The sequence below is a fragment of the Euphorbia lathyris genome, chromosome 10 (assembly GCF_963576675.1).
Source record: "Euphorbia lathyris chromosome 10, ddEupLath1.1, whole genome shotgun sequence".
NCBI classification, from domain to species: domain Eukaryota; kingdom Viridiplantae; phylum Streptophyta; class Magnoliopsida; order Malpighiales; family Euphorbiaceae; genus Euphorbia; species Euphorbia lathyris.
In genome coordinates this window covers 61,013,297-61,085,385 of record NC_088919.1, presented here as the reverse complement: position 1 = coordinate 61,085,385, position 72,089 = coordinate 61,013,297, and the positions used below count along the sequence as shown (strand labels likewise).

The window sequence follows — 72,089 nt, the reverse complement described above, 5'->3', positions numbered from 1 at the left end:
TGGAAGACCGGATGTTTAATATAAGAACTCGTACGACTGACTAATCGTTTAGTTTCACTTGTATATATTTATTTCGTAGTATTAATCATGTATCGTGAAGTGATATACATTCCGCTTTTAATTAGTCGGATGTTATTCCAATAGTATGGTTTAAATTCTAAACCCGATGGGGATCATGTATAAATTTAGACATATGGTTATTATAGGAGAATAGATTTAGCCTATATATACAAAACTGTGTGATTTTAAACTTAATATTTATCGGACAAAGCAATTTTAAGGGGGTGTTTGTTTTAACTTTTCGGAGCAGCATTTACTGTTTTACTCCAAATCTTAGGAAATGGAGTGTTTCGTTAGGTTTGTAGAATAACAAAACTTTAGTTATTTATGGAAATTGTAGCGTTTTGGCGTTTTTCATTAATAGTTGTTTATCTTTTTTTATTTTCGTTCTTTAACGTTATTCATATTTCTATAATATTATAGTCAAAAGAACAAGATTTTACTCTATCCAAGAAATCATTATTTTTTATTTAGTTATTTAGATTATTTTTATTAATTAATGTATTATAATTTTTATTTTTATAATTTATTTGTTAATTAATTTAAAACATTGCGCTATTTGACATTTTATATACTACCAGTAATAATTCATCACAATTTTACCAAATACTAATAAGTAATAAGCTAATAACAAACAACTAACAGCAACACAAACAACTAACTGCAACAACAAACAACTATAATATTTAAACCAAATAGATCCTAAGTCTTATTAACAGAAGAATACGAGTTTTTGCATTAACAGAAAATGTGCAATTTTAACTTTTATTGAGTGATTAAAACGCTAGAGGTTAGAGCATATAGCTACAACATGAAATTGCACGTAAAAAAATACATTTTCCATTAATAATGTCTAAAATTGCACAATTCAAATAATTATAATACTAAATTTCTACCTTATATATTCGTTCCATGTAATTAAATTTTCATGTTTAATTTCTTCCCGTAAATATGCAACGACTTTACCGATTAGCTCATCTAGCAATTTCTCTTTAAAATGGAAAATTTCTACAATAATCTAACATCAAACTGGTTCTAGATCATTTAGACAGTAACAAGCTGTCTTCAACGTGTTATTTCTTGAATTGTATATTTCGGTCCACAGTAGAATTTCTTCTGAAAGCGAGATATTATAATGAATGGCAGACAAGTGTTGATGTACTATAGATAGAAATAGAATGTTTGGTTATGTGTTGTCAGAATATAATTGGGCAAATATTATTTCCTACAGTTTACACAAATTAAGGTTATATCTTTTGTTAATATTCACACCCATTAAAAATTGAATGGTGTACATTTGTTTCAATTGTACACAAATTTATAGAACATGTGAAACTCATTGAATTGTATATTTCGGTCCACAGTAGAATTTCTTCTGAAAGTGAGATATTATAATAAATGGCAGACAAGTGTTGATGTACTATAGATAGAAATAGAATGTTTGGTTATGTGTTGTCAGAATATAATTGGGCAAATATTATTTCCTACAGTTTACACAAATTAAGGTTATATCTTTTGTTAATATTCACACCCATTAGAAATAATTGAATGGTGTACATTTGTTCAATTGTACATAAATAGAACATGTGAAACTCATTGTGTCTACTTCTCTTTATATTATGGTTGTTGCCATTATTTTTTTTTATCTTTATGTAATTCATGATTATGCTTCTTTCAAGCCATGACTTAAGGTTTCTTTCTCTTTTTGTAACTTTCTTTTTGTTATCTAATTGGAATATCTAGCTTTCTTTTTTAAAACAATGTTTTAACTGTTATTTAACTGTCACATCGAGTCTTCCAAACAAGTTTGTTGATAAATTGAATCAATTTTATACATTTTTTATTGGTTTTTCGTAACTATATTAGTAACACATTAAATATTATAGACAATTTGATAAAAAAAATTGTGATTAACTTATATGTAGCAGATTTAGTTTATAGCATTTTAACTGATTTTTTATAATTTTGTTAGTAATACAATAAATATCTAAGATATAATTGATATTTGGAAGGCCTGAGGCGACAGTTAAATACCTTTCAACTCAGTTTTTCTAATTTTCGATAACATATGGGTAAAATTGATATTGCTTAGAAACATTGGGATTAAACTTGCACATTTCATACGTTAACACTAAATTTGTACTTTCCTTAAAACGTTAGGGCCAAATTTTATCCCTAACAATAATAAGATGATACAGATCGGTTTCGGGACGTGTTAGTTTTAATCGTAAACTAACAAAGATGTTCTTCTCTAGCTAAACTAGAAGGAGTGAATCCCAATTTCATGGACTAAATCCATAGAAATAATAAAATCCTCATTGTTGAAGATAGAACTTTAACAAAGCTTCACAAAGAAGTTGATAATTTGGTTGATAAAAAGTTAACTATTACAGTGACAAAGAGATGAATGTATATCATCTAAAACCCTAAAACCAAATTACATAAAAGGCTAACATACATAATTAAGTAAAGAGTAAGGTTAGGGGTAAAATGTGGTGATAATAAGATGGTGGCATGGGTGTAAATAAAGGAGTGGTAGAATTGTAATAAGAGAGTGGCAAAGGTGTAAATAAGGAGTGGTAGGATTGTAAATAAGGAGGAAGTTGGAGTAAGGAGCAAGTTCCTTAAAATGAAGGTACGCGGGGCGTGCCTAATTCTACACGGGGGCGTAGTTTGGCTGATGAGCTCTTCTCAGGATCAGTATTCATTCTACGCGGGGCGTGCCTTGGCTGTTGAGCTCCTCTCTAGATCAGTACTCACTCTACGCGGGGCGTGCCCAATTGTACGCAGGGCGTGCCTTGGCTGTTGAACTCTTCTCCGGTTCAGACACTCAAGTACGCGGAGCGTGCTATAAGGTACGCGGGGCGTGCCTGAGTTATTGAGCTGTTATGTGGCCCTGTTTTGACCTCTTTCCTCACTTGTTGCTCGTGCTTGGTTCTTCCTCCGACTTCCCTCGTACGGACCCGATCCTATGGAAAGATGTCCCGCATCATACACTCTCTCTTAAAAAGAACTTGACCCCAAGTTGCTTGCCACATATTGATGAGACATGTTTGTTGGGAATGAACCCAAGCCTTCAAATCGAACCAAAGTGTTGTTCGAGATGAATTCAAGAAGTCCACTCCATATATTATCAGACTCACCTTCTCCTCATGAGATTTTCCCCATATCTCCACAAGTGCCTCACCCCGGACTTCATCTTCCGTGGTACTCATCTCCCCATCTCCACCAATATCGGATGCTCTTCCAACATCGAATTGTATGTCTTGGCGAAGCTTGTCAAACCACTTCCCAATAAATGCTTGGGTGATCTTCCAACGCCCCTCATTTGGTTGCACGGACCACCCATGGATCCTCTTGATCTCCCCATCACGAACTTGAGGAATCAACACACTCTTCTTCCGCTCTTGGCCTACCTTGAATTGAATGTCCCGACAATACGTATCAACCCAATTAGAATCAATCTCACAAATATTCTTCAAAACCCCAACATGATCTTGAGTCGAATATGCCCATACCTCAATGTACCTCACGCCATCAACCCGGATGCTAGGCTCAATCTCCACTCGCTCATAGCCAAACTCAAATGACATGTCCCGGTGCCATATATCAATCCAAATTGGAGCGATCCCTTGAGTACTCTTCACAACCCAAACATGACTTTGAATTGAATATGCCCGGACTTGGCTATCACTCATTCCACTAACTCGGCTATCATGCTCATTCTCTCCTTGCCCATGGCCCACATCAAACGGAATATCCCGGCGACATTTGTCAACCCACATCATAGTGAACCCAAGCGCACATATAGTAGCTCCATCCCCACCTTAGGTTAACAATCCCGGAACTTCAAGACTTGCCACCTTACTAACTTGGCCCTCAATCCCCAAGTCTTGAATTTCTTCTACCTTCTCAACATCTCTCGGGCGGCTATCCCCATTCATCAAAGACTTCATGAACCCCACTCTCTTCATCACAAGATCGCTTCTCATTGACTCCTCATAGGGTTGATGCTTCTTCAACAATCACCACATATACCCCCACACATACGTAGCAATAAAGCGCAAAATAATGAGTTCCGAGTTTACCAAGTCTTGACCTCCTTCCATCTTTTCTATGTTCCCCGGGAAGCCATCCCCCTTCAATGAACAATCACCAAAGCCCACAACAAGATCACCCCCATGGCTCCATCATAGGGACGGTTCTCCCTCAACATAAAGCTCACATTCCTCACAACAAGCTTGCCTCGCATAGGCTTATCATAGGGAAGGTTCTCACTCAACATAGAGTCCACATTCCTCACAACAAGATCATCTCTCATGGGCTCATCATAGGGAATCTTCTCCCTCAACATGAAGCTCACACTCCTCACAACAAGATCACCTCTCATGGGCTCATCATAGGAAAGATCCTCCCTCAACATAAAACTCCCATTCCTCATGACAAGATCACCCCTCATGGGCTCCTCATAGGAAAGGTTCTCCCTCAACATACACAACCAAGCTTCCAACACATATATTTCAACAAAGCACAAAAGAATAAGTTCAGATTTTACCCAAGGAGTGACTCGATTCTTTTGCATGTGGCATATGCTAGGCATCTCGGTGCTATCAATAGGCTTCATAGAGCAACCTTCATCCTCCTCTCTAGAGCTCAATTCACCACAGGTAGATCTAGGTGCACTATCTCCCGGATCCCATGCTATGTCTCGTGGTAGCTTCCTTAAAGGTGGAAGCCCTTTAGGAAGCCCTTGAGGTGGCTCATTGAAAGACACGTGCTTGTCACCCTTGAACATCGGCTCTACTTCCTTACTTCCAACTTTGCTACCCTCATTCTCAACCTCATTCCCCTCTTTGGATTTGACTTCACTAGGAGAGTGGCTAGCTAACTCATCCATGGAACTCAAGTTAAGATGATTCAATGTCTCACCCGTTCCACCATTGCACCCATTCACGTTCAACTCTCGAGTTGGACAATCTTCCAAAACGGTCTCCATTCTCTTACTAGGAGAACTCTTCAAAGGTGTAAGGACATATCGGATTCCGTCTTTGCGTATGGTGTAGGTGTTGCTTCTTCCCGCATGTGAGGCATCACAATCAAATTGCCATGGCCTACCAAGTAGCACATCACAAGCACCCATCTCCACAACATCACACATAGCTTCATCCCCATAAGCTCCAATAGTGAAAGGAACTTTACACCAATGAGTAAATTGAAGTTTTTCCACCTCGTTGACCCAACCAAGGTGGTAAGGTCTAGGATGTGGCTCGGGAACCAACCCAAACTTGATCATGGCGGACCGACTAATGATATTCACTTGGCTTCCTCCGTCGATCACCATCTCACACTTCTTCCCAATAACTAAGCATCGAGTTCTAAATAATCGATGACGTTGGCTAGGCTCCTCTTCACTAGACATTGGCACCCTAGTCACCAAATACACATTGTGCTCATTGCCTTCTGTTTGGCGCTTTTGTGAGTCCTACTGGGCGTGCAAATTTTTTTTTGGCTCTTTCGTGGGAAATTGCGGGCGTGCCAGATAATTATAGTATTATCAAACTATGGAATGAAATTGAGTGCGCTTTCTAACTTCTAATTATCAAAACGATTGTATGGAATAAAAGAGACCGTAAAATTCTAAAGATTCGATTATCAAAACGATACCGACCTTACAGAAACGATTGAACAACAAATAAAATAAAAATGTACTTGGAAATGAATGAACTTTAGATCTGAAAATTGAAACTAAGGGAACAACTGAGAAATCTAAAGATGCTGAAGTCTAAGGATAATTTGCTAGAGTTTTGGGTAGTTGTGTTGAGTTGTTGAGTTGGCGTTGGTTCATCGTGATTCCTTCCTTTTATAGATATTGGAGGTAACTTCCTGCTTCTTTCCACTAATCCACGTTCTCCACCATATTGAGTAACCTCCACTTTGACTTCCACGATGGATTGATACGTACACTTTCTGATTTTTCCTGCTTTTTAATTGGCTCACAAAAACACGTTAAAATATTAATTGGCACTTGGTTCCCCTATGTTTACCTCAAGTATCCCATGATGTTCACTCTAGGAAGTTGGTTTCCCACGAGGTACACTATATAGGAAGTTGGTTTCCCACGAGGTACACTTGGTTTTCCACGAGGTACACTATATAGGAAGTTGGTTTCCCACGAGGTACACTATATAGGAAGTTGGTTTCTCCTAAGGTACACTAGATCGTTTCCGCTAAGGTACACTTTTTGAGATGTTTCCCCTGAGGGAAACTAAGGTTCACTCTAGGAAATCCTAAGTGAACGATGTACTAGGAAAATATGAAAAGTTTCCTAAAATGTTCTTTTAAGAAAAAGTTTCCTAAAAAGAAAAGTTTATCCCATGAAAAGAGTAAACCAGGGTATGCATCAGGAAAATTTTATTTTTGGTGCAAACAATTGCCCCCCTCAAGCGTGAATTTGAGGAATGTAAATTTCATGCTTGATTCTTCATAAGTCGTGGTGTCAGCTTTTAAAAGTGTCACACCATATTTCTTTAGGTGACACAGAAAGCATAGGCCGTGGAGTCGGCCCTTGTGTCACTTTCATGCTAATATTTCATTTCCTCAATTGGAGGAATTCTCCTGAGCCTCAACTTCAACTTCTATTTCTCCCTCGACTTAACATCTCATCGCTGCTTCATTTTTTTTTCTTGGCTTGTGAAACTCAAAGTGGCCAACTTGACGGAGGCCATACTCATATAGTTTTTGGACAGCTTCTCGAGTGATCTCCGCAGTAACTAGGGGAATCTGTTGAGGGCTGCCAATCTGTTGGTGAATATAAGGCACATTAGGAATTCTAGAGTTTCTCCCATTTCCTCTATGGTTGCCCCCCATCTCTCCAATGATATGGTGGCCTCCTGTCTCCTCGTGATATGAAGCTGTATGGGAGGTAGGATTAGTGTTTTCAAAACATTGAGGAGCAGGTGACTTACTAGCATTTTCTTGGCCTGCAGAACTAGCGGCCTTATTTGAGACAACTTCCTCCCTCAAAGGTGGAATCTGATACTTCTCAGTGATGGACACACCACATCCTTCATTGGACTCCAATGAGCCTTGAGGAACATGGTTTCCTCCACTCTTGATGCCCCCTGGCTGTGATAGCTTCTCGAGTATCTTGTCCATCTTCTGATTCATATCGCTCCTTAGAGCTTTCAGATTCTTTTCAATGGAATTGAAATGTCTATGCAAGAATTGTGAATTTTGGATCTCTCCAGAGATCCAAGTGTGTCATCTGGTGTTAACATTATTTTCCCCTTCAATTCCTCCCACCATATGTGGAACATTGCATGTTGCCATGATCTCTTCTTCTTTAGAGTTGGCTGCTACAAGATCTTTGCTTTTCTTATCATTTTCCTTTGGCGGTATTGTGATTGTGTCCCACCGAGCGTGCCAATTTTTGTTTGGCTCTTTCATGAGTTCTACTGGGCGTGCCAATTTTTGTTTGGCTCTTTCGTGAGTCCCACTGGGCGTGCCAATTTTTGTTTGGCTCTTTCGTGGAAAATTGCGGGCGTGCCAGATAATTATAGTATTATCAAACTATGGAATGAAATTGAGTGCGCTTTCTAACTTTTAATTATCAAAACGATTGTATGGAATAAAAGAGACCGTAAAATTCCAAAGATTCGATTATCAAAACGATACCGACCTTACAGAAACGATTGAACAACAAATAAAATAAAAATGTATTGGGAAATGAATGAACTTTAGATCTGAAAATTGAAACTAAGGGAACAACTGAGAAATCTAAAGATGCTGAAGTCTAAGGATAATTTGCTAGAGTTTTGGGTAGTTGTGTTGAGTTGTTGAGTTGTGGTTGTTTCATCGTGATTCCTTCCTTTTATAGATGTTGGAGGTAACTTCCTGCTTCTTTCCACTAATCCACATTCTCCACCATATTGAGTAACCTCCACTTTGACTTCCACGATGGATTGATACGTACACTTTTTGATTTTTCCTGCTTTTTAATTGGCTCACAAAAACACGTTAAAATATTAATTGGCACTTGGGTCCCCTATGTTTACCTCAAGTATCCCATGATGTTCACTCTAGGAAGTTGGTTTCCCACGAGGTACACTATATAGGAAGTTGGTTTCCCACGAGGTACATTATATAGGAAGTTGGTTTCTCCTAAGGTACACTAGATCGTTTCCGCTAAGGTACACTTTTTGAGATGTTTCCCTTGAGGGAAACTGAGGTTCACTCTAGGAAATCCTAAGTGAACGATGTACTAGGAAAATATGAAAAGTTTCCTGAAATGAAAAGTTTCCTAAACAGGCCTTTTAAGGAAAAGTTTCCTAAAAAGAAAAGTTTATCCCATGAAAAGAGTAAACCAGGGTATGCATTAGGAAAATTTTATTTTTGGTGCAAACACTTTCATCATCAACTTCATAGGTGTCTTCATACTCAACACTTCCTGACTCATCCTCATCTTGGAACCGATTTTCTTCCTCATCATAAACATCTTCATTTCGGTTCCACCCAACATTTCCCGACTTATAGTCATCTCGGAACCAACCTTCATCATACTCATAAGTATCTTCGTTTCGGCCCCACTCTACATTTTCCAACTCATCATCATGATGGAACCTACCTCCATCATACTCATAGATATCTTCGTTGTAGTTCTGTTCAATATCCTCCAACTCATCATCATAATAGAATCTACCTTCATTATCTTCATATGGAGCCCCGTGTCGATTCCGCTCAACACACCGATGCTCACTCTCATCATAGTAGACTCTATCTTCGTCTTCCTAATAAGCGGCCCCATATTGGTTCCACTCAATGCGTCGACATTCATCCTCCCCATGGTAAACTCTTCCATCTTCATTATAATCAAGCTCATATGCACTATGGCAAAGTTCACCATCCTCACATATTTCATCTTCGGAAGCGTGCTCTCTCTCTTCAACCTCATCCTCGAATTCGCCTTCATAATAATCACATTCCTCATTTCTTACTAGCTCATTCTCGGATTGGTCCTCCTCTTCATCAATCTCCTCTTCCAACTCCTCTTCTTCATGGTCATACTCAAATTCATTTCCATCTTCATCAACGATCCGTCTTTTCCCATGACCTTTCATTTCCTTCCACTTCTCCCTATAGTTTAAGTCGGCTAACCCATTTGAATAGCTACCCGACCCAAACGACATGTTACAACCAACTATAGTTGAACCACCAACATCTCTCCCATCTCCATAGTCATCAACCTCCACACAACAAGTGGTTCCTTCATCCTCCACAAAGAGATTGACAAGTCCAAACTCACTCTCCCCTTCCTTAAGGATAACACCTCCACTCTCCTCACACATACAAGTAAAGTTATACTTAAGGGGCATTTCAACAAACATTTGGGGAGCATCACTTGCTACATGGGCTTTCCCAACATTCTCACCCACCAACTCTCCTTCCTCCTCATCCATACATGAACTCACATTCTCATTCATAACATTATTATCAACAAATCCACAATGAGAATCTAAATCCACTTCAACATCATAAACAACATCACAAACATCCAATCTCTTCCTAGCAATAGGACTATCCACAACTTCAATATGAGAATTTGAAAGTTTAGGATTTACCTCTTCAATGTGTAAAGGAGAAAAGATTGGTGATGAATCTTTAGGAGGGACTTCCATAGTTGGTTGGGGACTATTTTGGCATTCTTGCTTGAGACTCTTTACGGATGTCTTAAGCTCCCTCGTTAGCCCGTCTATCACCCGAAAATCCTCCTTACAACTCTCATGATACCTTATCACTATGGCTTTGAGATTTTCCAACCCATTGTTGAAGGTTTCCTCATATTTTGGAGATAAATTTGGTTGGACCATAGTCGAAAGAAGTCTCCGTTCAAGAAAAAAGATCGGCTCTGATACCAACTAATACAGATCGGTTTCGGGACGTGTTAGTTTTAATCATAAACTAACAAAGATGTTCTTCTCTAGCTAAACTAGAAGGAATGAATCCCAATTGCATGGACTAAATCCATAGGAATAATAAAATCCCCATTGTTGAAGGGAGAACCTTAACAAAGCTTCACAAAGAAGTTGATAATTTGGTTGATAAAAAGTTAACTATCACAATGACAAAGAGATGAATTTATATCATCTAAAACCCTAAAACCAAATTACATAAAAGGCTAACATACATAATTAAGTAAAGAGTAAGGTTAGGGGTAAAATGGGGTAATAATAAGATGGTGGCATGGGTGTAAATAAAGGGGTGGTAGGGTTGTAATAAGGGAGTGGCAAAGGTGTAAATAAAGAGTGGCAGGATTGTAAATAAGGAGGAAGCTGGAGTAAGGAGCAAGTTCCTTAAAATGAAGGTACGCGGGGCGTGCCTAATTCTACGCGGGGCATAGTTTGGCTGATGAGCTATTCTCAGGATCAGTATTCATTCTACGCGGGGCGTGCCTTGGCTGCTGAGCTCCTCTCTGGATCAGTACTCACTCTACGCGGGGCGTGCCTTGGCTGTTGAACTCTTCTCCGGTTCAGACACTCGAGTACGCGGGGCGTGCCTGAGCTGTTGAGCTGTTATGTGGCCCTGTTTTGGCCTCTTTCCTCGCTTATTGCTCGTGCTTGGTTCTTCCTCCGACTTCCTTCGTACGGACCCGATACTAGGGAAAGATGCCCGCATCATAAGAAGTGAACAACAACGTTGAACTAAACAAGTACTAATTTGTTTTGATTTTTCAATATGGAAATGGTTGCATAATTAGTAGTATCTTCAATAGAATTACAAACGGGACAGAGATTCGACATAATGAGGATGGGGATTGATATCGTTGTCTTATGTATCCTTCTTGCCTAGCCAAAGACAAAAATAACAACATGTTAGAGAGGGATCGGCGGCCGATGAATCCACTCTGATGCTAAAATTAGGAATGGTTGAAGGAAGGTTGAAGATAATCATAATATTGGTAAAACAGTTGTGTTCCCGTACCTGATGCAGCTCGTATACCTTTCCTATTTATAATGGTCATCCAATGGTAACCCTCGTCATTTTGAAAAGGTGTCCTAATAAGTCACATGACACATGTCTGCTTTCGGTTGGCTCTATCTGATCTAGACTGTGACGCCGCCAAGTGGTGCACCCTGCCATATTGTAAACGTGTTGCCATGTGTCCTGGTTTCATTGGGCATGTGGTCTTCGACTCTTTAAAATGCCAGACGGCGCGCCGAGTCCTTTATCTCATATCCTTTGTGCAACTGTTTCTCTTAACCCATTGGTTGCCCCACCCTAGCCATGCGATTGCATGGATGGACAGTAAAGATTCTTCCACGTGGTTGAACGGTTCCATTTGCATCATCAAGGAATTTCCTTCCCAGATCAGACGGTCCATGTGTATCTTCCAGATCCGAGGGGTGTCATTGATCTACATGTAAAGAATGTTTCCATGGAATATTTCTTAGGATATCACAGATAATGGAAAAAAATCCCCTGGAGTGGGGCTGAGGCAGGGACACAGACCTCTCTCCGTAGCCACGGGGATCCTCATCCCATCCTCACACCATGTCCAAACGAGAATTTAGTACTATATTTAGTGAGTTAATAGATTAATCTACTTTTTACAATAGAAAATTTGTAGATAAATTTTAATTAGATGTTTATTTTTATATTTTGTAGATTAATGAATTACGATTGATGTATTTTTTTTATCAAATATACTAATATTTTTATAAATTATAATTAACCAATTGTATTATAGTATATTTTTATAAATTATAATTAACCAATTGTATTAATTAGATAACTTTTAAATTTACTAAAGAAAATATTATTTAGAATATAAAAAATGAAAATAATTATGATGACCTAATCCCTATGAAGACGGAGACAGAGACTATAAGTTCATCGTTTCTATAATAGAAAGACCGATAGGCATGAGAAAACAGTTCTCATCTGGCTCCGTTGCATTTGCAACCCTAATTTTTACCCGCTATTGTTTTAGTATCTCTTTTTCTTTATAACATTTTGAGAAATTTGATTTTGGGTTCATCCTATTATTTGTACGAAAAGATTCCAAAAATTGAATTGAAATGTCAAAGAAAGGCTCATGCATGAAGATTACTTGGTAGAAGAGTTATTAGAAAAATCAAAACATCATATTATTTGATGGCTACAAATGCTATAGTGCACATGCTCTAAAGTTGCGAGTACATACCTACCTACCTAGGCTACCACACATTAGCATGATTGGTGTCTCTTAAAAATCATCAAGAGTTAGATGTACGGATCTAAATGGGGTGGCTCTGTCCCCAGGGCCGATCCTTGGATTTTAGAAGTCCATGGGCGAATTACCAAATGGGATCCAAATAAATAAGTGCAAATAAAAAATAGAGTAGAAAAGTTAATTTATAAAAAAAAAGATTACTTAAAAATGACATTTTTCTTTTTGTTTCATTTTAACAAACGATCTAGTAAAAACATTTTATATTGTTTTAAGTACAAAATTTCTTATACAAAATGATGTGTACGGGCATTTTTAAATGCAAATTTCTCAAATTTAATAAATTATGAAATAGTTCTAATAGATTTTATGCTATTTATGACACAAATCATTATAACAGAAAAATGAAAAACCAAATCTGAAAATCACATCTCTTAACAGGCTTTAGTGGTTAAGTTCTTAAAATTATAAAATTTTGATACGTTTCTCCCAAATTGCCTCTGAAGACCAAATAAATCAGAATCTAATAGTTTCTCAAGTAACAAAAAAAAACTATTAGCAATTGGAAGTTTCATAGTGAGGTGATTAGAGAACAAAATTGATTATATAGCTGACGAATTAAAGATGAAATAATAATATCGTTTAATATTCTTTGGGATTGGAGTGTGATAAAAGAAATAAGAGATAAATTATAAATTTTTGTTAGGATTGATGGGTGAGAGAGATAATTATAAAATGACTCTTAGATAAATTAGGGATTTGATGTCTGACATTTTTATTAGGAAATTTGGAAAGAATCTAAGATAAATTAGGAGATTTGGAAAGATTATTTAGTAACTGATGCCCCGTTTTTAATCAAGTATAATTTTCTTTTAATTTAATTTGATGCCAACGTTTTTAATTTGGAAAGAATCTAATGCCAATCAAGTATATTTTTTTTTTTAAATTTAATCAAGTATAATTTAAAAGCATATGATAATGCTAATATATTATTATAATTGGGCCCCCTCTCATCCTTGGGCCCTGGGTAGATGCCCCTCCTGCTCATGCTCAGGGACAGACATGTCCGTCCCGACAGGAACAGAGAATCCCCGATAAGAATTCGTATGGGATGAAAATGGAGATGAAGATAAGGATAATTTTGTTTCTTGTGGTGGAGATGGGGGCGAGGATGGAAAAGGTATTCATATATGTCATGTGGGATCTTTATCCCTGCCCCATTAATCCTCGATGGATCCCCGATTATTCCATGTTATAATTGAATTTATAATGTGTTTTAGTAGTTTGTTAATTGATTTTTTTTATTATGAGTACATTTTAATTAGGTGAATAGGTGTATTTAATTTTTAGTTTTGTGTGGTTTGGAAAGTTTGAGAATGGTTGTTGATGATTGGTATTATTAGCTACTGCTTCTTAAAAGTTTTGAACTTTATTGATTTTTTGGATAAGTTTTTGGAGCATCTGTACCCCACGGGAACGGAAATTCCCTGCGAGACGACGATGGGGACAAATTCGTCTAATTCATGAACGATGAACGGAGAATGGAAATAATTTTAGCGGAGGAATATCATGTAAATAAATATCCAATTCACTTCAAAATTATGTTTGAGGGAAAGAAAAGAATTGATTCAAACGAGTCGTATAACTTCTTAATTAAATAATATAATATGATATATTTAAGAGATTATTCACCGATTTATAGTTTTAAGTATATAAAATATATTTATTTCTTATAATAAAAAAATAATTGCATTTCATAGTTTATGAATGACAATTCACATTAAATATAGAGGAACATGGAGAAACTAAAAAAACTAAACTAATAGTCCATTTGTTTCATTTTGATTTTTCTATAAAAAAAAGCAACTGTTTCGAATTTTATCAAACACATCAAACACTTTTTATTTCCTGTTTAAATTTAGATTTAAAAAAAAATTCATAAAAGTTGAAAACAAACAATCACGAAGAGAGTGTTTGTTTCAACTTTTCGGAGGAGTGTTTAGCGTTTCACTCCAAACCGCAAGAAATATAGCGTTTGGTTAGGTTTATATAACCGCAGCATTTAGCATTTTCTCTGAAAACTGCGGCGTTTCACGAAAAACTCATATTTGGAGCTTTTCATAAACAGCTGTTTGTAGTTAGTTGTTATTGACAAAATTATCTTTTTTATTTCCATAAAATATGTTTATTCTTTAACATTATTTATATTTCTACAACATAAAATATTACCGGAAAAACAAGGTTTTGTTGTGTTCAATAAATTTTTTATTTTTTATATATATTATTTTTATTAATTTGTGTAACACATTTTTTATTTATAATAGAATAAGATGCAAAAATACCCTCAATATTTATAGCTAGGAGTAATTTTACCCTTAACATCTAAAATGGTGCAATTATACCCTTAATTTTGGCAGCCAAAAGCAATTTTACCCATAACATTGACAAGTTGAGTCAATTTGAGAAATAATTTATTAAACTGTATTTTTGGTCATGAATATTGTCATCTACACTTCGTACACGTGCATGATTTTATCATCGTTAGTAACAGATCACAAACATATGATTTGATATGAATTTTTTTTAAGAAAATAAAAATATATATTGTCTTTTGTACTAGTTGGACAAAAAAAATTCCAATATTTCATCGAATTTATAAATATTAATTTTCAATTTTATTATTAAATTACAAAAAAAATATGAAATCTCTTTTTTTAGAACTACTGGTACGTGCAATTGGTGTATAATAAGAAATAAAATATCTATGTTTTCTAATAATATCTGAAATCGACCCAACTTGCCAACGTTAGGTGTAAAATTGCTCTTAGCTGCCAGCGTTATGAGTAAAATTGCACCATTTTAGACATTAAGGGTATAATTATTCCTAGTTGTAAACGTTATAGGCATTTTTCACATTTTAACTTTTTTAATTTCATCGTTGATTAATTTAAAACATGTCTATTTTAGACATTTTAAATCCGAACAGCAACAGTTCAATATAATTTTACCAAAGACTAGTAATCAAACAGCTAATAACAAACAGTTACAGCAACAGCTTACAGTTTACTGCAACTGTAAACAGCTAATAGCTAACAATAACCGCAACTGCAACAGCTATTAGCTAACAGCTGAACCAAACAGTTCCGAGTCTAAACAAATAAGTATATTATAATTTACAACGTATTAATAAATAAATAAATATAAAGTAATGTTTTAGAGAAAAGGAGTATAATATAATATATTCTGTCACATTAATTCCATAACGTCCACATGTTTAAAATCAAAAAGATATCATTTGTGTCTAAATATTAAATTATACCATAAGAATCCTATTCAAATAATAATTTTAATTATTGTAAATATCACAAAAGTTTGTCTCTATCTACATTTTATATATTGGATAGTCTGAAAAAAGTTATATAAATCAGTAAATGTATTCCAAACGGAAAGATTAGCTATGAATTTACAATTCTATAATTCTCCACCAAGATTAATAAATTGGATTATATATGTCAAGATTAATTAGAATTTTAAATTAATTGGGGATGTTTTTAAAAAAATATAATAAAGAATGTTGACAATGAATTAAATAAAATAAAATAGGAAATGAAAATCACATTCTTTATTGTGACATAGTTCTACCATCTCCCACTAATCTTATAAATGAAATTTATTTATCTTTTCTTTATAGAAGTTAGGGTTACTAGCGGACGAGGATTCTCCGTATCCATCGAGGATCTGCTCGCTCAGGAGCGGAAAATCTTCGATTAGAATCTCTACATGGCGTGAAAGGTGGTTCGATCTTTTATCTCCTGCCAAGGGAGGGGGGACGGGGCAGTGACGGGGATAGGTATTCCCGCCTCGTGGAGATCCCTGTCCTCGAATGGCGTCACGGGGATCTCTGCAAATTTGCAGATTAATTCTTTGTTTAACATTTATTTTATTTTTATTTATATATTATTTGTGATTCTTTTTAAAGTTATTAGGTTATATCAATTTTATTCTTTTTTTTCCACCACTCAACTCAAACTCAATCTTATTATTTGTCGTTATATTATGCCAAATGTCAAGAAAATGGAAAAAATACAGCACTATATATAAGCAAAATAACGGGAAATAAGGATCACTGCAGGGCCAGAGATTCCCCTCAGGGTGTGGACGAGAACAAAATTTTCCTCGTTTAGGATTCGGGCATAGGGATGGGGAATTTAATCCTTGCCTCGCTTACAACATAACTTTTCTCGGATAAGGTGACAGTCAAAATCAATATGTTTCGTCTGCTCATGAAAGACGGAGTTGTAAGCTATGTGAAGAGAGGTTTGGTTGTCGCACTAAAGAATGGTTGGGCTTGGATGGTTGATACAAAGGCCACAAAGCAAATAGTGGATCCATTGAATTTCGCACGTGCAGAGGTAGCTAAAGCCATGTATTCATGGCTAAAGAGCTTCAAGACACTGTGGATTATTATTTTTAGATCGCCAAGATATGAGGGAATTATCTAACAAAATGTGGTAGCTACTGAGTGACTTCCTTGTTTCAAGGAAAGAAGCCCAATCTGCATCTGTGAAACCTTTGAGGGCTGGTGTGATATTTGTGGGAAAGAAAATACCTTGACCGGTGACCTTTTTAGATATAAGTATTCTATGAGCTCTTTGTAAGTCATGTGTTGTCGGGTTATTGAGGTGTCGTGATAATTGATGAACGATGTAACAAATTTCTAGGCGTGTGTGGGTTAGGTATAGTAACTTTCCAATCAATTGCATGTAAGTTGGGAAATTTGTAAGGGTTTTATTGTCATTTGAAGTTTTAAAATTTGGTGTGGCAGGTGTATTCACTAGTTTGGATGCAAGGAATCCTTGCTCCTAACTTAGCAAGGCAATATTTGCATTGACATAAGTGGATTCCTTAGCTGTTTCTAGCAATTTCAATGTCTAGAAAATACTGAAGAGGGCCATGATTTTTTATTTGCAAGAGTGGATGAAGGTATTCTTTCATCAACAATTACATTTTTTTACTTTTTATGAGAGTTTTTCTAGTTTTGTTTTTTGGAACCATAATCTCGGAGTGACTGGAGGAGGTTTGATTAACGATGACGAACGTCTTTAGGTTGCGAGAATTCTTCATTCTCAAAACTTCCTATGATAATGGGGGAATCAAGGAATAAATGAACTTACATATTTCTTGAAGCCTGGAAAAAATAGAGAATTGAGAAGGAATGCGAAAAATCTAGAAAGAAGAGAATGTACCGCCTTAAGTCTCTTTTTTTATAGAGTTCGTTGGTCAGATAGGGAAACATTTCCTTCAATGGAGATCCTAGAAATGATGCTTCTTGAAAATTATAGAGTTTTTCTGTCTGTTTACTTCTAAGTAGAGCGCCATAGACACGTGTTGTGTGATTCTATAGAAATAGGAAAGGGTGGAAAGGACAACTACAAAAGGAATAGCATGCTTCATAGAGGTGACATCATTTTTAGGGAGCACGATGGGACGTCTCACCTATTAGGAATAAAAGATCAGGTATTGGTGGGAATGCCTAACGTTTGGAATGCATCGGGGAATAGTCAAGTGTCGATCCTAGTGAAATTATCAACATGCTCTATTAATCTAAAAAGGGTTGAGGTGCAAAAATACCTCTATCTAACGTTTTGGGTCAGGAGCAATTTTATCCCTAATGTCTAAAATGCTGCAATTTTACCCCTAAAGTTGAAAGCCAAGAGCAATTTTACCCCTAACGTTGATAAATTGGTTAATTTGAGAAATAATTCATCAAACTGACTTCTCGATCATGAATCTTATCATCTACACTTCACACGTGCGTCATTTTATCAGTAACAAATCACAAACATATGTTGGGAAGTGAAAAAAAACAAAAAAAAATATTGTCTTTTGTATGAATTGGACAAAAAAATTCAAAAATTTCACCGAATTTGTAAATATTAATCTCTAATTCTATTATTAAATTATAAAAATCATGAAATCATTTTTTTAGAACGAATTGATATGCAATTGATGTAGAATAAAGAACAAAAATATATGTGTTTTATAATAGTGTCTGAAATTGACCAAAATTATCAACGTTAAGGGTAAAATTGCTCTTGGTTACCAACGTTAGGGGTAAAATTGCACTATTTTAGACGTTAAGGGTAAAATTACTTCTGACCCAAAACGTTAAGGGTATTTTTGTACCTTAACCCAATCTAAAATAATTGCATACCTACGAATTCGAAGTTATGTCTAGAAAAACTCTATTTCATCCAACAATAACTTGCCCACCTATAGAGCTTGAGATGGAATGATGCAGTGGAAGCAAGGATTAATATATGAACCATGTTAGCAAGAGATCATCTCAATACCTTCCACCTTCTAAAGGCACCAGGCTCGAATGGAATGCCTTCTCTCTTCTACAAAAAAAAGTACTGGCACGTGGTTGGACCAGATGTATCCAAGGCAGTTACTGATTTTCTTAATGGAGGAATCCTCCCAGCATGTATTAATCATACTTTTGTTACTCCCATACCTATAATAAAAGCTCTAGAAAGTATAAAAGATATATGCTCGATTAGTGATAGCTCTCATTTGTATAGGGTTTTTAGGATCCTTTTAGTTCGTTTTTGCTTTATTTCCTTTTAATTTTAGTATTGTTTTGTTGGTTTTTAGTTAAAATTAGCAATTTCCTTTATTTTTGGCATTTTCGGTGTTTTCAGAGACTTTTCGTGCATTTCCGAACCAGACCAAAGCCCATTATGGAATTACCGGACTTCTCAGGGACCATTAGAGCACTTTTCGGAAGCTCAGGGACCGATAAAGAACTTTTGGGATTCATCAGGGACCATTAGAGCACTTTTTGGAAGCCCATGGACCATCAGAGAACTTTTCAGAAGTTCATGGACCAAAACGGATAAAAACCGAAAGTTTTGTCCCATTCTAGCACCTGTCTCGTCGAGACAGTGTCTCGACGAGACAGGGCATGTCTCGACGAGACATCCCCTGTCTTGACGAGACGAGGCACTGAAATGCGCGAATCTGCCCCAGAATCCACTAAAACGTATTAGAATTGCCTATTTTGCCCCCGGAGACATTAGAGTTTCTCCCTAACTCTATAAATAGGGAGCTAATCTTCATTATTCGGGGGGATTAGCCATTCAATAAATTAGAGAGTCGCTAGGGTTTTCTCTCCTCCATTATGTAGGTTTATATTTTCGTTTAGATTAGATTTCCTGCTTTCTAGATTAGGTTTATTTCTGTTTTGTCTTTTCTTATTGAAGAACAATTGATGGGAGAAGCTCATCATCTTCTATTTTTGTAATCAGAATCGACAATCGGGTTTTGTATTTCTATCTCTCCCTCTTATCTTTTCCTTTTATATTTAATTGAAGCTTTTTCCATTATTCATATATGCCTATTGCTCTGATTGGTTTTTCTATGAACTGATCCCCATCCAATTTGGGATGGGGATGAAATTGATTGTATGAATATGTATGATTAGGGATCTAGGACCTTTGATTGATCAGTTTATGCATGCTTAATGCCTAGAAATTGTTAGGAACAAGATTTATGCTAGAATGAGCATTGATAATGGTCAACTAGCCTGTTTATGTATATAATGTGCTTAATGCATGTGACCCTGACTTAGATAGGATTATAGATAGATGAGAACCTGACCATGGAATCGTCTATACCGAATTTGTATTAACCTGACTTCGCTAGAGACCACTAGGAATGAGGCTTTGTGGCTGGGCTACGGCTTTAGCCTTAGTTGTCAATAAACCTAATGCTTTGCATGACCTAGGGTATATGCCTAATCAAGCCGTCACCCGAATGCATGTGAATAGAAAGGACAATACTGATCACATTAGTCTTTCACTTGGGACAATTACCTTCAATCACTGGTAAAACATAAATCCAAACTCCCTAAACCCATACATAGGATTTAATCAAAGGATTCCTCAGCCTAGATTGTGTCATCCATTAATTTACCTTCTACCCTGTCAATTGTTCGCTTTATTTTGTTATTTTTATTGCTTTCAATTCAATTAGTTAGTTATTCAAAACCCCAAATTTTATCCAACCCTCTAAACAATTAGATCACTCTAGGTAGATTTGCTAATTATAACAAATAGTCTTTATGGTTCGATCTCGTGCTTAGCACAATATTACTTGTTGCGATAGGATACACTTGTCCTATTAAATGCTATATACTTTACGAGCATCAATTAGCCTTTGCAATGTTGTTATCATCGTAATTTATAGCATTTTTAGTACTTAATTACTAGTTATTTTGTACCAGTTTAATAATGGTTTTTGTATATTTTCTTCATTTTATGTATCTAAGCCACTTTGTGTGTTTTTAGGCACTTTCGCAAGGTTTTCGACACAAATAACCAAGTCGGGGCTTAAGGCGACAACTCAGAAGTAAAAGGGACCAGAAAAAAGGAGTTTTAGTGACATCGATCATGCACCTCGTTGCGGATGGGTGCTGTAAGATAAAAGTCCAATTGTTCACACTAGGACAGATTTGGCACATTTTCTTATTTTCAACTTATCTCCCTCATACGAACTCAGATTGAGGAGATTCAAAATGCGTTGGAAAGCTAAGAGAAAGATGAACAAATGAATAATAATAATCATCTCCAAATTCAAAGTGTATCAGGCCCAGAAAATCATTCCAAGTTGATGAACATGTTGAAGCATATGATTCCTTTCCCACCTTTACACATTTCAACTCCTAAATTATCAAAGTCTTCCACCACCCTCTTTAAAGTCTGAATTAAGAAGATTAGGGAGTGGGAGGCTATAAGGAGACTTGGTCTTTGGAATTATGTGTACCATTTTACTATAAAAGGAGACCTTGGGAGCCATTTGAAGACACACCAAGCTTAGACTTAATTCTTCCCTCTATAATGTTATTTTATTGATTCTTCTCCTTAAGAATCGGTTTTTTTTGTTGTTGTAATTATTGTTATTATTCTCAAAGTGTTGTTTGTGCAAAAGTTCATCCAATAAAAGTAAGTTTCAAGTTACCGAAGAAGTTCGTTCGACAATCGTCATTACGGTTTCTTCTAAACTTTAATCTCTTTTATTACTATGAACTCCATTGTCTATCTTTCTAAGGTGTATTTTAATCTAATCATGGGCTAAAACCCCCTTAACTAAGGCTAAAAGCGGATCTTAACCTTAATTATATGGTAATTACGTATAACCTATTTAAGCTATGTTTATCCTTTTTTAGAACTAACTTATGTTTCTTAATGCTTGTAGGAGATGGGCCAACTTCCTACTTGAATATAATTAATCGTTTATATTGACCATGATTAAATTGATTAATCGAAATTCATAAGTTGGACCTAATGACCATTTAGTGTGGCTTATTGGTTTTCCAAGGGTTTTCATGAATCTTATTACAAATCTTAGATTTATTACTTGAGTCGGAGCAAGGGAAAGTAATAAATCGAATGTTTGGAACTAAGAAAACTTAATGCTTCTTTGGATTAATTACTTGAGTCGGACCAATGGAAAGTAATTAACCGAAAGTTTAGAACTAATTACTCGAGCGGTTTTTTTTTAATCTTAAGTAATCACTTTAGCCGGGCCTAGGTAAAGTAGGTTAAAAAGGTTTAGATTAATAAAACTTAATGCTTCTCTAGATTAATTACTTGAGCCGGACCAAGGGAAAGTAATTAATTGAGATTTTAGAGCCAATCTCGAGAATCTATTAGTTAATAAGAAAAATCGACATCTTAAAAAGGATAAAACAACTTAAAAGGGGTTAAGTGTTATTACCAAACAAAGAAGTTAGTGAAGCTAGAAGCCTTAGTTTCTTTCAATATAAGTAATCTAATTTGTATAATTTTCATTTGATTTCTTGCTTAAGTCTTAACTTTGTTGTCAAACAAACTCTACATTCGATTGTTTAAATAATAGATAGTAAGCAAAAAGATTAGTACTTATAATCACCATCCTCGTGGGAACGATACTCTACTTTCACTTTATTACTTGATACAGGACTAAGGTACACTTGCCTTCACATGCACGTATACGTAAACACATGCATCAAATGTGCTTTATAAGATTATATCCAAAGTCACTAATAACATGTTGAAAAGTGTTCCGCCATCAGTGACTCTCAATCTGCTTTTATATTGGGCCGATTAATTATGGATAATTCAATCATAGCCTTCAAGCTCTTCCATTCCATGAAACATTGTTTGAAACTAAAGAAGGCTATTATGCTCATAAACTTGACATGATCAAAGCATGTGACAGAGTTGAGTGGTCTTTCATCCAGCATATGATGATCAACATGGGATTCCCAAAACACTTTATTAAACTGATCATGTGTTGCATTTCTTCTACTACCTACTCTTTCCTTATAAATGGACTCATTTATGTTGTTTTGATGCTAATTTATGATGCAATTATCGGAAATCAGATGGCCAACTGCCAAATTATGCTATTTTTCCAATACGAATGTGCTTATAATGTGTTTGTACTATAAGAAAATATGAATGTGATGTGATAGAAATATTGTTTGTTATTTATACCATAATGCATACCAACTGTTTATTGTGTTGCTTGAAAGAGACATGTGGAGTATACTGATAGTACTTGGCTCTTAAACTGTTAAATAAATCTTATTATAAAATTGGATTATATATTAATAATTTTGTGCTTCGGTTTACAATGAACATATTCGGGAGGAGGGTTATTGCTCATCTTTCTTATTTATTATAATAGCAATAGTTCATTTTTTATGTAATAAATTCATTAAAAAATATATGAAAATATGTGTTATTGTTTAAGCAATTAATTTGTTATATTAACTCCTAACACTTAGTAATTTTGTATTCTTCCTCTTTATGCATTGCATATAAATTCCTATGCATAATAAAATACATTAGTTTTTGTTGTTATATACTGAATTTAAGCTGAAATAGCAAGCTCCTTATAGAACATAGATAACAATATAACTTTGTTAGTTGATAACTACTCTGCTATGTATGTAGTTTTATCATGTTTGATGCAATTTTCTACAACTTGATGATCGATTTTACTGTGGTCCTTTGTTTTTCTTATTGTCTGTCTCAAGAGTCTCCACTGCAAAAGATGTTTTAATCCCAGGTGAATCCATGAAAGATGGTGAGGCACTTATTTTAGTAGATGGGAGCTTTGAACTTGGGTATTTGGTACAAGAAGCTACTTGTTAAAATAGTTGTGCGGATAACCAACAAGGATGATCCATTTGTTAACATATTAGGAGTTGTACAAGTCAATCATCAAAGGGTTTATTATCTTTCAAAACAACAAAAGAGTACCGATTGGTCATCTAATAAATCAAGAACTATACAAAATCCAGTTGCATAGCTCTTGGATTCAAGAAACTTTGTTGTCAAAGATGAGAACAATATCAACTCTGAGAATATAGTATGGCAGAGTTTTGATTTTCCATATGATACCTTATTACCAGGCATGAAACTTGGATGGGACCTTGATACAAGTCTCAATAGAATTATATCATCATGGAAGACTGAAGATGATCCAAGTAAGGATGATTATTCATGCTTTATTAATCTTTGAGGATTTCCACAGATTTTTACTATGAAATGAGATACAATAGAATGTCGAATTAGGTCGTGGAATGGCATCCATTTTGAAGGGAGCCCTCAGCTGAAACCAAATCCAATATTTGAATATAAAGTTGTGTCTAATTAGAATGAAATATACTATTCCTATAAGCTCAAAAATAGTTCAATTGTTTCAAGGTTCATAATCAGCGAAAAAGGTCTGCTAGAATGACATATTTTAATCAAGAAAATACAAAGTTGGTTGCTATTATTTGTTGCGCCAATAGATCAATGTGACACTTGTGCATTATGTGGTCCATATGATATTTTTAATATCAATAGTTATCTTGTGTTTGAATTCTTGGAAAGGTCCATTCCAAAATTACCAACTGAGTGGAATGCATCAGATTGGTCAGATGGATGTGTCTGAAGGGCTCAATTAAGGTGCCACAGTCTTCTTTTTGGGTTGATAAGAGCACAAGTCTAAAGGAATGTGAGAAGTTATGCCTAAGAAATTGTTCTTGTGTGGCATATTCATATTTAGATGTTAGAGGATCAGGCGATTTGCTTTGGTTTGATGATCTGATTGACATGAGGGGATTTGCGAAAGCATGTCAAGACCTATATATAAGGATGGCTGATTCAAAAATAGGTACTTTGCCTTTCTGTTTCCTTAGGATGCTATTTTTAGCACATAAAATAATCCATGACATATTTTCTAACATTAGTTTTGTTCTTCTAGAAAAGGGAAAAATAAACAAGAAGGAAAAAGTTGCAATTATCATCATCTATCTTATTTTAGCAATGGAAATTTTAGCTTTTGGACTGTTCTTACATTTACGACATCGGAAATTTTTTTCGCAATGTACATTTCTTGGATTAGGCAGTGTAGGTTCTCTGCTTTTATATTCAATCTCTTACCAAAATATGTTTTATATCATTCCAGGACTGCATCAACGGATGGAAGGTTATTGTGATGATGGTGTAGAGGAAGAGATTGAGTTACGTTCCTTTAGTTTAGCAACTATAAAAAAAAGTATCATTGATAACTTTTCATTCCATAATAAACTGGGAAAAAGTGGTTTTGGACCAGTATAAAAGGTAACAAATAAGCATTTTGCAGAAATTAAGGTATATTATTTTCTTAAATAGCTAGTTGTGGTGAAATTCTAGTGAATGATTTCTAAGGTACAATATTAGATGGACAAGAATTTGCAGTGAAAAGGGTTTGAGAAACATCTAGACAATGACAAAATGAATTCAAAAATGAAGTTGTAATGATTGCAAAGCTTCAACACAAAAATTTGGTTAAGCTTCTCGGCTACTACATATAAAGAGATGAAAAATTGTTAATTTATGATTACTTGCCTACCAAAAGCATGGACTTCTTTATTTTTTGTCAGTATTTGATTTAATATGCTAATTCCTGGTATGTTTAATTTTATAGATTCTAATTACTAAAGGGATTAACTTTGTTTAACTATTGACAAACACAACAAAGAGCAAATTCGTAGATTGGGATATGCAATTCCATATCATTAGTGGAATCGCAAAAGGCCTTCTTTATCTTTATCAAGACTCTATGTTACGAATTATACATAGAAACTTGAAGGCCAACAATGTTTTGTTAGGCAGTGATGTGAAGCCAAAAATATCAGATTTCGGCTTATCTAGATAAGCGTAAAAGATCAAACTGCAAGAAATAAAAAAAAGAGTGGTTAGGACATAGTAAGTGTGCTAGTTATTGGTAACTTCAATCTCCTTTTTTTATCAATCTTGCACATTTTTTTGGTAAATCATATATAGGAGTTGAAATATACTTTGATGTCTCTGACCTATTATATTCAGGACAATGAAAACTTCTCAACTCGAGTAACTAGATTTTTTTTGTATCCACATACACATTAGTACACAAATCACACACAGTGCGACGTCAGAAAGTTATATTGCAGAAAATCAAAGTGTTTCAAATTCCTTGGTTGAACTAGAAGATTTTATCTACTTGGTGAAATTTGTTCTCTTTGGTTGATGTTCAAACTATGTGAGGCATTCTAGTCTACAGATAAACATTGTGTATGATTATAATCTCTCTTTTAAATTAGGGCAATTTACATGAAATTCACAAATGGTAAAATATATACAAATCAATCATATTTAAAAAATTTATCCATTATCTATCAAATATAATGAATTTATTATGTAAAATGTCAAGTGATTAGAAAACGTATGGAAGGAATTGCTATAAGTAACTGCCAAATTGAAAAGGCATATCTTTCCATTAACATACCATTTTAAACTTGATATAATTAATATAAGTAATTGATAAAATTGTAGATAATTTTTAAAAATTGAATTTCCCTGTAATTTTCCCTTTAAATTATTGTCAATGGAATTAAAGACTAAATTAGATGAGATTTAAATTTTAAATAATTTCTAATATTTTGCAATTCGTTTTAATTATTTATTGTAGTGGTTACATGGCACCTAAGTATGCAGTGGATGACCACTTCTTAGTTAAATCGGATGTTTTCAATTTTGGTGTTTTAGTACTAGAAATAGTTAGCACAGAGAAACCGATAGTTTTTTCATTCAGATCATAGTCACAACCTTCTTGGACATGTAAGTGTTCATATTTTTCATATACAGGAGAGAATTTTCTTATATGTTTATGATAAGACAATGCAAACAAATAGCATCCAAACATGTTTGTTAGTTTTCATTTATGCGAATTCTAAGTTGAGGAATGGTGTTGAAATGGTGTAGGTATGAAGATTATGGATGGAAGAGATGGAATTAGAAGTAATTCATAATTGTGTAAAAAGATCATGTTCAAATGAAGTTGATTGTTGCATACAAGTGGGACTATTATGTGTGCAAAGATTACCGGAAGATCGGTTGGACATGTCAGCAGTGGTATTAATGTTGAGGAGTGAAGCTTTGCTGCCTCAACTAAAGCCGCCAACTTTTTATACAGAAAGAAATCCATTTGAATTCAAGTCCTTCATAAGTAAGGGGGGAATATGGTCAGGGACTGAGATCAGATCTGATGTTATGTGCCATTAAATTTAAGAAGTGAGGCACCTAACTTCAACCATTACCCTCAACGATGCCATACGTCACCCTCTAAGAATGGCCAATCTTTCCTTTACATTTTTTTGTTTAGTTCATGCTAAAACATATTCACAATAATCTATATATATTTGATGGAAGATCAAGAATGGACATTCTATCAGTGTGTGGCGTGATCCATGGCTTCGGGATGAAGATAATCATCTTTATCCAAACACCAATGTTTGAAGGCTTGGAGGCTCTCAAGGTGTGTGATCTATGTGTCCCTAATTCTTTGGATTGGGATGTGGAATTAATGAAGGAACTGTTTGTAGCATGAGATATCAAAGAAATGCTAAGTATTCCAAGTCGGGTGGGTAAGAAGGAAGATTCGATACTATGGCACGGCAACCCCACTAGGTTGTATTCACTCTATCGCGCTTATCGTCTCGCCATTTTCATGGAGGCGTCAAATCAGTGGCAAATTCCAGGGGCTTGGAAAAATATATGGAGAGATGAAGTTCCTAATAAGGTTCGGTATTTTGTATGGAATTTATTACATAACGTGTTATCGAATAGGAAAAATCTTCTTAATATAGGGTTGGACATAGACAATCGATGCGTTAATTATAATGGTGACTTGGAGGATCGGTGGCACTTATTTGTTGAATGTCTGTTGGCTATGCAAATCTGGAGAGAAGCTAAACTATTGGACCCGGTACATAGGAAGGCGGCGAATGCAGCAAACCTTCCAGTCGTGGTTTTTAGGATTCTATCGACAGAGCCTAAAGAAGTTTCTGGTATTTTTCTGATGGGTTTATGCATTTTATGGAGAGCTCGGAATGAGAGTACTGGAACCGTCTTATTACACCACCTAAGCAGATCTGCTACATTGCCAGAGACGTCCTCTACGACTAGTTACAAGCAAAACAACTGAAAATCCAAACATCAGTGGCTGCGCACCAATTCTTCAGCAATGTCGTTCCTGGAATCTTCCCCCACACCCTTTCATCGTGGGCAACACAGACGATGCACTCTTCGTATACTATTCTCAGGCAGGATTGGGCGATGTAATTCCTGATTCAATAGGAAGGTTCATGGGGGGAAGAACTAAGACTATTTTGGAACTGCCACTTGTCAGTGAATACGAAGCCTTAGCTCTCATTCTAAACAGATGCAGGTAGCTAGCGCAATTAATTCTAATTCTGAGAATCGGTTCGAGTTTGGGGATATTATTGCTCGTTGTAAAGAACTTCTTTACCAATACGACTCTTACTCACTCAAGTTTATTTTAAAACAAGTTAATAGGTTCACCCATACTTTTGCTCGATCTTCTCAATTTGGGTCTAGTCTCCATTTTTATCAATCTATTTCCAATTTTACTCAGTCAAGTTTATTCCAAAAACCAAATTCAACACCTAATATAAGTAATTAAAAAACCCTTTCACCTCTCTTGAAAAAATATCACTTTCTGATTAAAAATATATATATATATCACTTTCAACTTAAACCAAAATTAATTAATTTTTTATAACAATACAACAAATTAAAGTGCACAATAAATAATAGACAATCAAAATAAAATAATAATTATTCACAATAGCATTGAAATTAATACAAAAATTCAAATAAATATTAAAACTATATGTCTTGAAAACTTATTCTCATGTACTCATACAATATGTGCTCCCATTCAATTAAAAATGTATACGTAAATACCTCATATATCTATATATATCTCTCATTATATTAGAGCACATACTCCTTCCAATACATTAAAAAAAAAAAACAGAGTCGGGAACGGAGGCCGGAGAACACTCCTCGTCGCGTTCTATCCCGTCTTCCCTTCCAAATAAAAAGATTATATGCTCTTCGGCTACATTAAAAAAAACCGGAGAATACTCTGTATATCGCATTTTTCCCCATCTTCCCATCCGAGTAAAAAAAGTTTTCGTTCTTTCAACAACGGAAATTTCCAAAGGAATTTTCATTCCCATTCCCATACAAAAATTATTTCTACCGTTTTTTAACGAATTTTATACTATCTCATCTATTTTTTTGTTATATTTCAAATTAATTTTTTATACTTCCATATTAATGAAGTCAAATTATAAAAATTTAATAAGCTTTAATTAAAGATTAGTAAAATATAACTCTTGAATATAAATTTAAATTAATTAAGATGAAAAATTTAATTAATTTGTAGAAACTCCATGATAGTAATTATTTAAGTGACAGTTAGTTAGATGAAAATAGGTGAATAAGTCTACTCTTCTAAGATCCAAATACAAAGCCACCAAATTCTCAGTCTTTTTTCTTAATTTTTTATTTATTCTTTTTCTATTTTATTGGCATATTTTTCGATAATTCATTTAGATTTTATTTTATTTTCTCTATTTATTTATTTGAAAATTTTATTTTATTTTCACTTGTACTAGTAAAGAGTAGAAGAAGAAGAAAAAGAAAAAAAAATAATGGAAATATCACATATTATTTTAGTCTTGTTCTTCAGTCTCCATTTGATTGTTCATGTTCATACTCAAAATGAAAGAAAGGTAAATCACTCACTCACTCTACTTAATGCGTTGATTTTTTCGATTTCTAGTTGGGCGGATTTACAGATGGATGTATGTAGTTTGTTTTGTTGTAAAAAGGGGACGGAGATTTTCGATTGTTAATAAAACCAATGACTTTTAAGTTTATATTGTCAATTTGAGGTCATTTAGGTGTTATTTGGTTAGAATATAACATTAATTTGTAGAGAGGGAAAGTACAAAAAAAAAGGCGATTTTGGAAAATCGAAAACGTGGTTCCATAGTAAATGTGGTATTAAATAAATTTAATTCTTTGAGTTTTCTATTTTGAGTTCATCAAACGTCAAATTGATAGTAAATTGAGTTTGCTAACGGCGATGGACTTTAATCTCTTTTTGGAAACCAAATAAGCTACAGGTATCCATCTGTAAATCAGTGAAACCACATGAGTTATTTTTGGAATGATAGATATACATATTAAGGTCATATGCTTACTATAAATATTAACTGGAAACATTGAATTCAGTTGAAAAGGTGTCACTCATTTCATACATGTTTGAAATTACATTTCTTTTACTGTTCAAAAAGAGTGTCACTCTGCACAGTTTTTCAAGAGCTTCATCGTGAACGTAAAAAATGCAATTTCAATTGCAGATACGACCTTTTAACTGAGCTTCACATTCACAGATAACTTTTATTGTAATGAGTGGCTTAATATATCTCATCACAATTGATGAGAACTCATTGTGTCAAAATTAAATATCATGAGTTTAATCAATAAAAATTAGAAAAACAACGTTTTTAGGAAAAAAAAAATTTCAAATGTTTAATTATATACAAATATAGTTAAAAAAAATATTGTCATAAAGGGCAAAGTAAATTAGACTTGTTCTTGGGACGGGTTGGACAGGGTTTTTATTTAAAAATGCTCATTCCAGGTCCAGTTCAACCGCTGTTAATTTAAGTGGACTCAGACGGACTGAGTTCAGACTTAAAAATCAAATCCCAAGCTCATCTCATATAAGCCCATCTATATATATATATATAAAAAATTTACTAATAAAAAATAAAATTTGTACTCAAAATCAAATATTAATTATTAATTAATATTAATAGACGGACTGAGCTGGACCGACCCATGCTACTTTTATAAATCCCAAGCACGTCCAAAATATAGGCGGGCTTTAGCGGACCTGGACTGGGCCTAAGAACAAATTTTCTTGTCCAAGCCCGGTCCAAGGAACACGGGCCTGGACGGACCGAGCGGGTACCCAGAGGTCTAAAGTAAATTAAAAAAAAATTGTGATAATTTTTTTCTTAATTTGCTAAATCAAAGAAAATGAGTGAACTACTTGTGATTTTTTTTTCTTTTTCTTTATTATATATACTAATTGTTTTTTATTATTTATTTATTTCAGACATATATTGTTTACATGGGAGATATTCCAAAATCAAATGGATTGCTAAAGGATTCACATCACAGTTTGCTTTCAACTGTAATTGGAGAGTAATAATCTTAATTAATCCTTAATTTAATTTAATTTAATTTATTATCAAAATAATAGTGGAAAAATCTAATTAATTAATTAAGTAATTAATTTTTGTAATTAATATAATTTCTCAGTGAGTCTCTAGCCAGACGATCCAAAGTATATAGTTATGGAAAAAGCTTCAATGGGTTTGTAGCTAATCTTTTACCTCATGAAGCGGATAAATTATCAGGTATATATATATATTATATTATATAAAAAAATTACATTAAAAAATATATATTTATTATAAATTTTCAAATAAATTAGAGATTTTGATTTATTAAATTATATATTTTTTTATGATGCAGATAATGAAAATGTGGTTTCTGTGTTTGAAAACACAATGAATCAACTTCATACAACAAGGTCATGGGATTTTATAGGATTGACTGAAAAATCACAGAGAACTCCCAAAATGGAAAGTGACGTCATAATTGGGATGTTCGATACCGGTAAGACGAGAAATTATCGTATCCGTTTACTTCTTCTTTTTGTTATTTTACTCGAAACAGTAGGTGTAAACGTATTCAATAGTATTGAGAAGTATATGATGTTTTGGAAGAAAAATTGACAATAGTAAAAAATTAGCAGCAACATTAAACAGTAACAACTGGGTTAAACAAAAATTAAAATTTTATAATTATATAAAAATCAATACAACAAAATTTCACGATACAAACCAAACACGTGACTAGTGGGTTAATGTTTTTGAGTGAAATGTTGACTACCCTAAAAATAACAGAAAAACTTTTTAAGTCGGGTTAGAGTTGATTTATCATTTAAAAACTAACCCGATAGTCGAAACAACATGAACACGGCACATTTACATGAATTAGTTGTTATTCCTATATATAAATTAATATTTTTGTATTCATTTTATTGATTACCAGGAGTCTATTTGGATGCTCCTAGCTTTAAAGATCATGGTTTAGGGCCTCCTCCTGCAAGATGGAAGGGAAAATGTGTTACAGGAGCTAACTTCACAAAATGTAACAAGTATGTATATATAAAATTTATTTATTTTTGTATATTTTATTTTGTTGTTTTTACTGTGATTAATTAAGGAGAAATTAATTAAATTTAAATTTGGGATAAATTTGGGTGATTAGAAATAAATTATCTTTGTTTTAAGAAGATTTAGAATTATTTAATTCACAAAACTTGAATTTGATTGTTCTAAATAATGAATTAAATATGTTTCTTAAATTCCAAAACACGATTTCATGAAAATAAGTAAATGAAGAGATAAGGGTAGAATTAGAAAACAATGGAAACAAATTATTAAAGTAATCGTCGCGGTCCAAATGGACCGGACCATTATATTATTGTGTTATTGGGACCGTTCTGACATCATGTAAATATTACTGCAAATATAACATAATATAAGTGGTTTCAGATAGATTTGTTCACGGATCTGAATACCAGCCAAGACATGATTTCTGGACGGAAATTAAATAAAGAAAATTATTCTTAGACCTAGTCTGGTCTAGGCTTCCTAAATCTCACCTATTAATTTGGGCAAATTTGGAGTTTATGAAAATAGCACGACCAGCTCCAGCGCATCCCGTCTTATTAATAGTAGTTATTAAATTTATATATTTATATACTAAATATTATTTTATAGGTATAAATTTTATCTTTTATTATTAACAATTATTGCTTACGGGCTATATCTGAAACTTAATTTTTAAACCCGAGTCAAGTCTGGTCTGAACCCATTTAAATTACCAGCAGAGTGAATTAGACTTGGACTAACGAAAGCCCCATATTCAGGCTTTTGTCTAAAAATGCTCAATCCAAGTCCAGCCCAGCCCAGCCCGCTGTTTATTTATGCGGATTCGGACTCAAAAATCAAAACTCAAGCTCAGCTCATAAGCTCACCTAAATACATATGTATAATTTTTTTTTTGAAACCATATATGTATAATTTTTAATAATAAAAAATTAAGTTTATACTTAAAAATTAATATTAATATATTACTATATAGATTTGATTTATTAATATTAATAGGCGGGCCAGACTAGACCGGTCCGTGCTATTTTTATAAATCCCCAAACCGGTCCGTCAATAAATTTTCATGTCCAAACTCGAATGTGTATCCGGACCCATGAACAAATCTACTTGAACCCATCTCGAACTCTACCCAATTCGACCCATGAACATCTCTAGTTTCGGGCAAGTGTAATCCCGCCCAGTATACAGTAGAATCACTTCTCATTTTTTCCATTGTCTAGCAATGGGATCATTTTAGAATTTCTCAGAAACATCAGATTTTATTTTATTTAATGTTGAATACATTCCTAATTCAACAGCAAGGTAATCGGCGCAAGATATTACAAACTCGGATACGATCCAACCAACAAAGAAGACCTAAGTCCAGCCGACGACGACGGCCACGGCTCCCACACTGCCTCCACGGTGGCCGGATCCGCAGTCAAGGGCGCAAGTTTGTACGGAATCGCCAACGGAACTGCACGAGGAGGAGTGCCGTCGGCCCGCATTGCTGTCTACAAAGTATGTTGGATCGAAGGTTGTACGGACATGGATCTATTAGCCGGTTTCGACGATGCAATCGCAGACGGTGTCGATATAATCTCGGCTTCACTCGGCGGCGATGCCAAGGAATTTTTCGTAGATCCGACGGCGATCGGAGCATTTCATGCTGCGAGGAAAGGAATTTTGACTTCTTGTTCGGGGGGAAATTCAGGTCCTTCTGTGTTTACGGTTCAGAATGTAGCTCCATGGATATTGACGGTTGCTGCTAGTAGAACTGATAGGCAATTCAGAACAGCACTCAAGTTGGGCAATGGGATGCATGCTCAAGTAAGTTATATTTAAATTCAATTGCCTCCTTATTGCGGTAATTTTGTTCGGGTCTCGGGTGTTATTTGATAAAACTGAAAATTAAGTGCTGAAAAAATAAATATCGGATTTTTGAGTGAGTGCTGAAAATATTGAATGATTTAATTTATACAAAAATATTAATCGATAATGTTTAATTTAAAATGTTAAGTTAAATATTCAAAATAAGTGGTTTTTAACTTAATTAACTAATTTAAGTGATGGAAAAATAACCGTTATTAAACACACTTAAATTAAATAAGTACTTAACATTTTAGTTTAAACAATTAAGTGGTTTATCAAACAAAGTCTTAGTTATACTTAAACTTATCCATGGATCGGGTTAGACCGGCCAAACGGACTCTCTTTTTTGTCAAAAGAAAATGCTTAGCAATGCCTAATTTGGTCTGTTTTTAAGCGGAATTGGATTTAAAAATTAAATTTCAAACTAATGCACCTAAAAAATATATATAATAAAAGCTAAAATTTATAATTCAAAATAATATCAATATACAAATAATAAATAATATTAATTTGGTTTCAAAAAAAATAAATAATATTAATAGTATGGACCGGGCTATATTTTTATAAAATTTAAGTCCACGGGCTTTAACAAGTCGAGTGGACCTAACCTAAAATTACTTTTTGCTTTTACAAACTCAATTTCTTGTACACATGTGGGACGGATACCTAGACCCGTCAGCAGGACTAGTCATAGTGAAGGCAAATGTTGAAAAAGTATCGGGTCAACCACTATATATTTACAATACGTGTCACAAAATATACGAGGTCCTCAAAGGACGTGTACTCGCTAAAAAGAACTCTTTCGTTAAGGTTTCTGAAATATATTTATTGTAAATCAAACCTGAGATCTCTTTTGATAAATCTGTGTTATCAACTGAACTGTAATTACAAATTGTATAATAAAATACATTCATGTCTTGAATTAATATTACTAATAGTATAATCTCTAAGTTTTATAATATAAATGTTCTTGAGCTTTGGGCATAGTAATACTAAAATCCAAATCAAAGAAATCCAATTAAAAATTTGACGAGAAAATAGATATTAGACCACAATTTATGATTGCGGAAATAAAAGAGAGTTAATTATATAATAAAACATATTCAAATCATCATTTCGTTAATTTTTTAAATATTTTCTTTGATTTTAACTTCAATATTACAATAATACAATTCTATCACTAAATAAAATTTATAGACTATATAAAAAATAATTATAGAAGTTATTCTCGGACCTTATTTATCATTTCAAAGTTATGGTTCAATAGTTCCTACACATGGTATCTTGTTAGATCAAGATGTCGGAATTCAAACCCCGAAAATTCCATTTATTATTGCTAAATACCGTCTCATTTTTACTAGTTACCGTCCTCATTTGGACTTTTTTGCCTTCTCATAATTTTGATTAAAACTAAAAAATCTCTCTCCAAAATCACAAACCCGAACAATAATAATTGAAATTATAAAAATAATTAATGTGCGACAACCTGAACCCCGGGAATGGATGATTACGAGTTGGAAACATTAAAATTTACGTTTTTTAGTCAACAAAATCATGAAAATAATGCATATTTTTTACGATTTTGCATTTTTCGCTACAAAAAATTAAAAAGTTTTGCATTTTTCGTCACAAAAAATTGAACAACTTAACATTTTTTGTCGCTAAAATTTTTACGATATTGCATAGGCCAAAGTATGGCCTAGAAGGATGCCGGAGCTGGGCCAAATTTCACATTTTCTCTCAAAAATTCAAAATTTTCAGTTTTGAATTTTTTTTTTATGAAAATGGTAAAATTATCCAATGGAGACGATGATAAATAATTTGAAAGCAGTAAATAGCAATACGTCCATATATAAACATATGGATACACTTCATTGTCAGGTTCTTTTATATGTGTGTGTATAGCTTTTCTCAACAAAATGACAATTTGTTTTTGATTCTGTGCACAACAGGGAATATCAATCAACACATTTTCACCAAGTAAGAAGATGTTCCCTTTAACTAATGGAGCTCATGCTTATAATAAATCCTCTTTTGACTACGGAAACGTAAGGTAAAAAGATGCACCCTGACACTACTTTTAACTTTTGAATTCCTTCTAATTTCTGTTAAAAACAGTAAATTTTATTCAAAAAATGGTTTTTTACAGTGCTTGTGATCATGGGACACTAAGCATGGACAAAGTGAAAGGAAAGATTGTGTATTGTATGGGAAGTGGTAACCAAGATTACGTCATTAAACTGCTTAAAGGAGCTGGAGCAATCATGTCTTACACTGAAGAACCAGACACTGCTTTCACCACTTTGATTCCAGCAACTCATGTCAGTTTCAAAGATGGACACAAAATTGATAAATACATTAACTCCACCAAGTAAGTTATATTTCTACTCAGAAGCTAATTTCATCCCCAAATGCTAGATCAATCTAACTCAAAATTAAGTTAACTTAGGGGTGTTTGGTTGCCTGTTTCATGTTTTTATTTGCCTTTATAGAGAATTTTAGACGTTTAATTAGCATCTCATGTTTGCTTTTTACACCTGAAATATCCTTTTACAAAAACAGAGAATCTCTGCTTTTTGAAAAAACAGTTTTAAACGAGCCTTAGTATTTATAGTTCAATTGATCTTAAATGCCAAGTGAATTAGTAAACACATCAGTTTATGATACTAACACGTGTCATTTGAGATTAATTTTAACTAAACGTCCATAAGAGACGAGTTGGTAGCTAAAACTCGTGGAATAAAGGCACATTTAGCACGAGAACTAGACTAAATTTGTGCACATATGTTTCGATTCACCCTTTGCTCATGTAATAGTTTTCGGATAATTTAGACAATGGCTAATAAATCTCTCAAACATATCTTTCAATCATCATTACTGATGCTAGAAGTGCAAAAAGAGACGAGTTGGTGCCTAAAACTCGTGGGAAAAAGGCGCATTTAGTACAAGAATTAGTCTAAATATGTTAAATACGTCATATGTTTCGATTCACCCTTAGCTCATGTAATAGTTTTTGGATAATTTAGACAATGGCTAATAAATCTCTCAAACATATCTTTCAATCATCGTTAACTGATGCGTCAACATCCCGGTCAAATATAATCCTTAGTTTTTGTCGAGCTAATTATCGAGATTGGAAGATATATATAACAGATTCATTAGTCAATGACTAGATTTTAGATCAGTACATGATTGAAAAATATGCTTGGTCATAGGTTGAGAACGGGAATTGAACTCTATGAGATCTAATCTCCCATCGTTCCTCCGTAGCTCAGTGATAGAACGCTCTCTGAACTTCACGGATCAAATTGATATAAATCATATCTTTTATGAAAGAGCCTAATTTCCATGAATCAATGTCTCAGAAAACCTCAAGCTATTGTGTACAAGACAAAAGCAGTACCTGTTCTGGCTCCTGTTGTAGCATCTTTCTCATCCAGAGGACCTCAATCAATAGCACAAAATATTCTCAAGGTATGAGAAATTGATTGATCTTTACTTGAATTACACTAATTTCATTGTGTATGTATGTACTAAAAACGTTTCGATTGCACAGCCTGATCTAACTGCGCCGGGAGTGGACATATTAGCCGGCTACTCAAAACTAACAACGATTACAGGAGATCCTTCTGATAACAGACATGATTACTTCAACATTATATCAGGAACATCCATGGCTTGTCCACATGCTACTGCTGCTGCTGCCTATGTCAAAAGTTTTCATCCGGATTGGTCCCCTGCTGCCGTTAAATCTGCTCTTATGACAACAGGTAGAACCTTATGTTTGCTAGTTTTCTTTGAGCAAAAATCAAAATTCAGCTCCATTTTTTGTCGGTTTCAATCACTTTTATCTCGGACAAACGGTTGATTTGGCCTCTCAACAAAATGAACTTTAGCTATTAATTCAGTATTTCAACTTGGCATTTGTAATTAATCACGTCATAGATTGGCGCATCTCAAAAAACCACCAATCACGTGCTTTCGACTAATTTAACCACAAATGTCAAGTTACCATGTTCATTTTGGCAACAAATGAACCCTCGAAGCCAAGTGGAAAGGCCAAATTATATCTATATCTTTCTATTTTTAAGAAAATTTTCCCTTCTCACAGATTTTACACCAATTATGTAAGAATCATCACGAACAGAACTGTCTGTGTGAAAAGCCAAATTTACTGTGAAGGAAGCATAGGCGGAGGCAGGGACATGGGATGCAGTCGCATCCCTGGCCGCGGGGAACCGCCCCTAAGAGGGGTGGTTCCGCCTGCCTCAACCCTGCAAAGCAGATGAAAAAGGAGATGCTCAGCTTGAGAAAATATAAGCAGCCTAGGCCAAAACGACACCATTATGTTTGTGCTGGGAAAGAAATTCAAGTTCAGCTTTAATTGAGTGAACTTATCTTTGTACCCGAGCAGTCCAAGGCTGCTCCGCCAAACGTGGCAAAATATAAAAACAGTAGTTTAAAACGATATAGAGTTATCTTCTAATGTCTTTACTACATTCTGCTTCAGCTACTCCTATGAACATCAAAGATGAATATGCAGAGCTAGGGTATGGATCAGGGCAAATAAACCCAACAAGTGCAGTGCACCCCGGCCTTGTCTACGACATTTCGATAAGCTCCTACCTTAGATTTCTATGCAAAGAAGGCTACAACAGCACAACCCTTGGTAAACTAATGGGTGGAAAGCAAAGATTCAGTTGCTCTGACTTCAAACCTGCAGAAGGTACTGATGGCCTCAATTACCCTTCAATGCACACACAGATCAACGCTACTAGCTCCAAATTTACAGCTGTGTTTCATCGGAGAGTTACCGAGGTTGGGTATGGTAACTCGGTGTACAAAGCATCTGTAGACAGTCATAAGCATCTATCAATCAAAGTTATACCAGACACTTTAAATTTTACTGCACTACACCAGAAGAAGGATTTCAAGGTTATAGTGAAGGGTGGTCCATTGCCGACAGGGACAAATGTCGTATCAGCTATGCTTCAATGGAGTGATTCCAGGCACTTTGTCAAGACTCCTATTGTTATCTATAAATCTTTATATGCTTAAATTTGGGGCAAAAGTAAAACTTTCGCTCCCTAGGCGCAATTTAGTCATTTAACCCTTGTACTTTAGCTTTTCTCGAAAATGATAGTCAACAGAAAATTTGGTAGCAACATATCTGGCGTGTTCATGGTCAAATTGTTTTCACCAGTAGCACATTTGAAACAATCAATCAACAGAAAAATTTAGAGAAAAATTAAATATTACGAGGCAAAATTGAAGCAACGAGTCAAAATGACATGTCATTTATCGAATTTGAAGTACATGAGACATGTCTTACAAAACAAAGAGACGTGTCTCATGTTGGTGCTTCATCCCCAAAGCTATGACAAAAAGAGACATGTCTTACAACACAATGGTGCAGATCACCAGTTGATATTCGAATCCGCTTTCTCATTCTGTTATTGCTGCCTCTCCCAGCTTGCACATCAAAATGGCAGCAATGTGAAGTATGGATAAATACTATGTTTTTTTACCTTAATTACTGATATACCCCAAAGTGTTATACGTACCTGATATATTATGTATCCCGATTCTCAAAACCCGTGCAATGTCAGATCACCTGCGCATAATATATGAGCTGCCAGATGAAAAGAAAAACCTAATATTAGAGGTCACAAAGAATATATGACCAAGTAGTTAATCTCTATTCCTCCCTCCAGAGCCTTCTTCTGCTCCTTGTGGGCATTCAAAACAAGTTTCAACTGTTCAAGCCACGAGAGATGACTTAATTTTTTTTTTTTTAAAAACCCTCCAAGTTTCAACCGTTTGTTCGCCATTGTCAACCATTTAGGTTTTTAAGTTTTGTAAGTTCCTTCCTCCTCTTCCTTGCCTCTGTCGCAGCAGCTGCGTCAACTAGTTTCTTACTTGGAAAATTATGAGAATCCCGACTGCCTGGTAAAGCATTCATCAGTTGTCTAGGCTTAGAACAAAAGCCATGGGGATACGGGATAAACTCTGTGTCTATTTCAATTTCATCTTTAATAGCAGCTGTAGGTTTAACAAGACTGAGTGTTGTTCCTTTTGAATGGTATCCAGCACATTGACCGCCTCCATCTGGAGGAAACCCTAGCGGTATCTCGTTAAGGTCATTAATAACCCTGACTTTGGCTGAGGTAGTGGCTTCTGCTTTGACTTCTTCAGGCAACGACGAAAGTTGATTCTCCATAAGTGCAGTAGCTTTTGAGGATGAATTACTACCATAGTGATTATTTATCGACATTCCCTCGAGCATGTGTTTCAAACCAAAGGAGGGCTGCAGGTGGAGTCCATTCCCATGATCAGTGACAGGGAAGAACCAAGGACACGACACAATATATATTGGAGTTTGTGCTCCACTGACAACAATAGGATTTTCCTTTTGCTGTTGAGCTGCGGAAATGTTTGGAACGACAATGGCATTTTGAGGCCCGTGATTTGATTGGAGAGCATTTGAAGACTGAATGATGGAAGGCCAGCAAAGTGGTGAAAATGGATGCTGGTTATACAAAAGCAACGGACAGTTTGTAGCTGGGGCAGCAGACTTTTCGGCAGGTGCTGACTTGAGGTCTCCAGAAGAATCCTCTGGTTCCGTTTTTATTAACTTCGCCGTCTAACAAACTCGTAAAGTACAAGGATGTAAGAATTTCTCTGACTAGTAAATTTAGTTTTTAAAGGAAGAGAAAATAAACCACATCTCACCTGTTCCTTCAGGTCCTTATTTTTGGACTCGAGCGACTCGTATTCTTCTAAGGCCAATTCTTTTTCCTTTTCAGAAGAAATATCATCAAAATTGAACAAGCTAATATTAAAGGCGATATTGACTTGTGGAACTTCAGATAGAAATATTAAAAACCATTTCCAAGAAAAATTCAGAGAAAAGTTAGAACTTCTTATGAGGAGACAAAAAATAAATACGAAAATGATCTTATTGAAAGACATCATATTATTTGGAACACTGCCTACCCTTTTTAAGCTTTCATTCTCCCACGCTAGATCAGCAGCTTTTCGGGTTAACTCTTCACATAGAGCCTGAAGTGAAGAAAAACCCATATAAGGAATATAATAACGAAGAATCATATGTCAATATTCTCAATCATCCTCTTCAAAAAAAAAAAAAAAAAGGAATAACAAACAAATCAAATCAAATATGAAATATTAAAATTGAATAATGATAGTACTAGCTCATATGAGAAATGCACAACAACTGGCAAATCTTTCTACTGAACAAATCAAATTCAACAAATCCTGGTTGTCTTCTAAGGATTTTACTCCGCAAATTTTTTAATGATATCACATACATGATATATCAATGACGATAGAGTGGTGCAAATATGGTACATCCCAACGACTGAAAGAAGCGGGAACGATGAATGAGGACCCTAATCATAGTTCTCAGGTACAGAAAATTTAACAGTAGGTAAAACATACAGTGAAATCATGACTCGAACAAAAAAGAATTAATGAGAAAAAAATGCAGCCACTGCTACAACGAACAGCAACGAAATGCATAAGCTGAACAGAACACGTACGTAATATAGCAAACATTAGATTACCTGCCTACGACGAATTGTTTGTCTAGCTGATTCTCTGTTTGCCAATATCCTACGTAGTCTCCGTTCTTCCTTTTCATCCTGAGTAGGACAAGCTTCAGTTGCCTTATAAGGATGCCAAGAAATGATTGCTGCATAAAGTTTTACCTCAGTTAAATTTTGTCTTGACCTGCCACCACCAAATGATGGATGACTTTTCACAGAACTAAGACTTGTTTCAGCTATGTCTGCAACATTTGTCTCAATCTTTGCAGGATTTATCACTACATGTCTAAAAAATGGCTCACCGCTCTGCTTATCTGGAGTCATTTGATCCTGCTAGAAACAAAAATATTTCTCAAGCCCTGCAGAAAATATTGTGATGTTTGGAGCAAATCAATATAAATGTTTTAGACAACCAATTATTTTTAACACATTACAGTTCATGGCATCATTGGAGTTACTCATAATAGCCTAATAGGCACTAGCACATTTGAAAAATAAAATGTTTAGGTTCTTTCAGTTTTTTTCTTGTTCTTAGAAATATCAGTAGCACACAACATCAGAATCCAGTAAACGATGCCATAGACGTAGACAAAAAAAAATATTTGCAAATAGCTTATGTTAGGAATTGGATAAAATTGGGTATTGACGGAACAGGAAATTAGACATGCAATCACAAGAACAAAGATTTACGTGGTTCAGCTATTTTTGCCAACATCACAGGTGAGGAGACATATAATTCATTAATATTCAGCAAGTTGATAGCACTAACGAAATCTCATCCTTCATCTAAAGCCCTAACTCTTAAATCACATAAGACCCGATTACACTTAATGCTTACACGTGCATATCGGAAGAACACAAGCTCCAAAACTCTCTCAACACAAATAAATAAGTAAACAGCCTTTGTTCTTTTCCCAGTACAATTCCCTTTAAAGAGGAAATTTTCAATTCTTCTTCTAATTAGAAAAACCAAAATCAATAAGATTCTGGACATACCTTAACAGCTTGAACTCATAAAACTACAATTCTTCTTCTAATTGGAAAAACCAAAATCAATAAGATTCTGGACATACCTTAACAGCTTGAACTCATAAAACTATAATTTTCACATCCCAAATCTCACTTTAGTTGCTAGCTTAAACAAAGTTTGTAGTTCAATTTAAAATTCAATCAACAATCAACAGTTAACCTAAATATCTTAAATGCATCCCCTCTATAGCAGGTAAGGTTAATGTTTCTTTAAAACATCTATGAAATTAAAATCAGTATCCTCAGATGTTTATGCTTATTTCAGTAAAACTTTGACCAATACAACAGCATAAATGCTCTTATTAGGCATTGCATAAAGTAAATCTTTCCCTCATTCTTCTGTATTCTAAATATCTCTATCATTTGGGAACATATTTGATTTCTCCACATCTATTTCCTCAGCCTAATTTACTGGTTTTGGAAATCTGACTTGGACTATCACCCACACTTAAATGTTCAAACTATCTCAATTCTCAACCCTTCTGTATTTAGATAAACTAGATTTCCTTTCTGCTTTTTTTAGAATAAAGTAGACTTTAAAGAAGAAAACAAAAAGAGAAAAAGTGCAGAGAATTTAGTAAACGAACCGGAGCAAGATCCAAGCAGCTAGGGACCGAGTCAACAACCGGGTTCAAGACCGAGTAATCCAAAGAAGACTCACTATAGACTCGCTTCTTACCTCGTTTCCCTTTACTCCCCCATTTACTACTTGAATCACAGTTCCCGTTCTCTCGCAGTGCAAAATCCGCTAAATCGGCAAGTGCCTCCGCCGCCTCCATTTCAATCCTCACCATCCGATCTGCCGCCATAGAACCACTCTCCAGCGAACCAGAAGACGAAGAAGAATTCGAAAACGAAACTGAACTTCCTTCTGAATCCATACCAAAACCCCTAACAATTGCCGAAAGAAATCAAAGTAACATAGAAAATAAAATCTCACTTCATTAGTTCATTTCATACAAGCAAGCAACGGTAAGATAGTGTAGGGAAGGGGAGGGAAGAGAGAGAGAGAGGGGTAGAGAGAGAAAGAGAGAGGTGGGTTACTACTGGTTAGTTTAGCCCACAGATTACGTACGATCGCCACGTGTCAAGCCAGCTCATTCAACGGCTCGCCCATGTATCTTGGTTCGCCACGTATCGGTTATGCCCTCGTAGGCAATTGCGCATGCTTGAGATCTCGCACGTGAGAACGGAATGGGGGTTGCAGTTTAGAGGACAAGTAGAATAGGCGAGAATACACGTGGCGTTAGTGAGTATTTAACACGTGGTAGACGGTCATTAGGGTCAGCTACTTTTCGCAGTTCTGCTAGATTTTTGCCGCGTTTGGGAATGTGTGGTAAGTACGTGGAAAGTGGAAGACCAGATAAAAGAGAAATTTACTGTGTTTTTGGATTTCACTGTGGTTAAAAAGTAGAGATGTCAATTATATATATATATATATATATATATTTTTTTTTTTTTTTGAAAATCAAACGGGAGAAATAGTATTAATCAGCACATAAAAAAGAATAGAAAAAGTCAGGTGATACAGAAAACCACTCGCCTAGACAGTTATGATTGGAAGCACTTCTAACTAACACATGAGCAGCAGAACGTTTTACAAACGCTATAGAGCAGTGAGAAAGCTCGTTAAGTAAACATCTACAATCTTTGACTATGGCGTTAAAAGGAGAAGAAACCTCCAACGGGCGAGCCATCGATTGAACAACAACCAACGAATCAGATTCGACTACCACTTTAGACCACCCACAAGCCTTGATCCAGCTAAGAGCTTCACGGATGGATAAAGCTTCAACCAAGGCCGGATCAGCGCAAAATTCTACCGATCCATTCTTAGCTGCGATAAATGAACCCCTGTCATCCCGGACAACAACACCGAATCCAGCCGATTCCGATGTCGGGAATAGTGCAGCATCCACATTAACTTTAAAATAATCTGTCGGAGGTCGAACCCACTGTGCGGCAGCAGCATCAACCGCAGAACCCGGAGATTGGACTTCCGCCTTCGCCACCCGCTAGGCCTCCAGAAACGCCTTAGCGCCGTTAGCAAGAACTATTGCTGGAGAGTCACGGTTGTTCCAAACCACATTATTTCGGTTATTCCACAGGCTCCAACATAAGACCGCCACCAATTCCTGAATATCCTTTGATTTAGATGAAATCCAACGCCAAAAATCCTCCATGGATGTAAATTGATTGCCTATGTCCCCAATAGGAGATAGACACCATACCGATTTTGCAAAATTACAATGGAGGAAAACATGAGAAGTGTCTTCAGCAAAATTATTGCAAATCTCACAAAATTCAGAGACTTGAACATGCCTCTTAATCAACGCTACCTTGGAAGGGAAACAATGGGAGAAAATGCGCCATAATAGGTCTTTCACCTTTGGAGGGATAACTAGATTCCAGATAGAAGTCCATATTGGAGGCGGAGAATGAGCCACCATATCAAAAGGAATCCCCATCAGCCTTTTATAGCCACTTTTTACTGAATATCGCCCCCGACGATCATCCACCCAGTACCAAGAGTCATTATCACATCGACGACTTAGAGGAATATTAAGAATAAGACCAACATCTCTAGGAACCAAAAAACCTTCCAAAAACTCCTTGTCCCAGCTCCGAACACCCTCCTTCATCAAATCTGACACCTTCTCAACACTTATGCCTTCCACTTTGTCACTTTCAATATAAGGGAAGATGTCATCTGGAAGCCACGGATCCTCCCAAATCCGCGTATCTTCCCCCGAACCCACACACCGCCGAACACCATCCTTCAAAACCTGCCGACTATTCATTAAACTGCGCCAAATAAAACTGTCTCCTGTTTCAACTGTAGCCTCAAGGAACGAGCTGTTTGGATAATAGCAAGCTTTAAACACTCGTGCAACCAACGAATTTGGATTAGAGAGTAAACGCCAACCTTGTTTTGCTAATAGAGCAATATTAAGTTTATGAAGCTTGCGAAAACCCATCCCACCAATTTTTTTTGGAATACAAAGTCTATCCCAAGACTTCCAATGAAGACTGCCTTTACCAACTCCATCTGACCCCCACCAGAAAGCATTAAACAATTTTTCCAACCTATCACAGACACCCTCAGGAAATTCGAACAAACTCATCGCGTAAGACGGAAGAGCTTGAAGAACCGATTTGATCATTACTTCCTTACCAGCCCGGGAAAGAAATCGCGCTTTCCAACTCCTCAGTCTTGCCCGAATATGATCCTCCACATAACCAAAGACCTGAGTTTTGTTTCTTCCTATAACCGAAGGTAGACCTAGATAGGAATCCGGATCAGTCACTACGGACACCCCCAAGACCGAGCTAGTGGCAAACTTATCAACATCCGGACAATGTTTGCTGAATGATATAGACGATTTAATAAAATTAACCTGTTGCCCTGATGCTAACTCATAATCTGACAGACACTTTTTGATAGCAAGGGCTTCCTCTTGATTAGCCCGAAAAAACAAGTAACTATCATCAGCAAAGAACAAATGTGAAATAGAGGGAGCCTGCCGAGTAATTGCACAACCATGTATAGTGCCCTGCTCCTCAAGACGCCCCAAATACAAAGATAATCCCTCCGCACATATAATAAATAGATACGGAGAAAGTGGATCGCCCTGACGCAAACCCCTCTGGGGAATAATTGGATCCACCACATGCCCCCCATTCACCACAGAATACCGAACCTTAGTAACACATTGCATAATAATAGAAACCCAGTGAACTGGGAATCCTAACTTAAGCATCATCTGCTCCAGAAAACACCATTCCACCCTGTCATAGGCTTTAGACATATCCAATTTTAGAACAGCAATATCGTTAACCCTCCTTTCAGATTTCTGATGAATGTAATGATTTACTTCAAACGCAAGCATGACATTATCTGTAATTAGCCTGCCAGGGATAAAAGCACTTTGCGAAGGGGAAATAATACAATTCATAATACGCTTCATACGGTTAGCCAAAACTTTCGCAACAATTTTGTAAATTACATTACAAAGAGCAATAGGGCGCATATCAGCGACACTTTCAGGCTTACCCTTTTTAGGAATCAACACAATATTAGTATCATGAATATTATCTGGCAGAATCCCAGTATTTAACCAATCCAAACAAGTTGCGGTTACTTGTGCACCAACAATATCCCAAATTTTTTTATAAAAGCCAGGATTAAAACCATATGGGCCAGGGCTCTTATCCGGATGCATAGAAAACAAAGCCTCCTTAATCTCTTCCGCCATAAAAGGTTCAGATAAAGCATTACAATTATCAGTTGATAATTTAGGTAAAACATTGACCAGAACAGCATCCATTTCACATCTGTTAGACAAAAAAAGTTGAGAAATATAATCCCGGATAAGAGAATCTAAACCTGAAGACCAAGTCAGCCAGCTTCCATTTGCATCTTTCAATCGCTCAATACAATTTTTCTTTCACCTAGAGTTAGCAGCAGTGTGAAAAAATTTAGAATTCACATCACCACCTTGGAGCCAAAGTTTCTTTGCTCGTTGCTTCCAATAGTCCTCCTGCTGCAGCAGAGTAGTTTCTAGCTGACCCCTAACCTCCATCATCTGTGCTTGGGAGTCAGGATCCCCTCGCCATTTCAGGCGTTTGAGCTCGGCCCTGCAGTCAGTAATCTGAGTCGAAAATTTCCTCCGCAATTCTTCCCCCCAAGCAAAAAGAATCTCTCCGCATTTGGCCTGCCGACCCACAATAGCCAAACCTTCCTCATAATTTCAGGCCGAAACCACCCTATCTCGGCACTCAGGCTCCCGAAACCACGAATTCTCAAACCGAAACTTGCGTTGCCCTACCTGACCAGGCAGAACAGGCATCAGAAGAAGAGCAGTATGATCTGAGCAAGGCGTATCTTCATTCAGGATTTTAGCATCAGGGAATAACTGCAACCAGCTAGCAGAAGCAAAGCCACGATCCAGTTTTTCCTCAACTAAGTTATTAGTGCCACGGCTTTTCTCCCAAGTAAAATTATATCCTGACATTGGCAATTCGACTAAATTACAGAAAGCAACTATATCTGCAAACCCCTGGAGCAAGCTAGGAGGATGGCGCCTACCTCCCCTCTTATCCGACTGCAAAAGCATATCATTAAAGTCCCATATTACAATCCAAGGTAGGACATGATCAAGAGAAAGGTCCTTCAGCAACTCCCAAGAATCCAATCGACGATTCCGTTCAGGGAACCCATAAAAACCGGTTAATCGATACTCCGGCAAACCTGGTAAAGAAACACGAACATCAATGAAGTTACGAGAAGAACCCAACAAATTCAAAGTACCGTTATTTTTCCATAAAATGGCAAGGCCACCCCCATTATTAACAGCATCAATAGAAAACATCCCAACATAAGAGATCTTTTTCTTTATAGCTTCTAACTTTTTACGATTGCACTTAACCTCCATAAGAAAAATAAGAACAGGATTAAATTTGGACACAAGCTCACAGAAAAAACGAACTATACGGGGATTGCCCATTCCCCGACAGTTCCAGCTTAAAGTACTCATACTGCTGGGCGGGCCTGAGAAACAGAACCCGCCATTTCCGCGTTTTTTGAACCGCTATCACAATCCATCTGTTCATTACTATTTTGTCTTCGTCTTTTGGACTCTGCAAACAATAAAGTATCTTTATTACTCTGATCCACCACCATATTCTGAGCTTTAGGACCAAACTCCACCGCCAGAGGAGAGGTCAGAAGGAACCGAGATTGTGGATTGACAGCTCCTCTACGATTCGGTGCACGAAGCCAACTTCCATAAATACGGGGTGCAGAATAGGGATCTTCCAGTTCGAGTAACGCCGGGCATGACCTCTCCATGTGTCCAAGGTTACCACAATAAAAACAAAAGGAAGGTAACCTCTCATACTGGAAGTTAATCCAGGAAAATTCACCACCAGCACGCCCAACCTTCATCTTTCTCTTCAACGGAGTCGTAATATCAATTGCCACACGAAGCCGCATGTATGACCTAGTTGTGCCAGAGAAGTTATTTGCATCAGCCTCCAAGTAATCCCCTAGGTACGCACCAATCTTGGCAGCCACAGTTTCAGACATAAAACCTACCGGTAAATCATGTATTTGCACCCAAAACGCAGTCTTGTTCAATTGTAGAGAGTTAGGGTCCTGTTCTGGATCCAATTTCTCCAACACCAACAAATTTTGATCAAAAGACCACGGTCCGCCCTGAATAACCCTATCACGCTCTAAGGGATGAAAAAATTCAAATCGAGATCGGTTAGGTCCGAGGATCTCCACGCACATGCCTTTTGACGACATCCATAGATCTGCTAACGTGGATTTCATCAACGCCACACGGACCGAGCGACCTGTTAACAGCCGGCCGATCAAACTCCATGACGCTACTTTTGGTGGTGCGGCGATTTCATCCTTTCAAAGACTAATCCCGACGCCTGTTCCTCCTCCAAAGTAACACCGGCCAGAAAAGCCTGCTCCAGCTCCATGATTAATCCGTGGAAATACGGATCCAGATCGGATTAAGATTGGATAATATGAGTACAGTTCGTTGTATTTTATTTATTTGTTTTTTTTATTAGATTTCAACACCAGATCGGATCAAGGTCGGGATAATATGAGTACAGATCGTTTTTATTTTATTTATTTAATTATTTTTTATTTTCAACACCAGATCGGATCAAGATCGGGAAAATATGAGTACAGTTCCAGATCGGATCCAGATCTGTTTGGTTATAGAAAGTTCTTCCAACACCAGATCGGTACGAGATCGGGATTAACAATAAAAGAAAGAAACCCAAACAGATCACAGCAAAAAATAAACCAAAAAACGTAGTACGATGGTGACACAGATAGATCACAAGAAATACAAGATGAATCCAGATCGGCACGAGATCGAGATTAACAGCAAAAGAAAGAAACCCAAACAGATCACAGCAAAACTAAACCAGAAAACGCAGTATGATGGTGACACAAATAGATCACAAGAAACACAAGATGAATCCGTCAGAATTATAGAAAAAGGATTCGAATGAACCCTAAGAAAGCTTTCTCAAAACCAACAGAGAAGCGCCGCAGCAAACCCCTTTTTTTCCACTCACGTTGCTTTCTCGAAACCAATCAATGTTTTCATAAGAAATATTTATTTGATGATGCTTTCATTTCATTTTTTATTATTTCTTTAGGGGGCGTTTGGTTCACAATGAGTAAGGGAAAATGAATCAAGAAAGGGAAACTAAAGGAAAGGAAAGGAATAAGTATTCATACCCCTATGTGTTTAGATATGCTTAGGAAAGGGAATGCAATTCCACTCCATTCCTTTTGTGGATGTTTGGTTCAAATAGGGAATTCAATTATATACTTGATTACACAGCAAGATTCTTTGTCAAAAAGATTACACAAAATCCAAAATAAAATAAATGTAAAAATTTAACATATAAAATCCAAAATTTAACATATTGGAACATATTTTCTATTTTTTCTTTATTAGTAATTTTTATTTTTCTTATTTACACCCGAGCAAATGCACGGGATTTACAACTTATCTATATATAATATAAAACAGTAACGATGGAGCTGAGGTGTCACTTCCTCAGTATAATATATTAACTTTAATTATATTATTATATTTATTTATAAAAAGATTATTTTATCCGTACTATATCTAAGAGTTCTACAGAATTTAAATTAATCCCTAAAATCTCTCTAATTCTCTGCATATCTATATCTAAAAGTTTTACATAATTTAAATTAATTCCTAAAATCTCTCTAATTCTCTGCATATCTATATCTATATATAATATAAAACAGTAACGATGGAGCTGAGGTGTCACTTCCTCCTTTTTTTACTGATAAAAAATATAGTATAATATATAATATATTAATTTTTTTTGGTAGGAATATAATATAATATATTAATTTTAATTATATTATTATATTTATCTATAAAAATATTGTTTAAATTAAATGTAAAAATAAAATAATAATATTTAATTTATATAGCACATTTATATCATTAATTATAATTATTAAATTATAATTTTGTTAATATTTATATATTAAGATGAATCCGTGCATCGCACGGGTCAAAAACTAGTTTAAATATATTAGTAGAAATATAAGGCACATGTCTTATGGCTTATTAATTTACAAAAATTAATAGATGAAAAATATATTTGGTTCAAAAAAAAAATAGATAAAAAATATATTAACAAAAAATTACAATCATTTATTAAAAAACAAGATTACAATCAAAATATGTAACATATAATGTCTGGAAAATAGGTGCTAAGAATTACAATGCAAAAGAGCATTATTAATTAATAACTTTAAAATTAATTAATTAACTTTACAATCATTTATTAATTAACCAAAAACTATCATTTTTTAATTAATAATTTTAAAATTAATTAATTAACTTTACAATCATTTATTAATTAATAACTTTAAAATTAATTAATTAGTTTTACAATCATTTTTTAGTTTGTATGAGCTTGAGCTCCATAAATTAAAATGCAAAACCAAATTAGATATGGTTAACTCTCAAACTATACAATCTTTCAACAATATCAACAGGGTTGCTTTAATTAAAAGACGAAAAAATGGAACAAAAAGTGAATAATCCAACAAATTCATTACAAAATGAATATTGGAAACTTTACCTCTGCAAGAGTTGCAGATCAATTCCAGGACGATCAGTTCAAGCTTTGTCGGCCAAGGGAATTCTAAATGGGACTGTTCGCGTGAAAGAAAACCTAAAACACAAAACTGCATAGATAGATGATAATTATATAGCAAATAGATAAGCGAGATTCACGAAAAAACAGGGGAAGGGGGCGAGATTAGCGTATGATGAAATTTTGAGATAATTTGAAATTTGAAATGCAAATGCATTTTTGAATCGATGACTGTAATCTCTCTCTCTTGGAGATTTTTTTATTTATTTTTTAATCCTAAAATCTATTAAAATGGCATGTCAGCCTTCGGTTCCCAAATTGTGCCACATAGATTATAGATACTTAATATCTTGACACGTGTTTATTTATTTCCGCATTATATATATATAATAGATTATATCACTTTTTAATTTTATACTTTAAAAACTTAAATTAATAAAAAATAATTAATATCAAACTTAAAATGGAAAAAAAAAAGTATTTTGGAAAGCTTAAACCAACAAATAGTATGAACAATAAAAAAATTATGTACGTGATAAATAAATATAAAATGGAGGCAGTATAATATTAAATCTAATGTTTATCATATAACACATTTTTTTAAGAAAGTACGATTTCAAATCTCATTAATGAAATATGAGCTTTTTTTTATGGTATGTTATACTATGACGACCTTCCAATCTCGAGCATTCTGAACACCAAATAAAACTTAAAATTATTCGTTTTCTGTTAAATTCTATTAATAAAAAAATTAACACAGTTTAGTAAATGTTATATTTAAAATTACATTATTTTATATGTGAAGACTAAATTTTTTTTTAATAACTAAATTTATATATTATTTTTTAAATCTAATGGGTTAGTGCTTCATAACAAGTAATTAGTTATTTTGGTTTAACATGAATTTGAGAGTTTGTATGTTAATTAGAAAATAAGATAAATATTTTTACATTACATCAAAGGGAGGGAACCTACGACCAGAATAAGGAGAACGCCGCACGAAGAGATGAAGAAATCCGATCTTCTGCCACCGCACCTTTGGTTCTGCTAGGGTTTCGCTTAGCCTCACCACCGCTCCGCCACTCTTCTCTCACCGTCGTACCGATCTCCTGCCGCCGATCTCTCTTTGCTGCGGATCTGCTGTTTCTATTATGTGTGGCTTCGTCCGAATCCGATCGTCACTCCGCCTCTCTCCGTCGCACAGATCTCCTCCCGACGGTCGTAGATCTGCTGTTTGAGTGTGGCGCTGTTTGAGTGTGGCGTTGTTCGTCGCACCGCTCTGCTCAGTCCACCGCTCTTCTCACCGTTCTTCCTCTTCGCCGCTCCGTGTTCCATCGCCTACACCCTAATTTAATATTATTATTAATGAAACCTATACAGTTGATGTTTGTTTAATCTTGGGTTGATAAATTTTATTGGGTTTAATATTATTAAGGCACAGATTTAATATTTACTAAGGCACAAATCTGTTTTTGCACTATCAATTGGTTAATCATAAATTTTATTTTCAACATTGAGAATTAAGAACCTCTCCCGTATGAGGAGTTTCAGGGTTAGGGTTTGAGATCCTTGCTGGCCAATTTTTATAGTAATTTCTTCCTGTTTTACAATCTAGTCTTTGTAGTCATTTCAATGGCGACTTCAAATAATCATAATACGATTGATGGGGGTGGAGAGCAATCTGCAGTTGGGGCTTGTGCTCGGAGCAGATGATGTGGTACAAATGGCGCCAACTCAACGTTGGAGCTTTCTTGGGAGTTTTTTGACGGAGAGGATTATAAGGACCCAAAACATGCTGAGCGTTTTTACTGATATCTGGCAGCCGGTAAAAGGTTTGACAGTGGAACCTTTGGGTCCTAATCTGTTTCGGTTTGATCTATATCATCCATGGGAGCGTGAACAGATTTTAAAAGGAGGCCCTTGGACTTATGACCAACACCTTTTAATCATGCAGAAACTTGAAGGGGATGTTGTACGTGGTGATGAAGAACTGATGCGTACGGAGATGTGGGTTCAAGTTCATAATTTGCCGAGTGGTTTTATGTCGGAGAGGGTGGCTGTATTGATTGGCAATGGTTTAGGGATTTTCATTGAATCGGATCCGAAAAATTTCAATGGCGTCGCCAGAACGTATATGAGGGTTAGGATTTCTCTTGATGTTCGGAAAAGTTTGTGTGCTTCCATGCCAATCGGCAGAGCGGGTGAGACTCCGCAAACCATTATGTTCAAATATGAACGCCTGCGTATATTCTGTGTTCTTCTGTGGTTGTTTAGGGCATGCTGAGAGATTTTGTCTGAAATTGCTTGATGAGTCTGATCCGGCTACTGCCATACGGCCGTTCTTGGTCGATTTACGTGCTCTGCCCCGCCGGTTGCAGCCCCCACCTCAGTTGAAGTGGCTGTTGACAAAACCACCTGTAACTGCTCGTCCGATGGAAAATATTACGACCCCGGAAAGTCATATTGTGGATATTATGAAACAAGGAGATGGATTAAAGACAGTGATGAATACTGTTTCTTTGTTTGAAAATAATAAAGGGACTGCCTCAAAGCAAGGAGACAATAAGGATAGCCTTGTTGTAATGGAGTCAAAGAGGAGAAGAAAAGAGGAGGTGATAGAGAATAAAATCTCTGATATGGTGGTGGATACAACACCAATGGTGACTGGTTCAAAAAACTTGCAGCAGGCGGGCTCTGGAGACCAGACCCGCCAAGGAGTATGAGTACGTTAAGTTGGAACTGTCGAGGTATGGGCAACCCTCGAACAGTTCGTATGTTAAAGAACTTAGTGGCTAGGTTCAAGCCCAATTTTATTTTTCTGATGGAGGTGAAATGTAACCGCGAGAAAATTGATGCAATAAAGCGTAGTCTTTCTTATTCTGGTCTTTTTCATTGATCCTATTAACCAAGGTGGGGGTTTGGCTTTACTTTGGAAAATTAATGGTTCAGTCAGTTTGGTTCGTGCCTCTAGAAATTTTATTGATGTCAAAGTCTCTTTACTGGGTTTGCCGGAGTATCGATTAACCGGTTTTTATGGTTTTCCTGAGCGATCTAGAAGGTCAGCTTCCTGGGAGATGATTCGGGATCTATGTAGTAATCATTCTTTGCCTTGGGTAATTATTGGAGATTTTAATGACATGGCTTTGCAGAGTGAGAAGAGCGGCGGTCGCAGACATCCACCTAATTTAATTAATGGTTTTTCAGAGGTGATTGAGCAGTGTAATCTATTCGAGGTCCCTATGATTGGGCATGCGTTTACTTGGGAAAAGAGCAGAGGATATCATAATTTTGTTGAAGAGAAGTTAGATCGGGGTTTAGCTTCGTCCAGTTGGTTTCAATTATTTCCTTCGGCCAAAGTTATTAATGAGGAAGCTTCGGCCTCTGACCATTCAGCTCTTGTGTTGTGTCCAACCCCTAGTGAAGGGGTATTTGTTCGCCGATTCCGATTCGAAGCTGCCTGGACTCAAGAACCTGATTGCCGAGATCGAGTTGTAAGTTCCTGGAAAGTGAATGCATCGGCCGACATTTTGGCTCGGCAGGAGCAGTGCGGGCAGGCGCTTTATCAGTGGGGAGCCGAGTTGCGCAGTCAGTTTTCTTCCAAACTTGTGGATTGTCGAGCTAAGATTAAAAGGCTACAGAAACGCGTCGATGGGGCAGGTCAGGTGTTACTTTTAGAAGCTCGGGGAAAGCTGGAAAATATACTGTACCAACAGGAATTGTATTGGAAGCAAAGAGCAAAAAAATTGTGGCTGGCTGGCGGTGATATGAATTCAAAATTTTTTCATGCGGCTGCTAATAATAGGAGGAAAAAGAATAGCATTGAGAGGCTTTGTGATGCTGATGGCGAGTGGCGCAGCTAGGGTGCATGTTTGGATTCTGTTATTCTCTCTTACTTTACTCAGCTTTTTACCTCGAATGGTTGTGTTTTGGATCCTATTATTGAAAATGTGGTGCCGAAGTTGTCTGTGGAAAATTGTGATATGCTCTGTGGTGATTTTTAATGCTGTGGAAATTAAAGAAGCCTTGTTTTCAATGCACCCTGACAAAAGCCCTGGACCTGTTGGTTTTAACCCCGGTTTTTATCAGAAATTTTGGGATGTAGTAGGAGGTCATGTTACTGAAGCTTGTTTGTTATGGTTAAATTCTGGAGTGTTGCCTGATGATATTCATGAAACTAATATTGTATTAATCCCTAAGAAATCGAAACCTGAGATGGTTTCTGACTTGAGACCGATAGCTCTTTGTAATGTGATTTACAAAATTGTTTCTAAAGTCTTAGCTAATCGGTTAAAGAAAGTCCTTCATGTTCTTATATCTCCGTCCTAGAGTGCCTTTATCCCAAGCAGACTAATCACTGATAATGTTATGCTGGCATTTGAGGTGAATCACTATCTCCATCAGAGGACTAGAAGGGTTTCAAGTGGTATGGCTGCTCTTAAGCTTGATATGTCTAAAGCATATAACAGGGTGGAATGGATATTTCTTTAGGAGATGTTATTAAACCTTGGTTACCCATCGAGCTTTGTTAAACTATTAATGCAGTGCGTTACAAAGGTTAAATATAGGATTGTCCATGGGAAACATGTAGTGGGCCCTATTGTTCTAAGGAGGGGACTCCGTCAAGGGGATCCGCTGTCACCGTATCTTTTTTATTATCTGTGCGGAGGGTCTTTCTCTCTACTTATCACGACTGGAGTTAGAGGATCGGATCCGAGGTTGTGTTGTTGCGGATTAAGCACCAACAATCTCTCATCTGTTTTTCGCTGATGATAGTTACTTCTTCTTCGGAGCGAATCGATCAAAAGCTTCAGCAATTAAACAAGCTCTAAATGACTATGAGCGTGCTTCTGGATAGAAAATAAATTTATCAAAATCTTCTATATCATTCAACCGAAACTGCCCAGATGGTGTGTGTGTAGAAACTAGTAATATCTTGGGGGTTTCCAATGTAGCCCTCCCGGATAAGTACCTGGGTCTACCTTCGGTGGTGGGAAGGAATAGGTCACAGGTTTTTGGCTTTGCCGAGGACATGGTGCGGTCTATATTGAAGAGTTGGAAAGCCAGGTTTCTTTCAAGAGCAGGAAAGGAGGTTATGATCAAATCGGTAGTGCAAGTGCTTCTTACTTATGCTATGAGTCTCTTCCTATTTCCTATGAATATCTGTGATGATGTAGAGAAGTTGATGAATTCTTTTTGGTGGGGATCAGATGGTTCGGGTAAAGGTAGTTTACACTGGAAATCGTGGGATAAGATGTGCTGTCCTAAAAAAATTGGTGGAATGGGGTTCAGAAAGTTGCATAATTTCAACTTAGCTTTATTGGCTAAACAAGGTGGGCGACTTAGATCAAATCCTAAGTCTCTTGTGGCACGAGTTTTTAAGGCTCTTTATTATCCGAATAGCTCTTTTCTTGGTGCATCGTTATCTGATGGGCCTAGCTTTATCTAGCGTAGTATTATGGGTGCTCAGGAGTTGTTAAGGTCAGGTATTCGTAGGTTTGTAGGGGCGGGTGGTGAGGTCCGGATTTGGGAAGACCCGTGGCTCCCTGACGATCATTTTTCGTATATCGAAAGTGAAAAATTGGATGGTCTAGGGGTGGAAGTGGCGGCTGATCTTATGGAGGAGGGTCGGCGGTCATGGGATGTTGGGTTAGTTTCAGGCATTTTTGTTCCTCGGGATGCATAACTTATTCTCCGTATCCCCTTATCTAATCGGGTCGATCATGATGTGTGGTACTGGAAGGATGACCGACGGGGCAACTATACAATTAAAAGTGGGTACCGAAAGCTTATGTCTGAATTTGGAACAAATTGGTTCATTGATTCCCCAGTATGGAATAGAGTTTGGAATCTTAAAGTGCCCCCTAAGGTTAAGAACCTTCTTTGGCGGGTTCTTGCTAACTGTTTCCCCTTTAAAGTTGCGCTGAAAGCTCGGATGGTTCCAATCTCAGATTTATGTGAGCTCTATCATGGGGCGGTGGAAGATTCTTATCATATTTTTCTCAAATGTTCTATGGCTCGAGCTATTTGGACTCTTTCGCCTATTGGGGATGTGGGAACCCAATTTCTTAACATTTTTTATTATTGGGGTTGGATCTTCTCTAAACCGATGGAGCTTGTTGAGCTTGTAGCGGTTTTATGGTGGATTATTTGGTGTTATAGAAACGACATTGTGTGGAATCGGAAGGATTCACAAGCCTCGATCATGTACCATTCGGTCGGTTCCTTTCTACTGGCATGGAAGAGAGCACAGGAGTCGGTTTGTCCTTCAAGTAGTCCGGCTGTGCCAAGCCCGACAGTGTGGCAGCGTCCTCCAACAGGTTTTCTAAAACTGAATATGGATGGTGCTTCATTTGCGGACGAGAATGTGGCTGGGTTTGGGTGTATCGCTCAGGACGAGTTGGGCCGGTTTGTTGCCGCTAAAAATGGTATCTTGCAGAATTATAGGGGTGGCAATGGGGAGGGGATTATCCGAAAACCGCGGGTATCCGAACCGACGGGGATAGGGAAAAACCGTAAAAATTGGGGATGGGGATGGGGATGGGGACGGAGAAATTTTTTTCCCCGAAATCTAAATGGGGATGGGGATGAGGATTGCTATATCCGCCCCGTGGGGATCACCGCCCCGTTACCGTGTAAATTCTCGTAGGGATCCCCGAATAAAATTATTAATTTTAATTTCTAACTATTATTTTTATGTCAATGTATCATAAATTAGTAACAGGATGATAGAATATATACATGAACTTTTATAATATATATATATATATATATATATATATATATATATATATATATATATATATATATATATATAGGGAAAATATTAAACTTTACTTATCATACATTGGATTCTTCTAACTCATATCAAATTTTATGTTTATGATTTGTGATTGTTTAGATTCTTCTAACTCAGATTCGTGATTTAAATTCTTCTAACTCATATTAGACTTTACACAGAGTATTATTAGGTTTACCATTTTATATTTTAAATTCTTCTAGCTCAGATAGATTTGTGATTTAAATTCTGCTAGAGGTATTATTAATTTTAATTGGGTTTATTTTGTTTTGAGAACTAGCTAATTTCAACGGAATATAATTAGTTTATTTACATTATGTTTATTTTAATTGTCGATTACAAATAGTACTATTAATTTATTGGACATGGGGATTCCCCGAAACCGTACCGAAACAGTATGGGGAGGGGATGGGGATGAAAAAAATCCCCGAATCACTTAATGGGGATTCCCCGAAACCGTCCCGTAAACATTTGGGGACGGAGTGGTTATTGCATAACCGTCCTCGTCCCGCACCATTGCCACCCCTACAGAATTATCAAGATGCGTCATTCATTGAAGCACTATCGGTCCGTGAAGCTCTCAGTTGGATCAAAGATCGTGGATGGAAGGATGTAATCATTGAATCAGATTCTTTGATCGTGGTAGAGCCTATGGTCCGTCCGTTAGAGGTTTCATCTCCTTTTAACGCCTTATCCAATGATTGTCATTTTTCATTGAACGAGTTTGTTAATTGCTTTATTCGATTTGTCTGTCGTTCCACAAATTCAGTTGCTCATTTGCTAGCTAGAAGTAGTATTTTACCTTTACATCGAGGTGAGTGGTTTTCTGTACCCCTGATTTTATTTGTAATTTGCTTTTTCTTGATTCTTAATATATGCTTCATTGGTTGTCAAAAAAAAAAGATAAATATTTAAAATTATTATTATATTTTTATCATATTCAAGGTAATAAAAATTACAATTATCATTTGTGAATATGAGTCAAACTTCTCATATTCTTACATGTTATTTTAAAGACCTAATTTTAAACCCATTATATAACCAAAATAATAGCAATTAAAGGATTTGTTAAATAGAATTTAGGTCAAAGTTTTAAATATTAAGTGTTAATTTGTTTAAAAAAATAATATAAATATTTAGAATTATTATCGCAGCTTTTTATATTTTTCAATGTCATTATTAACATAAATATTGAAATTATATGTGATCTGTAAACAGAACATAAAACCATCACCAATTCGGTTGGGGTTGATATAATTATGACATTGGGTTAGATTTGATCCATTTCGATACTAATCTATTAAGTAACATGATAAGAACATGACACTTATATAATGATTGTAATTTTATTTTATTTTTAAATTTCACTATGGTTGAAAGTATATGGGTTTAAACTACTATCTGGCCTTTGATCTATGCAAAATTTTATTATTTGACCATGAGTTATTATTTGATTACTATCTGGCCTTTTATTTATTCCAATTAGTGAAATTTCATCCAATTTAGATTGAGACTTAATAGAATTGTTATTATATTGACACATGATGATATTTTGACACTTAGACTTGATAAATTTTAATTTAGGGAATTTTGTTCATTTTTCTTATTAATCTAACTAATTATTTCCACATTAAAAAAATTATGTGGCAAAGAAACTTTAAGTCGTGCAATTTGTCAAGTTCATGTGTCAAAATATCACCACATATCAAGGGATAACGGTTTTATCAAGTCTCCATCTAAATTGGGTGAAATTTCACCAATTTGGATATGTCAAGAGTCAAATGTAACCGAATGATAGGTTAGAGGGCAAATGACAAAATTTTGGATAGATCGTGAACAAAAGTACACACGGCCGGATTGCACAACATGAATCATCACGTAATTTTAGTGTTTGGGTTAGCTTAGTAGGTAACGTGTCATTATTAGGTTGACACGCAAATTTTTATGTTGGATTAGGATTGACATGTTAACACGAAATGACAAGAATATTTAAAATTATTATCATATTCTCTCATATTTTATATCACTTTTATTAATAAATGTAATAAAATTATAATTATTACTTTCAAACACGACTCAAACCTTCCATATTTTTACAAAGCATCATTAATAGAGATAGTAAAATTACATCTAACTTGTAAACACATTACACGATTCCACATGATATTAGCGGACTTTTGGATGGTGACACGGTACTAGTTGAACAGACGAAACACTTGGACTTCAGTCAAGGACCGAATGTAACATTTAGGCTTAGGCACAGGAAAGGATGCGTTCGATTATAGAATGAAGGAATAAAGCTTCGATTGGGAGATGCCTCAAGAAGCACGTGGACCAATAGTTACTCTAGGTTCCAAAAGCATGCTCCCCCAACTCATATTTCACTCGGAATGGAAAGATACAATTCGAAGACCAATCAAACATTGTCATGTGTCTAGGTACACACTTTGTTGTCTATAAATAGCTTGAGAATTAGAGCTAAAGGTGCGTAATCACATACACTCACTCTTTCTCACTCAATTGTTTTCAAGTCACTTAATACTTTCTTAAGTATTCTTCTGACTTAAGCATTAAAGATGGTTCGTCAGACCTTCGACCCCTTTTTCTATGATTGTTGTTGTTTCAAGTGATCGGAAACAGTTAAGTGATGGATTACAGAAAGAAAGATATCGGATAGTAAATGTTGACATGCAAATCCTAAAATGACATAAAAATATTTGAAAATATTACTATATCCTCGTATACTTTCAAAACTCATTATATTCATAGTAAAATCGTATGTGATCCGAAAAAGTAACACGAAATCGATACTTTATCAATTAGATTAATATAATTATGATATGGAAATTTTTGAATTGAGTTAAAATGGAATAGTTTAACCACAATTCAAAAATTAACACGATACAAATTCAATAATTATTACCTTTAATTATTATTTTTATTGAAAATAAAGTGATCAGAGGGAAAGGGTTACAAAAGTTTGATCATATTGTTTGACTCGGCTTTTTAGGCGTTGTCCTAATTTACTAATTTTAGTAATATTGTATTTTTAGCTTCTCCATTTATAGAATACAACTTTTATTTTAAAATATTTTTCATTTTTTATAAAGTTTGGATGTCTTTTATTTTTGCTTTGGATATTATCTTGCTTCTCAACTATTCCATTGTCTTCTCATATTTTGTGAGTATAATGTTTGTATACAAGATCAATACTATAGTTGCAATTGTGAAATGTGGGACTCGTTTATGTTGATTTGCTAAATTTAAATATACTAAAAAATCAATGGTCTATATTTGGTTACTATTATATATATATATATGCTATTTTTTTTTAAAGAATAATTCTTTAGTGAGGCTCAGTTGGACAAACAATCTCAATTATATCCAACAAAAAAAAAACTTGGTAAATGAAAAATAAAAAACAATCTCAATTATATCCCATAAAAAACTTGGTAAATGATAAAAAAACCATTAACAAAACGGAATTTTCTAGCTAATATATAACCCACCACATTTGCTTGTCGTCGAGTAAAAGTCTCCAAATAAGAGTAACAAAAATAATTACTCAGTAAACATCTATTCTATATATAAAAACAGTAACACTGACTGTTGATGTGTCATTTCCTCATTCTCTCAGTGCTGAGTTGTAATTTTCCCATTATTTTGAATATTTAACTTTTTCATCAATCTAATTTCACGCTTTATTTGATATCGTTTTACGCACTTCTCTATTATCTTATCTCCACCTCATTATTTGATTCATTTTCAAAAATTTATAACTTTTTAGTAAATCTAATTGACAGTTTCAACTATGGATGTAACTGGGGCGGGGAATACCCATACTTGTCGGGGCCCCGCCCCTACGGGGCGGGGATTCCCCGATTATAAGTGAAATGCAAAAACATTTACTTAAATTAAAATGTAGATATGGAGGTTCAAACCTGTAATCAATTGAAACATTATCAAACTTCTTACCATCCGGACACGTTCCATTTTATGTTAACCATTAATTCTGTAAAATATATTAATTTATAATGTTGAAATATTTTAAAACAATTAAAATAAGATTCACAGATTTTACAACCCTAATTTCTTATCTCTTTCTTTTCGAGATACACAGTGTGTCTCGCCTCACTCGCCTCTCCATTCTTCTCTTCTGCTTCCTTTCTAGGTTTCTATCTCCTCCACACTCAATTCTACCGCCGTCCGCCGCCACCACGTCGCACCACCACCTCGCGTCCATTCTTCTCTTCTGATTCCTTTCTAGGTTTCTATCTCCTCCACACACAACTCTACCTCCGTCCGCCGCCACCACGTCGCACCACCACCTTGCCTCCATTCTTCTCCTTTCTAGGTTTCTATCTCTTCCACACTCATCTCCACCTCCTCCACCGTTGCCTCCACCTCTTCGCTTTTCCTACTCGGATAAGTTTTCTAAACTCTGAAGTTTGATATTTGAAGTTCTAAACTATGTATTTTGTGTTATACAATAGATGATTTTGTTTGGAATTAATTTATACATACTGCTATATATATCAATGTTAAACATTGTCTTTCTATGTAGTGGATTTAGCAATCAAGTTAAGAAATTTGTGCATTGTAGTATTTGGTCAAAAGGGCTAAGAATTCATGTGAAGTACAGTGACTAAAACTTATTGTGAATTTCTGTGGCTATTTTAGCTGATGTGATCACTGTTATTAAACGGTATGTGATTTGATTTACTGTACCCGGGGATTCCCCGTACCCGCGGGGATCCCCGTGGGGCGGGGATGGGGACAGTTTTTGTCCCCATTTAGCTGGCGGGGACAAGGACGAGGAATCCCCGTTTAGGCGAGGACGGGGATGGGAAACCAAATCCCCGCCCAGCCCCGCCCCGCCCCGTTTACATCCCTAGTTTCAACCCACTCTTATGATCCCATCAAATGCGCTCTATCTCAAATCCAAAACTGCTCAACTTTCTCTCAAATATTCATCTTCCTCAACTGCTTGATCGTTATCCATTCATCAATTCTTTCAATCTCCCTCTCCCTAAACTGTTTCAATCTAAATTTACTAGCCAAAAACCTCAACTGCTTGAATCACTATCAATCCTTATTGTTTGGCCCATCTACACAAGCTGGTTCACTTTCACTAAATCCATCTGCAGCATTGGAATGCTACACAATTTATCATGGTTTGGCGTAGAGGAACTGCATAGAGAAATGTCAATCGACTTGATTTTCTATCCAATTACTCTCAGGGCAGTTTGATTTGTATTAGTGCGTTTCATTAGCGATTTTGAATATTTCACTCTGATTGAAATCCCTCAAAGTGTTGAACTGTTTGTTAACTGTTCACAACGTTAATAAAACCTCTAGGAAGAATGATATGAAACTTCTATAGGAAGACATGATAACTATTAAGTAAAAGTTATACCATTGTTTTTTTCAAGACTCATCTTTGTGGTCAGTGAAGCTTTTGTCATGAAATACTTTTGAAGTTTCACATTTTCTTTTCTTTCTCTAGAATGATATGTACCATACCCTATTACATATCATTCCCTAAGGGCTTGATTTTGTTTGTGGAATTGTTTTTTTTTTCAAGTTCATATTTATATGACATTCGATTGGTATAAAAATTTATTAAGGAAGCCTTTTCAAGTTGTTTGTTTATAGCTCTTATAGCTTTTAGATTTCACCAATTATGAAGGATCTTTATAAGCATTTCATTATGATATACTAATTCACAAAAAAAAAAAACCATTGCAGTGTAAAAAAAAAGAGAAAACCATTGCATTTCATTAGGATCTTAAACTATCAAAATCATCAATCAGGTCATTGAACTGAACTAAGTAGAATTCATCAATCGAGTCTTTATGCTATCCTAAAATCAGAAACATGACTATTTGATATAGACTTTAACAATCTATGTGTTGGTTCAAAATGAGTTTGGGAAAGAGGGTTTGAAACTCTTCAACGAATGATTTTCGATGAGGGCTCAATTGTTGATTTTTGTTTAGAATGGGGACTCAATCAATGATTTTTTGTTAGTTCAGAGACTTTTGGTTGATGATTTTGATAGTTTAAAGGTCTACTTAACTTTAAAACCTTGATTTAGGGAGCAAATGGGTATTATGCCAATATTAAATGCTCAAGGTATATTCAATGAAGATTGCAAATTACAACTTGAATGAATCAATAACAAAAGCTTGATATTTATACATGAAAAAAGCAAGGATGAAATGGATAAATGTCATTAACAGACTCTCTAATAAAATAACTGCATAAAACAGATTTGAGCTATTGACAGTTGTCAATGTAGAGATTATATATGTTGTATTTGTAGTAGAATAGTTGTTGTAGGGTAGGATTAATTTGTGGAACTAGATGATTAATGTCAACAAAATTAACCAATTAATCTTAAATGATACATGAATTTAAAATTTAAAAATAAAATTTTTAAATTTTGAATCCCAATTAGATTATGTATCATTAATCTTAAAATGATATGTACTTTATAATTGAATATAAAATAATTCAGAATTTGGTATCCAATTGGATTGTCTATTACTTAAACTATATCAAAAATTTTGTTTGAAAAAAATTCACATCACACTTTTTTTTATATATTAAATCAGAAATAGGTGTTAATATTGTAAATACCACTCTCAATCATGTAAGATTGTTTTGGGTGAGTTTCCAAAATTCAGATTGCTCTTTCTAAATTCCACCAGTGAAACATGTCTTCCCCAATGAATTAGTGTATAAAACAATGAAAAAACTGATGTAAAAATATCTATAATATTTATTTATTTGTAAATCACTGCAACTTTAATAATATTGAGTAATTATTTTAATAAAGTCAATTATCTTTAATTTAGTTTAAAAATAATATATTGATATAGATGTAACCGAAGTTGAAGCTCTTGCAATAATACATTGAAGTTCATACTTATTGATATAACATATCAATTAGGATCCATTATTTTGGCCTAGTGAATTTTTAGTTGACATTAAATATTAGTGTATATAAATTTTTATTTTGGAATGGTATGACTCAATTGATGAAACAGTAATTAAAGTTGAAACTCTTGCAATAATAGACATGCTTTTTTTAAACAATAAACAATCTTCTTCATCCCGATTGACTCACAACATCAAATATAATAAATTCCTTAATAGGAAGATAATAGTATTTGGTTATTAACACTCAAGAATTTTAACTTAATATCTTCTGTATTCCATTTTTTTGAACTATTGTATTCTGTTTTAAGCTATGGAATTAATATCTTATTTATTGTATTTTAAGAGAAGAATATCGGATAGGTTGATGCATGGTATCAACTAATATTAATTGGTCAGTATTATAGACTTACAATTGGCAACAAGATAGAGCATTACTGTTTGATGTGGCGCGATAATACAACACTTGCTTATGTGTTATTTTATAAAAAATGGAATCTTATTGATTTTCCGTTTTCAATTTCGTACAAAGAGTTGTATAGACAAACTCTCTCTCTCTCTCTCTATCTACCGCGAAACTATATTTCCCATTAAATCGACTCCTTCCCTACCATCTTCATCTTCTCCAACTGTTTGGCTACATTTGCAGAGAGATGAACTCCCTCTATTCATATCCATACTTGCAATTCTCATCCATTTGAATACCTAAAACTAAAAAACCAGGTAAGCCCTCTCTATCATATTGCGATTAATTGAGAGTATCAGTCTGAGTTCTTCATCCGGCTTTGCTAATTCTTACTCGGAGATGAACCAAGGTATCGCTACCGATATCTCGTTTATTGTTTTTCTTTTCCTTATCAAAAGAGAAGAACTGAATTCATTTTATAATTCTAATCATATGCATGCAGTTTTCTCACCATTTATGATAAACTTGAAGCTTCCAATAATAAGGTAAATTCTGGTTTTAAGTTTCATAGACAATTAAAGTTAATTTTTAGGAACATTTTTTTCTTTCTATTTCCATTAGTTTTCCTCGATGATTTTACTCACAATGCCTTTTCTGCGACTCTTAAGAATGTAAAGAGTCAGGTTTTGCATTTTACTGGTTTTTTAGATTTGGATTTTGATGAGTTGGTTAGTTTTTTACAAACTATAAACTTGGTTAGTTTTCAATTTGTTGCTTGATGGCTTTTTAAAATTAAAATCAAAGTTCTTGTATTTCAAAAATTAGCTTGGAAGGCTTTATCGTGGCGATTTGCTCTTTCTACGGTAGATTCATACAACCATCAAAGTTATGAAATAATAATTTTATACCTACAATCTATTTGAAGTCTAAATTTCATGTATTGATGTTGGTTATTGCCTGTGTTATGCTTATGCAGATATGGTGTGATGTTTTTGAGCTAGGTGCAGTGAATTGCAGTCAAAATGCAGGTTCAAATTGAAGATTTTTGCCAACCATTGTCTACATTTCACCTTCCCTTCATAAAATCCAACTGTATACAACTATGATATTTGTAGCAATTTGAAGCTCATTTATATTATTATTAATTTGTGCAGCAAAGAGATAGCGAACCAGACAAGTACAGAAGTTAAATCATCACCCGAAGCAAGCGTCCTTGTATAATCCAATCTCTCCTTAATACCCCTCCTTTTCCTAGTGGTTCTTTAAATTCAAAATCAATTTATGAAATGTGCATGATGTTGTACCAATCGTATGTCCTCCTACATATATCAACATTTTTATCATTAGATTAATGCTGAAGTATACTCAATTAGCTCTAATTTATATAGTATTATGAATGAATGCTTCCTAACAAGTGCGACAAAGTCTTGAGTGTTGAGACCCTTCTATGTAAACAATTTGGGTTTGTCAGCTATGGAGGTTCTGAATCTAGGCAAAGTATTAGCTTTTGATTGCAATGGGATTCGTCCATCTTTGTGTCCAGTATGCACTTGCCAAGTTCGTCCAATTGTTTGCATATAAATGAATTTAATTCAACTCAGTGATTGATTCTTAATCATGAAAACAATATGATTAGGGGTGCCATAATATCAATGTAAGAAACAGTACCGGGACAAGCAACTTTGAGCTATGACTTAGCATCATCAATAATAATGTAACCATTCAAACCACTATTTTTAATAGCTAATTTCTTAGTGTTGGGTCCATTATGCACCTGGTTTGTTAAGGATTCATTTTATAGATTGGGTCCACCTTCTACTCTCTTTCGAAGCACCTCCCATGAACAAGAAATGGTTATTGTTCAACTACTAGTGATCTTAAAAATTTTGGTGATCGGGAAAGGACCAATGAATCTTTTGTTAAAGCAACTGCTGAGTTTCAGTAGTTTGTTGATGAGGTAATCTATATCTATAGAAAGTTGTTTCGGTTTTTTTTACCGAGTTTTATCGTGACATGTAAATAACTTCTTTAATTTTAGATACTATTGAGTTAGAGCATGATTTAGTGTTACAATTGGAGGCCAGTAGACATTTTGAAAATGAATACTCAAACTCCACCATGATTATAATTACGGCTGCTTAGAGAATATGAAGGAAAGACCATTTGAACAATTTTAATATCAACAAATAACAAATGATGCGGTTATTATTGATAACAATGTAATCTCCAATGGAGTTTTGGAAGCTAATCTTTAAATATGTCAATTTTACGACTCCATATCATTGTAATGTTGTTTTCACCATCAATAACATTAGTTTTAAGGTAACATTGAATTGTAATTATGATGATTAATCTGGTTTTGTGTTCCCATATTGTCTTGAATTGTTGGATGTTGTGGAATTTTGATAATCCTGATTGAAAATATGAACAAAATCAAAATTTTCTCATAAGAGACAAGGTTGTATCGTGCGAGAAAGAATGTAGTATGTAAAAGAAAGATGGTTAATAGGTTCTTCCAGAGAAGTTGAAAACTAAAGCTCAAATGGAGGTGGATCTACCACTTATAGATGGCTTATTACTTACTAAGATATTCCCGTAATTAACACTTACATTGCTTTTTCTTCATTGTTTTTGCTTTTATACATTTTTCGCATTCAACATATAAAAGCTCAGAATTAATAATAGAAAATAATAATAATTAGAAAAAGAATTATATATAGACGTAATAATAAAAAAAATTGAGTACTAACATGAAACTTGCCTCTTTGATTTTAGGGGCATAAAGTTTTAGTATTTTATGAAATTTTCGGTTTTAGTATCGATTTGATTTTTATGAAATTTCTAGATAAACCTAACCAAACATAAATTTATATATAATACTAAAATCTTGTTTTAGGTGTATATAAATATTTATTCAATAGTTTCATAATTTTACTTAATTATTTAATATACTTATTAATATAATATTAAAAACTATTAATATTTTTGTTAAAAAAAAACTATTACTACTTCAACTAAAATAATAAAAATTGTGTAACATGTACATAATTTATAGTTCAAAGTATATGAGATTTTAAAGTATAATTAAATTTGATAATTATTGGCTAATTCATAGTGTTTTTTAATAGGTCAGTTCATGGTTAAAAATATAAATTAATAAAATATTTCATAATATGTAATAATAATATACACAATTTCTCAAAAAAAACACTAAATAGTGTATTTAAGAAATTGAAAATTTAAAAGTATAAAAAAGAAAATTCAATTACCACGCTTCTAAAGAATGTATTATCTTTTTAGAAACAAAAGAGTATTGCAATTTTAAATTTATTACATATTTTTTTTATCAATTTAAGATATAAATGATTTAATTAAAATAATAAAATTATCTGGTCTATGCATTACTAATTATCTTAAACATACAAACAAGATAAATCCATACAAAATAATTAAAAATTTATTACATATTTTTTTTTATCAAATTTAAGATATAAATGATTTAATTAAAATAATAAAATTATCTAGTCTGTGCATTACTAATTATCTTAAACATACAAACAAGATAAATCCATACAAAATAATTAAAGTTTACATTCAAATATAATCTAATTAAATAAATATCCAACTCATTATCAATATCCAAACATAATCATACATGTAATAAGAAATTTGTTCATAGTACCACCTAAAACATAATTCAATTCAAATATTCAAAATTATAAGTAATTTGAAATCATTAGTTTAAGTTAATAATAAGTTACATGGCCTACACCGCTTTATAAAAGGGATGGTTACATAGATGTCAAGAAAGGGTAGTTTATTATAAGTTTCCATATTTATAAAAATAAATTGCAATTATGTCAAATGAAGAAAAACTTAAACCACTTTTAACATGAATATCCCTTATAAAACGGGTTAATATTTTCTTATTTTTAAATAAATAAAACAATAAAAAAACTAAATAACTGCCTAATTTGGAAAAATTAAACCGTAAGGAGCAATGAAATTCCATTTTCTCCTGCATTTTCCTTTTGTGTAAATGGAATTTAGAAATCTGTTCATAGTTGGTCTTCAATTTCGTAATCCTTTCATATCGAAATCCATCTTTTCATACGTTTTTCTTTTGAGTATATGGAATTCAGAAATTTGTTCATAGTTGATCGGAGCCATATATACGCTTCTGAGTTGGAGTTCACTGATAGGAGCCATATATTTAGTGTGTAATGAATTTCAGTATTATATATTAGATACCACTTATTTAAAGTCTTCCATTGTTTTTCAGGTCTTGGATCCTTAGTGGAAAAAAATTTCATTAAACCTGCAATTATCTTCACCATTGTTGAGCAATGGAAACTATGCCGATGGTCAATTTCGATATTAGTTAATTTTTCATTTGTTTATTGAATTCGTTAATCGAAAACCAATGAAGCTTTTCTCTTAGATATTTTTACGTGTCTTGTGAAAGATACCTTTATATAGTATAGAACAAGAAATCCAAACTTTGCTTCTGCCATTGCTGGAGTTATGGAAAATCTGCTTCAAAGATAAACAGTTCTTCTACCATAAATTTTGTTCTGGAAAGGGACATTTGCAAAAGAAACTCTGAGTAATCAAAGATTATAATGAGGCACGAAATTGCTATGAATTACATTCTTAGTTTGCAAAAAACGTTAGAGAATGAAATTGAAAAACAGAGAACCAAAAGAAGGAAATTCAGAAAACCGCACAAGACAAAAAGAAACCGCAACATGGAGGGAAGCTAATGGCTCCGTGAATATAGGATATCAATTAAGAAAGAGAAAAATAACCTTTAATTAACACTTAAATACGTAATTTAATTGTCTATTAACTGTTTGACAAAATTAGAATTATGTTAATGAGTTTCTGATATTTCAAAATAATACCATGTAATGATAAAACATAAAAATAGAGGATACTTAACTATAAAAAATAATTTGTCAGGACTAAGTTCTGAGAGAAGAATTCCAGAATTAGAATAGGAAGAAAAGAATAGAGGTGAGGCCAGGAAGAAGAAAGAAGAGATTTAGGAGGAGTGATGCGCGTTTCTAGTAGTGTTCTTTTTAACGACGAAATATGTATGATAAGTACGCTATGACTATGGATGTGATCTTTATAAATGCTTTTAACTCTACTAGACGCCACTACTTAGGGGCAAGTGTACCCCGTCGTATCAAGTAATAATCCGGTTAAGACCGGGTATCGAATCCACGTGATTTATAACTACAAGTATTAAACGACTTGGTTTTATACGTTATTTAAGCGGTGAATACCTTGAGGTTGATATGGGGGCCAACTACAAACTACTCCTAACTACGTGTGAGGCGAATTTATATAACAAAACTTTATGAAGTGATATGAATGTGATAAGTTATAACTATGACAAATAACGACTTCTAATGTTTATACGGTTGATAGTTTGCTCTCGCAAAGACGACTACGTGTAGTGTAACCGACCCGTGAAGTACTTAGACTACGTGGTTCCTAGTCAAGGCGTGTCTAATGCTTGGGACCAGATATTAGGGCCCGTAAGTTCCGTGGCTTGTCAATTCCTACGGTTTCCGGTTTGTCACTTCCGGTAAGGCAACACCTATATGAATCCCTAAAAATAGCCCGAATGGCGTCGGAAGTCGCGTTCTCCTACACATTATCAATTATGAATATCAAAACAAGTAACAAAAATCAACACATATATAGAAAAGAAGATTATGAATCATAAATTATAAATATGGAGAATGTAAGTATGAATTACAACCAAGCCTAGTACATAGGATGAGTTCAAGCTAATTAACAAGTAAAAAGGGAAGAATCCACCCTCGGAACTAGCTAACCGGACTCAAAAGCCGTCTCTTAGGACTTGGATGGTGGAGCTTTCGAGCTTGGTGCACGGAAGTGGAGCGGGACTTTGATGGAATGCCGGAATCAACGAACAAGCTCTCGAGATGGAAGAGTTTGGCTATACAAAGCCTAAAAACAAAATCTAAACTACAAATAGCAAGAATTACAAGATGTAAGGTGTATGGTCTAAGGTCTAAGTGTGTCTAAATGAGTGCTAGTCACTCTTATTTATAGATCAAGCTAGGGGCAAGATTGTAATTCCACAAGGTGAAAGCATGGAGGAACATAATTTGTGCAGAAATCCCATAATACGCCCCGCATATGGTGGTGTACGCCCTGCGTGTATGCCCATTCCGTCAGAAATCTCCTGCATGTGGACCATTTCCAGATCTTGTTGTCTCAGACACGCCCTGCGTAGAATGACATGCGCCTTGCGTGTTTGAGACTCTGACTTTTTATTGCTTGATTTGGTCCTTTTACACCATGCGTAGCTTGAGGCACGCCCTGCGTAAATGAGTCCCTGAACTTTTTGTATTGAAGAACTCCCTTACACGCCCCGCGTGTAAGGTGGTACGCCCCGCGTATGGATCGTTGACTCAGGGAGACCATGCAGTCTGACTTTTCAGGATTAGGCAATTATTTCTGACATGTGTTATATGCCTCGCGTAAGTTGGCGTACGCCTCGCGTATGCTGACTCGATACCACGTGGTGTCTGTGGATAGGGAAATCATTTCTGACTTTATTTTTCACGCCCCACGTATGGGATGATGCGCCTCGCGTATTTGAGTGGATTTTCACTCCTTGCTCGTACCTGAAATACAAATCTCGGGGCCGAGTTAGCTTGACGTTTTTATTTCCTAAATTACTCAAAAACAAGGGAAATTAACTAAAAGCATGGAATTTATTTTTATTCCGTTATTTTATTAAAACACTCTATTTTTATAATTAAACTTATTTATTTCTTCTGAAATTAACCCGTAAATCTCACTAAAAGATAAGGGGT

General features: G+C 35.0%; 3 protein-coding genes across 12 annotated transcripts in view; 2 read left to right on the top strand and 1 right to left on the bottom strand.

The window, feature by feature from the left end:
- Nucleotides 1-45, top strand: part of LOC136209938 (cytochrome P450 94C1-like) — a 2,931-nt gene extending 2,886 nt beyond the window's left edge. The window contains exon 2 of the mRNA XM_066001570.1: nt 1-45. This exon is cut by the window's left edge and continues 624 nt beyond it. The gene's annotated coding sequence lies outside the window, so the exon portion shown is untranslated.
- Nucleotides 46-27,043: 26,998 nt separating this feature from the next.
- Nucleotides 27,044-38,864, top strand: LOC136208186 (subtilisin-like protease SBT4.15). The gene is made up of 12 exons (XM_065998993.1): nt 27,044-27,142; nt 27,774-28,010; nt 30,827-30,915; nt 31,033-31,130; nt 31,249-31,392; nt 31,831-31,936; nt 33,254-33,764; nt 35,759-35,859; nt 35,956-36,177; nt 37,172-37,280; nt 37,363-37,576; nt 38,317-38,864. Exons 1-12 carry the CDS (start codon nt 27,044-27,046, stop codon nt 38,862-38,864), a joined length of 2,478 nt encoding a protein of 825 aa, XP_065855065.1.
- Nucleotides 38,532-43,502, bottom strand: LOC136208594 (uncharacterized). Of its 10 annotated transcripts, XR_010677206.1 has the most exons (8): nt 42,991-43,498; nt 41,537-41,707; nt 41,393-41,470; nt 40,803-40,868; nt 40,539-40,604; nt 39,371-40,449; nt 39,208-39,278; nt 38,543-38,655 (listed from the first exon to the last, which is right to left on the bottom strand). XR_010677206.1 is itself a non-coding variant. In XM_065999643.1 (6 exons), exons 1-6 carry the CDS (start codon nt 43,282-43,284, stop codon nt 39,640-39,642), a joined length of 1,395 nt encoding a protein of 464 aa, XP_065855715.1. In that variant the 5' UTR covers nt 43,285-43,502; the 3' UTR covers nt 39,075-39,639. The 10 variants fall into 10 exon arrangements, 5 of the variants coding, with proteins under 5 accessions (XP_065855715.1, XP_065855716.1, XP_065855712.1 ...); XR_010677203.1 differs by having other exon boundaries at nt 38,532-38,655; nt 39,139-40,449; XR_010677207.1 differs by lacking the exon at nt 39,208-39,278 and having other exon boundaries at nt 38,539-38,655.
- Nucleotides 43,503-72,089: the final 28,587 nt, after the last annotated feature.

What these genes read in the sequence shown, in the direction of transcription:
- LOC136208186 (XM_065998993.1), top strand. Translation starts at nt 27,044, where the DNA reads ATGGACATTCTATCAGTGTGTGGCGTGATCCATGGCTTCGGGATGAAG. An exon ending in AATTGGGATGTTCGATACCG is followed by an intron (nt 31,393 to 31,830) that starts GTAAGACGAGAA and finishes ATTGATTACCAG; the next exon opens with GAGTCTATTTGGATGCTCCT. An exon ending in TAGCACAAAATATTCTCAAG is followed by an intron (nt 37,281 to 37,362) that starts GTATGAGAAATT and finishes TCGATTGCACAG; the next exon opens with CCTGATCTAACTGCGCCGGG.
- LOC136208594 (XM_065999640.1), bottom strand. Translation starts at nt 43,284, where the DNA reads ATGGATTCAGAAGGAAGTTCAGTTTCGTTTTCGAATTCTTCTTCGTCT. An exon ending in GCTGCTTGGATCTTGCTCCG is followed by an intron (nt 41,708 to 42,990) that starts GTTCGTTTACTA and finishes TTTTGTTTCTAG; the next exon opens with CAGGATCAAATGACTCCAGA. An exon ending in CAAGACAAAATTTAACTGAG is followed by an intron (nt 41,471 to 41,536) that starts GTAAAACTTTAT and finishes TGTCCTACTCAG; the next exon opens with GATGAAAAGGAAGAACGGAG.